The 62,955-nt window shown below is 39.3% G+C and overlaps 4 protein-coding genes across 8 annotated transcripts in view; 1 reads left to right on the top strand and 3 right to left on the bottom strand.

The window, feature by feature from the left end:
* The window catches only part of ptprnb (protein tyrosine phosphatase receptor type Nb), a 30,128-nt gene extending 25,108 nt beyond the window's left edge, over positions 1-5,020 (bottom strand). For 3 of the 4 annotated variants that reach the window (XM_083532289.1, XM_083532290.1, XM_083532288.1), the window contains exon 1: positions 4,624-5,019. In XM_083532289.1, coding sequence (XP_083388415.1) covers positions 4,624-4,699 — 76 coding nt within the window. In that variant the 5' untranslated portion in view covers positions 4,700-5,019. Of the gene's footprint in view, positions 1-4,623 lie in introns of all 4 variants that reach the window. The other variant, XM_083532287.1, reaches the window with a different exon arrangement.
* Positions 5,021-7,956: 2,936 nt separating this feature from the next.
* Positions 7,957-14,987, bottom strand: dnpep (aspartyl aminopeptidase). Its single transcript, XM_083533620.1, has 15 exons — positions 14,849-14,987; positions 14,640-14,730; positions 13,486-13,574; positions 12,737-12,850; positions 11,616-11,741; positions 11,393-11,517; positions 11,187-11,277; positions 10,063-10,170; positions 9,680-9,757; positions 9,476-9,556; positions 9,147-9,307; positions 8,884-8,923; positions 8,695-8,796; positions 8,424-8,591; positions 7,957-8,107 (listed from the first exon to the last, which is right to left on the bottom strand). The coding sequence occupies exons 1-15, from the start codon at positions 14,852-14,854 to the stop codon at positions 8,057-8,059; spliced, it is 1,431 nt and encodes a 476-aa protein (XP_083389746.1). The 5' UTR covers positions 14,855-14,987; the 3' UTR covers positions 7,957-8,056.
* A 9,684-nt stretch (positions 14,988-24,671) lies between these two features.
* On the top strand, positions 24,672-30,894 carry desmb (desmin b). Its single transcript, XM_083533634.1, has 9 exons — positions 24,672-25,330; positions 26,006-26,066; positions 26,194-26,289; positions 26,901-27,062; positions 28,140-28,265; positions 28,358-28,578; positions 28,861-28,904; positions 30,451-30,539; positions 30,669-30,894. The coding sequence occupies exons 1-9, from the start codon at positions 24,750-24,752 to the stop codon at positions 30,708-30,710; spliced, it is 1,422 nt and encodes a 473-aa protein (XP_083389760.1). The 5' UTR covers positions 24,672-24,749; the 3' UTR covers positions 30,711-30,894.
* A 349-nt stretch (positions 30,895-31,243) lies between these two features.
* tmem198ab (transmembrane protein 198ab) lies at positions 31,244-58,538 on the bottom strand. 2 transcript variants are annotated; one of them, XM_083534061.1, is made up of 5 exons: positions 58,152-58,538; positions 41,503-41,790; positions 38,335-38,916; positions 33,213-33,412; positions 31,244-32,815 (listed from the first exon to the last, which is right to left on the bottom strand). In XM_083534061.1, the coding sequence occupies exons 2-5, from the start codon at positions 41,669-41,671 to the stop codon at positions 32,663-32,665; spliced, it is 1,104 nt and encodes a 367-aa protein (XP_083390187.1). In that variant the 5' UTR covers positions 41,672-41,790; positions 58,152-58,538; the 3' UTR covers positions 31,244-32,662. The 2 variants fall into 2 exon arrangements, with proteins under 2 accessions (XP_083390187.1, XP_083390188.1); XM_083534062.1 differs by lacking the exon at positions 58,152-58,538 and adding an exon at positions 42,823-43,118.
* Positions 58,539-62,955: the final 4,417 nt, after the last annotated feature.

Raw genomic sequence — 62,955 nt, forward strand, 5'->3', positions numbered from 1 at the left:
AAGTGTTGTTTAGAACATGTGACTGACCACCTGTCCATATCATTTGTAAATTTCCATTCACTTGCTAAATCCTTAACCTCCGCAGCCTAAATTGATTCGCCAGAAGCAGGCTTATCAGGCACCGTCAGTCACCTGGCACCCTAGTAACAGGCAAACAGTGCTTACAAAGTGCATGGTCACCATTGCGGAAAGAACAAACATCACCAGACCTTGTTGTTCTAATATGAAATGTGAGATCAAAATCTCAAACATGGACATTCTGTTTGCGATTTAGCCATATTCATAGCTGTTTAGGCTGAGATAAACTACAGATCTACAAATCGTGTGCAGATGCACACACTGCATGTATAATTAATTCGAAGTACTAAACTTGGTTATAGAGTGGGAGTTCCATGACATTTTCCTCTCTGTTCTGTTTTTAGAGCCTGCAGTGGGCACCTCCTCTGTATTTCAGCTTGACTATTCTGGAGCTCACTTGAGGGAGAATGTGTGAGAGAAACATACAAAAACTGAGGGGCGAAAAAATTAAGAGAAAGAAAAATAGGCAGGGAAAAGTGAGTGAAGGAGGAGACACAGACAGAAGACAAGTGTATATCCTCTTTACCTATAAATATAACATTCTATTTGTTTCATTATTGTGGTAGACCAGATTTATAATTACATACCTTGGCACAGATTAGTTAAATTCTCCAGAATTATACTCGAAGTACATAAGAATATTCCTCTAATTGTTTTTTGTTGATGGTTGTGAGTGCAGTCCCTTTCCAAATGATTTGTCTGTTTATTGAGTGTAGTTAATACTGCCCAGTCTGTTTGTGCATTTAGAATTAAACGAATAAATGGTTATAAATTATCACATTTGAAAAAGAAATGTTCATTCGTTTATTGGATAAACCGATTTGCTTTGTCCAGCTAAGTCACAATAGACTTATAATGAGTTTAGTATACCTGCTTTAAGGGGACCAGTAAACCCAAAATGGCCCTCACAGCATAACACAGCCACCATTTCCCCTTGACTTTGTCGCCCATCTGTATGCCTGACAGTAAAATAGGTAATGTCTGGGTGTTGTACAATGAGGCTGTAATGAGGTGAGCAGTCAGCAAATGAACATCCGTTAAATGTAATAAACTACAGCAACAGCTAAGTGTTCTGCACCATTACCTTTATCTCATAAGTTTTACTTGTCAATCACATGACCCAGACAGTTGGATAATAATTGTACATGAAAGGAATTAATCTCCTTACTTCTTTGTACACAACCAGTAAAGTGCAGAAGGACAAGAGGACAAGAGGACAAGCCATGTCTTCATATACAAACAGTTTAAAAATGTACTGCATTCCTATTTAGTTCTGAAAGGACACATAATTCGACATTCCCACACTGATGGTGTGATGTGAGACAACTCATTAGAGGTGAGTCAACCAGCAAAATAGGCCAGATTGCAGATGCAGAGTGCATACGCATGCCAGAAACCGAGGGTCACACAATATCGCAAACCAAATGCTGTGAATAGCTGACTGGTCTACCATATGCTGAGGGAGTACAAGGCATGTTTCGCAAGGGATTTGCACAAACAAAACACACACACACACACACACACACACACACACACACACACACACACACACACACACACACACACACACACAGTTTTTACAGGCCAGCCGTGTATATGTGGGACCAATAGGACTGCAGTCACTATCCATGGTGCTGAAATACATCTGTACACAGCTGCATGGCCATGCCTTGGCAAGCTGAACTGGACTAAAACAGACTGTATTTAGATCCAAAGGCATGGAAATTGGGGGACAGAGGTTGGGGTAATATTAACACTTTTTAAATTTTTCTTGCATTTGCAGTTAAATGAAATTTGAAGGTCTCAAGCACCCTCAAAGACCCCATTTTCTGCATCCTTGTTTGAATCACTAGTTTGACACAAAAACATATGACAAAACTCAAATATAATTTATCTGTTTCAACGTCCCTTAAAATCTACATTTCTGATCTATCGCGCTGATGTTTTGAATGCCATTAGCTGGGGTAAGTCGTTTCAGCAGACTACGTAATTTTAGCAGATCCCATCTCGTGCCACACTTTGTGATAATATTATCCAGGTCTGATTTTAAAAACCATCAGCACAATATTTTTTTGTAGTAAATCTAGGCTCATGTAAAAAAAAAAAAAAAAACAGGGATCTGGAGTGAGTTAGATGAAGTGGTGGAGAGTGTACCTAGAAAACAAAGATTGGGACTTTAATAGCCATGTTGGTGAAGGAAACAAAGGTGATGAGGAGTTGATGGGTAAAAGATGTGGCAAAAGCAATGGAAAAGGCATATGAGGAGCTGTATGAGAAGTTGGAGAGGAGGAGGAAGGAGAAAATGATTTGTAGTTAGAGCAATAAAGGATGGAGCAATAAAGGATGGAGCAATAAAGGATGTTAGTTAGATGAAGTTAGAGCAATAAAGGATGGAGATGGAAATGTGTTGACTAGTGAGGAGAGTGCGTTGAGAAGATGAAGGGAGTATTTTGAGCAGCTGATGAACAAGGAAAATGAGAGAGAGAGAAGATTGGATGATGTGGAGATGGTGAAGCTGGAAGTGGATAGGATTAGTAAGGAGGAAGTGAGAGCAGCGATTAAGAGGATGAATAGTGGATAGTGGGTTGGACCTGGTGACATACTGGTAGAATACTGGAGATGTTTAGGAGAGATGGCAGTGGAGTTTTTAACCAAATTGTTTAATAAGATTTTGGAAGGTGAGAGGATGCCTGAGAAATGGAGAAGGAGTGTGCTGGTACTGATCTTTAAGAATAAGTGCAGACCTGCAGTAACTACAGTGAAATAAAGTTGATCAGTCACAATATGAAGTTATTGGAAAGAGTAGTAAAAACTAGGCTGAGGGTGGAGCTGGCAGAGCTGAAGATGCTGAGATTTTCATTGGGAGTGACAAGGATGGACAGGATTAGAAATGAGATTATTATAGGGGTGTAGGATGCATGTAGGATGTTTTGGGGACAAAGTGAGAGAGGCCGGACTGAGATGGTTTGGACATGGTGCAGAGGATGGAGCCGTCAGGAAGGAGGTAAAGAGGAAGGCCAAAGAGGCGGTTTATGGATGTGGTGAGTAAAGACATGCAGTTGATTCGAAGGAGGAAGATACAGGGGACAGAGTAGTATGGAGAAGGATGATCCGCTGTGGCGACAACCTGATGGGAGCAGCCGAAAGAAGTAATAGAAAACAGGGATGCATGAATACAAACATTTGTGTGAAGGCAAGAATGTATTTCTCTCCCTTAGCATGTTCTGTTTATGCTTTAACTCATGGCTATTACAGTATTTGTAGCCTTCTGTATGTTTCACCTGATCCTGTGATGGTGGACTTTAGCAGTTATATCATGGTAGCAGCAGCCACACTGAGATGGCAATACACTCATTTCAGACACAGCAAGAAGTTTGAAATTGTTTGCCAATGAGCACATTACATTATATTTGAAAGCTCTTTTTTTTTTTTTTTTTGCAACTGCAAAACCAGTTTAAAATTGCACAATGTGAGCACAGATTTGCTTATATGAAGACTAAAATGATACTTGGCAAAGATGTACAGCTCCCAGAGGTTTCTGATTTGAGCTTATAGTGACTGTTAAGGCATTTACATGTACACATGTACACACACACACACTCATTATACACTCTCTCTCTCTCTATATATATATATATATATATATATATATATATATATATATATATATATATATATATATATGAATACATACATACATACATAAATTAGTGTGTGTGTGTGTGTGTGTGTGTGTGTGTGTGTGTGTGTGTGTGTGTGTGCGTGCACTCTACATTTCTACACTGACAGAATGAACACATCAGTGACTGGATCAGCTTCATGGATGAGTCATAGTGCATGCAGAAGGGCCTGTGGGGGGAGAGGAAAAAAAGGGATGCCATCTTTATTGCAGAAACATTTTTTTTTTTTTTTTATTTTTTTTTGCGTCGACTAGAAAACGCAGGGTAAGCTGTATAAATAGCTTGCCTTGCAACAGTTGTTTACAACAACAAAGTCTTTGCCAAGTCCAGTCCATACAGGAAATGACAGTGGTCCTGCTTAAATTGAGATTTGCGTTAGATTTTAGAATCTAAAAATAAATACGGGTATAATAATAATAATAATAATAATAATAATAATAATAATAATAATAATAATGCAGAGGGCTCATTTGGATTGGATAAAGCTAGGTCACGTTTTCTTTTGCCCCTGCACTACTTGAAATTGCTTTCTGACATCATAAGAAAAAAAAAAATAAACAACAAGAAAAAATGTAAGTTCTGAGCTGTGATTCCAGCTGCAGTCACGATAAACGCATGCGTAATGCTGCAGGAGAAAAACAACAACCCAAAATAGTTTGGTTTTGGTATGTTGAAAAAAAAAAAACATGCGTGCATAAAATCTAAAAAGCGACTATATACTGTTTTTTTTTTTTTTTTGCTTAAGGATAGTAAGAGCCCCATGGGTGAAAAAGGAATTATAATTTGTGCACACTGGGTTTAACGCAAAGCCGCAGCCCCCCGACCCTAAAGACGCCTGAGTGCGTGTGCGTGTTTAATGACGTACCGTATGTGGCAGAAGTGGCGAGCTGCTGACATGCGGTCATTACCCCGAGAAGGATCCAGAGGCGCGGGGACTTCATGATCACTTCGAGGAACGCGAACGCCCTTTAGGTCTTTCCTTAGGCTCACGCCGACATACCGACTCGCCTCCACGCAGAAGCTGCTAAGGGACAGAAGCGATGCCGCCGTATAGACTACAGACTCCAGAAGCAAAAACACACAACACGGTGTTTCCACGAAAGTGAACCGCCACTGAGTGGCTGTGAGAAAGCAGCGTGTTTGCGCGGAAAGGATGGAGGGAGGAAGGCAGGGAGGGAGGGGGAGAGAGAGAGTGAGTGAGGCGGGCAGAAAGAAACCTCAGGAAAGTTGCCTTGAAAAATGCCTCTAAAATGACCCCTCTTCCAAGATCAGGCAATTAAATAAAGTGAATCTCAAATTCTCAGTATGTGTAAAGGCTTCTGTGTTTTTTTTTTGTTGTTTTTTTTAACACTCAGCTTCTACACACACCCTTTAATCAAATCACCTTTCTGTATCTACTGAAGATAGAAAAGAAATCTACTCAATCTTCCAATATTCAGTGACACTGTGCCCTCTGTAGCTTCAGATTCTTGTACTTGGGCAGTCTTGTACTGTTTCTGACAAAGTCAGGGATATTTATGATACATGAATGTCAAATATAAAAAAAGGATTTTGTCATTTGTATTTGATTGGGTTGATGAAGTGGCTTTATATCTTGTACTTTTGTTGTATTCAAATACTTTATAGGAAGTCTACATGATGGCATCATAAAAATGCGGCCTCTGCTGCCTGCTCCTTAGTTTTCCCAGACTTGTTGAACTCAGAACACAAAACTGATCCATATGAAAGAAGGAGGTGAAGGTAAGAAACGTGCAGGCTGCCAGCTTTCAAATAGAAGTCCAATGATCAATAAATAAATATTTGATTGACGAATATTGTACCCTAATCGAGCTGTCTGGCAGGATCATGATTTTGCATACCATTGCACGAATGACTGCCTGACCCATAATATATTATATTTATGATTAACAATCAAACGATTTATTATTTAAAAAGTAGTTGCGATGAATACGTGTGCCATCAGTTGAGATCTTATTAATGACTTGTTTGTTATTGAGTCAGTGTTGCTGATGCAAAGCAGCCCTTCGTTACCAAACACCAAGTAAATCAATTAGTATACAATAATGAGTCATTTGCAAGCTGTTAAACATTAAAGTGTTGGTTATTTTACAAGTAACCTTCATCTGGGAGATCACAAGGATTATGTGTGAATATTTGATCTGTTAGTGTCAGTTTTATTGCATGACTCGGGCAGAGAAAAGCTGTCGCTATCAAACATTGTTTACTTAATCAACTGAGTCAGTGTAATAGTGAAGAACAGAGAAAACAGGGCGATTGATGATGTTTGCAAAGAAATGTCATGCTCCCTTGTAAAAGTAGTTTAAAATACAAAAATATAGATTATGTGGATACATGGTGTGGCTGCTGTATTTTGTAGTTTATTTCAATAAAGTTATTTTATTTTAAAATACATTTGAATGTATCTTTGCCCAACCCTGTCTGCTTTTCCACGCAGCAGAGTTGTAAGGAGTAAATATTTTCAGAAACCGTTGTTCAAATTCCAGTCAGCTTCAACCAGTCTCCTGGCAGTTCTACTTTGACCTTCTTCCTGAACAAATAGCTTTTCCCACCAGAACTGTATTTCCCCCCTCTTTATTCTGTATACATTTTTGGCTAAAGCGAGTTGTGATGAAAAACCCAATACAATAGCAGCTTCTGAAATACTAAAAATTGCCCATCCGGCAATAATAACCACTACACTCAATACTTTATAGATTTTATAGTAAGTAGAAAAATAGTTATGTCAAAGTGTTTTTGCAAAATCCAATTAAATACCCTTTTAAAAGGCAGACAGTATATAAATGAAAAGACCATATGTTCTCCATCCAAGGAAGTCACTGAGCTACACCATATAGACAAAAGTTTGTGGACACCTGTGGACACTTTTAGTTCCTATTTACTGTGATCATATCCACCACTCTCTGGGAAGATATTCAACTAGATTGTGAAGATTTGTGTTCAATCTGCACAAGCGCATTAGTAAAGGCAGGTACTGATGTAGGGATTAGAGGCCTGGGGTTCAGTCAATGTTCCAAATCATATAGCATGCCACTCAAGATCTTCCACCCCAACCTATATCTTCATGCAACTCACTTTGTGCACACGGGCAATGCCATGCTAGAACATTCTGGAACAGCAAGTGAAGGAATAATGTAATGTTATCTCATTCAAAGACGTCCTATTCAATTCTGTGCCTTTAATTTTGTGGTAACAGTTTGTGGAGGAATCACATATAGCTGGAAAAGTTAGGTGTCTTGTCTATATAACGTCTAAGGAAGGCTCTGTTGGCACACATAAATCATGCTGTTCACTCTCAGTTCCACAATCAATTATTTCAGATAAGCTGCTAAGAGATTTACACAAGCATGTTTAATTACCTTTTTACATGCATTAATAAAATAGCCTAAAGTAGCCATGTTTTAAAGCAGATTTTGCTTTAAGTATGAACTTTTTTTTTTTGATGAACACACACACAAAAAAAAAACCTCCCACTGCCATGTCAGCATCACTGCTGTGCAGTTAATTGTCCTCCGTATTAATTCTCTGGTCAACAGTAGTCCTTATGGCTGTCCCATTAATATAAAATATGGGTTATTATCAGATAGACTACATTTAGTAATTGCACAACTACAATCTATATATACACCAATAAAGCATAACTCAATGTTATGCCTGATTGGTGACCATCATGACCACCTGCCTAACATTGTAATGGTCACCCTTTTGCTGCCAAAACAGTCCTGACCCATCAAGCATTAACTTCTTCAGCAATTCGAGATACAGAAGCTTGTCTTTTGGATCGGACCACGCGGGACCGCCGCTCCAATGAGCCTTCGCCGTCCACGACCCTGTCGCCGGTTCACCACTGTTCCTTCCTTATACCATTTGTGATAAATAGATTTTTCCTAGTTTAATTTCAGGACTTAATACGGCACCACAAAGAGTCCCAAAAACTTGATATATGGGATTCTTTATTATTATTATTATTATTTCTATCAAATACAATCTGCTTGAATGAGAAACAGTCAAAAAATTTACAATCAAACAGATAGAAATATAGTGAGTAAAACAGTCTCATTCTTCTAATCCAGATTAACTTGTGCTCAGAGTAAATGTAGGACCGTGTTATTTCAATAGATGTACTTGATTTGAACTTGATTTAGAGTAAAACCCTTGATCATATATGAATCAAAAACAATGAACTAAATGATCACTTTATTAAGATGAGATGGAGAGATGTTTATTTGGATGTGCATCTGTCCACCTGTCTGGTTGTGGGAGGGTGTCAGAGCAGCACGCTAGTCCACCACAACCATCTTTCTCACGGAGGAGAAGTGCTCGAAGAAGCCCTGCAGACAAAGAGGGAAACAAATCTGAGTATGTGTGTAGTAAATTCTTGTGCAGACTCCAGAAACTGCAGAACAGATGCTGCCGAATTCTTGAATGGCTCCTTAATTTGGAGCAGCTACACTGTTAAGGTTGAAATTAACCAAAGCTTCATTATTTTTTCTGTGCCACCAAAAACATCAATAAGGCTGAGTGTGACTTGACAAGAACCAAATTGGATTGAGGTAGTATTCTAAAGAAGACACAGTCCCTGAAGATTGAGAGGATAGAAATTAATTACAAAATGATTTAATATAAAGATCATAGAAATGGAAAGACCTTAAATAGAGTTGTGCTTTGGAGGACTCCAGAGGTGCAGCACATCTCTCTAATGGAGTGCATGGCCAGCTGAGGAGCACCAATGTCCAAAACTGGAATTCCGAGCCGAGCAGCCAAGATGGGCCCAATGGTAGTTCCACAGGGACTGTCGTTCCGTACCATCACATCCTGGAAGACACACAAATCAATGCCTGTGGTGGGCTGGTTTTATCTGACATCAACTGAATAAGGGTCACCTGAACAGGAGATCAGTATTAAATATTAGATCTACCTGAAGAGGCACATTTATCCTTCCTGCGATTTCTCGTATAATGGAGGCAGTTACAGCGGTTGTGGCATATCGCTGGTTGCTGTTAAATTTTAGGACCGGACCCTAAAACCAGAACACCAAGATTTTCAGCACACAGAGTAGAGGATAAGAAGTGTGTGTGTGTGTAACAGGGTGTAATGGTTACAATACCTTATGGAAAACTGGTCTGTGGTTCTCTTCATGTTTTTCCCTGTAAGAATGAAAAACAAAAAAATTAATACCTTCAACCACATGAAACTATAAAAGCTTTTACAAGAACCACAGGCACTGAAAATGAAAAAAAGGAATCCCCGGTTTTTACGGATGTTTATGGTCCGACACCTGTATGTTTGTAATGTTCTTGCTTTAAAAAGATATACGGTTGTAAGGTAACGAATCTGGAAAGAAATGCAGTGCTTGGCAAAGTAACTGACTGGTAGTTTGGGTGCAGAGCATGAGCCATGTCAGCACTGATCATGAAAGAGATAGGCATGGCTTCCTGAAATGCAGTCAGATTTTCCTGGCTGGTTGCCAGGCGACACAGAATAAGCTCAGTCAGGTTGGACATGGCGCCCTGAGCACTCTCTGACCCTACCTGCAGGACAAAAGACAATGATTTGGATGTTCATTATGATAAACATCAAACAAACAAAAATGTGCATTATTTTGTCTATAATGGAAGAGGAATGGAAAGAAATGGAGAGGCAAAGCTACCTTTTCTTTTTTCTAGCACATCAATGAATAAACAAAATGATTTACTCACCTCTTCGTTGTCATACAGAGTGACCATGCGAATATTTGTCTCTCCTGAGAGAGAGGCAGTAGTACTAGACTCTATCAGAGCCTAAAACAGATTAAGACATAGAATGTTGTAAAAGCAGCATTTGTTGGGTTGTGTGTGCAATGTTACGTGACTGGGGTCATATTTGAAAAAAATAAAAAAATAAAACAAAAAAAAACACCTTACCGTCAGAGCACAGAAGCAACTGTGAAGGTTGTCCAGACGAGGAGAGAAAATAAACTCTTCGTACACACCACCTAGTGCCTATAAAATGCAATACATACTGTATTAGTCTTATTTTAAATCTCTCTTTATGAGTTTGGTAATATCCCACTTTACTTAGATGTGAAATGTGAGTCAAGCCAGGCGTGAATCCATTACACTGATAAATGCAGAGAGACAGCATCAAATAGAGTTGTACAAACGAACCCCCTATCCATAGACAAGTTTATTCTCCCTGGACGGTCCTGACAGGCGTTGAGCTGCCGTGTGTTCAGACGTGGCACCGGCAGCTTCTAATTTGCTTTGATAAGCAAAACATCCTGTCAGATGCTCCTTAGAGGACTCACCGCTGGCTGGGTGTCTGCCAGACACAGCTCAAAATCCAGCAGTACATCAGACTTGACCTTCAGCTCATCACAGAGCAGCTGGAGCAAAGCCGAGTGGTGTTTCTCTGCCTGAGGAACACACAGAAGGCCAGATTCTGTTTTTTGTAAAAATTTTATTATATTTACAAACTCACTGCCTATCACATTGTAAAAGCCCATATTCCCATTCCTATTGAAATATCTTTGAATCTATTCTCTGTGTTTCTCCCACCATGTTTCTGAAGTATAGTCAGTAAATAGGACACTAGTCTGACTTTGATCAACAGACATAAACATTGTGTTTATATGATTATATATTATAAAATATATATTATATGTATGTAAAGATACAATACACATACAATATTGTATATATATATATATATATATATATATATATAATTATACACGGTTTTCTTAATATGGCAATGCAGAATTCATATTTAGAGGTGTATAAGATAATAAACACCTAGTGTAGTGATAATGTCTGTTTAGCCTCTACCAGAAGAACATTATAGGTTAATTAATATTCAAATGCATTCTAAGAAGAACCCCATAGGACTATGTAGTGAGTCTTTTCTGTAATGACTCGGATTGTCTCAGATTTTTTAGTATTTAGGGAACAGTTCAATCTCTGGCTCAGATGAAGCCTTGAGGCTGAAGTAAAGGTTTAGCCTCAAAAAAAAGGATTACGACTAGTCTTGGGCTTGACAGGGACGGTCTTACAACATTACCGTCATATTATTATTCAGTGATTTATCTGTTAGTATTATTCCATAACCAATAAAATATTAAGCAACTACCCTAGAACTATTATGGTAAAAAATAGTAAAAAAAAAAAGTAAATTTGGACTGGGTCTATTTACTAAAATGTACCCAATTCTTTTTTTTTTTTTAAACCAAACAGCTTTTTGACCAAAATGTATTTAGAGATTTGAATTGACTTAACCATACTTTTGACATTTATTTCACTCATTAATTATACACGTTTATATTAGACAGTGTCTTCACAAACTTTAGGCTGACATTCTGTGAGTTAGAATTGTAATATGCACCCAAAAAACATACAGAGAGAAAAAAAAATTATTGGAAGATTGTAGACTTACTGTAGATCCTGCAGTGCAGGTGTCACTAGAAGAAGTGACAGAAGCACCTGTCTCTAGCTCTTCCTTAATGGCGGTGGCCAGTAAAGGCACACTGAATAAAACAAACACACCAAAAAAATTACTACACAATATTGCATTATATTGTATTGTACTGCTTCTAGTCTCTTCCTCCTCCCTGTAGCCTGCTCCTCATCCTGTACACTCACAGGTGGTTTTCCTTATTGGGGCCAAACGAGTCATTGACATCCCTCTGCAGGTGAATGGCCAGATGGGGGATCCTCAAAATGGGCCGTTGGACATGCACGAGACGATGCACCAGCTTGTCTCCATCCTACACTCACAAACACAGAAATCAGATGTTTGTACTTCTAACACAGCCGGGGTTAGATATCCATGTGTAATCTGTATATCTACACTTAGATGACATACCTTGACCATGACACGGCCGGCAACCGTCAGATCCCGATCGAACCACGTGTTCCAGATTCCTCCTCCGTAGCATTCTACGCCTACCTGCAGGCAGCCTGACTTTGTCTTCTTGGAGCATGGCTTTACCTGGTCACAGGTGTGAACACACATTACATACCGTAATTTCCGTACTATTAAGCGCACTCAAAAATAAGCCGCACCCACTGAATTTTACAAAGATTTTTATTTTGAACATAAATACGCCGCACCTGTCTATAAGCCGCAGGTGTCTACATTGAAACTAATGAACTTTACACAGGCTTGAATGAAAGACAGTGTCTGTTACACGGCTTGTATCTAAACAGTAGCCTACCAAGAAAGTCATTGTTTACCGTCTTCCTCCTTCCTTTCACAACAATTTCTCTCGAGAGTTTATCTTTTGGCATCGTTGTGCGTTTAAAAATCACCATCGGTGAAGCTTTTCTCCCGATGCCGTGCAGCTCAGAACACAGGTGAAGTGCGTTTTTTCATGCTCAGTTGTTTTTTAACGTGACGAATGATTCTCCTTTTCTGTTGTCAGTCCGAGTGAGCGGCAGGTAAAACATCAGAGGAACCTCATCCATATTTATGATGTGGTGCGGCCTGATTCAGTTGGAGCGCATCTGATTTAATATAAAGAGTTTCATTGGTTCACCTGAACCTGTTCGCAATTTCATTGGTCTAATGTTATGGGGCTCAGTTTTTTTTAGCATGAAGCTTGTGAAACCGGGAAAAACCCAGGAAAAATCCATAAATTAGCCGCTTCATTGTTTAAGCCGCAGGGTTCAAAGAGTGGGAAAAAAGTAGTGGCTTATAGTCTGGAAAATACGGTATATTACAATACACATATTTCCATTTTTCTGGATGCTTAATCTATTTATCCAAAAGCATCTATGTATAAAAGTCCTGGGCATGAAATCTGCTTCTCCTATATGCCAGAGTGAGACATCTGTCCACCGATGGTTCGTATAATAAGATCAGAATCACCTGCAAGTTTTTGTGCCTATACATAAAACAATCATGTATAATAATGGTCTAGATTTCTATACAGTTTAGGAAATTCTCAAAAAAAAAAAAAAAAAAAACAGTTTGTAAGCCCTTACTCTTAGACAAGGGCTGTCCGTGTGGGCTCCGATGATGGAGAACCCGTTGCCTGGTTTGTACAGTTCACCCACAGCAAAGGCAATGATGGTAGAGTAGTTCCGGGTCACAAAGTACTGTAGAGAAAGAGAGGAAAAAAAATAGACAACGCTATAAATCCAGACAGGACAAATCATTTATTAGATTTATGCTCAATTCTGGCACATTCTACTAGAAGAAAAAGTGAATTACTAGATGAGTCCAACATACAGCATCATCTGATGCTGGTGCCTGATCCTGACAAGCTACTAACCTTCAAAACTTGTCTAAATCATCATCAGTTTGGAGGTCTTACACTCACTTTCTGCTCTTGTAAATAAATCCAAAGCCTCGCCCTTGCTTTAATGGATAATCTCACCTGGATACTAAAGATTTGTACTAATGATCTGCTGCTGCAATCGGATAGACTTTCCTGTGCTCATCATCCAAGGATTTTAATTCACTGTACACTCACTTAAGATATCCATGTATTTTTTATTTCTGAAACATTTTCTCTCCTCAGGTTATTTCAGACATCTTTCCCATATCACTATATCTAATTCGGATTGCTTACCAGGGATTTAACAAGGATGCTTTGCATATTTAGAGAGAATAGCTTTCAGGCATCAAAATTTAAATTTCTTTAGGTATATTTAGTTTCTTAACTGTTGCATATTTTGTCAGGGATTGTTTCTGCACGGAAACATGTAAACACAGATACACACACACATACTAGTTTTGCTGGTTTGATATCCCAGTGTTCGGATTCCTTCAGCTCGGTAAAACCAGCTTTTAAAAGCAGAGTCTTGCACTCCTCGACCACTGTAAGAAAAAGGGATAAAAAGTGAAAAGAGCAATAGGAATAAGAATTAAAATCCTGGCTCTAATCTAATACAAATTGCTGCCTTGGAGGCACATTATTGTTGAGATTAGAGGTACATGTACTTTGTACTTAAACCCTTACCTGGATTCATCAAAGCTTTGATCAAGAACAAAGGTTCAAAAAAAGGGCACAGTGCAAGTATTAATGACTCATGAGATAATTCCTGACAAACAGAGTTGAGACTGTTCAATCTTTTCCAACTTAAGTAACATTCATAACCATAAAGTCCATAGTATTTGCTATTGTAATAGATCCTTATGGGGTTATGTTGCTTTTTATTGATTCAATTAGGTCGCTGTCTATAGTTCATTCTTTTGAAACTAGTATTGGGACCGTTTTTGTTTTTTTGTAATTTTTTTATCTACTCCTACTGGCCATAACAGATAAATTAGGAATCTATTTTAGAGCAAAAATTTCATCCCTATATATGTTGTGTTTTTTTGGAATGGCTGCTTTGATAACATTTAATAAAAAATTGTGTGGACTCTGTATTTTATCAGACACTTCATCTTTTCTATCCTACCAAGCTGTATTTAAAAAAAAAAAGATCTTTCCGGACGTTGATCCTTTATGTTTCCTTCTGTGGAGCTGAGGATGAATCTGTTCTTTATCTCTTCTTCTGGGAAATGTGCATATACGGCTTTGTTTAGGAAAGGTTTGCACATCTTTGTTTGTGTATTTTTTTTTTTATCAACCTACCTATCTTGCAGGCTAAATGTTTGTTACACGAATGTAAATGGCAGTATGCTGAGCCCTATTTTGTTTGGAACTTACTGTACATCCTACATGGACACTCTTTTAAGCCTTCCATGTCTCTGTATCATCTGTTTGATATTTCTTTTTACAGTTTTATATGTAATTCTAGTTTCTTTTTACCCCTGGCATTGATGTCTATGCTTTAAAGTATAATAATAAAAATGTCCAATGTATCCTCTGCAATTATGCATGCACATAAACTAGTTTAATGACAGATCAGACATGGAGCTGTGTGCCAGAAATCTTACCATGATACGGTGAAACTCCACGATTAACAAAATTTAGAAACTCTTTGGCAGCGGTTTGAACAGCTTCCTTTGAGGTTTTCATGATGAAAGACTACAGAAAATAGAAGAAATCAAAAACACAAGAGATGCATAAACCAAACCATTGGATATGTCTCCAGACTATTCTGCCGTGATGTACAGCAACTTAACGTCTTTTACATTGATCTCACCTGCATAAATGTTCAGCAAAAATTTCCAGACAGCTTCAAATATCCGCAATAAATCACTAAAACTCTGTGCGTCTGTGCGTAAAATGACAACCGCCTGACTGTCACCATGGCGCTCTTCCGCCATCTAGTGTTTTGGAGGGCAGAGCCGGATGATGCAGTAATCCCAGGATATATTTATTACAGAATGCTGACTGCTCAAACAATAAACAAGTCACAGTAGAAAAAAATATTAGAATAATGAACATAATACAAATTGATTAAACATATAATATCTCTCTCTCTCTCTCTCTCTCTCTCTCTCTCTCTCTCTCTCTCTCTCTCTCTCTCCATGTCTGTCTCTCATATACTATACTGTATATGAATGTAGAATTTTGGGTAACAATTGTAAGAGCCAAATTCCTCCTGAATTTCTCCTGGTCGATGTGTGTGTGTGTATTTATTTATATATATATATATATATATATATATATATATATATATATATATATATATATATATATATATATATACATTTGTCTCAGTTGTTTAATTTATGTTTGTTTTTGTCTACTTTTGAGATTTGTGTGAAATGTGACACGTGATTATGTGCTATATTTACTTTTCTTTTTTAAACACTAGATGTCACTATAACATAAAATGAAATATGTTGAATTGCCATCTAAAGATAAACATGAAATGATAGACCAGAATTTTAGCTTTCGTCTCCTGAATTTTACATCCAGATGTGTTAAACAACTCAAAACTAAAATCTTTAAAGTGACACACACCTGATTTTCCGAAATGTCTGACAATATTATTAGGCAATGTTTCTGGCTGCTCAGTCAGAAACATTGATGGTTTTTACATTGACAGTTTTAACAATGAATAGCTGAGAATTTCAGCTCTTGATTTGAGCCTAGGTTTTGCCTGAAAAACTACATAGCCAATGCAATGAAACCATTTAGAATGTGCTAAATAAGACAGAAACCAGAGCTGTACTAACAATGAAGACAAGCAACAATTTGGCTAGCAGTTGATGACAGAAAAGGTGTGAAAGCTGTACAAAAAAAAAACCCAAGACAACAGCCAGCTTAAAAAAAAATCCTAGGTAGGATGAACATTTCATGTGAAAATTGATCCTCTCAATTAAACAGCAGTATCAAAAGTATTGAGACCCACAGCAGCCACACAGCCTCTGCACTGAGACAAACAGTAGGTACCCTCGCCCATCACGTGCATGCTGATTTCTATTGGTTAAAATGTGGAACACACACTTTTACCGTAAGTGTCATAATTGACAAAGGGACCTCTGCTGATGAGGCTTGCACAGGGTACAAGCAGATATTAATTTATATGATTGTTGCAGATATGTACTTACTTCCAACCAAGTCTTAGCTACGTATAAGCTTAGTAATGAGTCAACTCAGTTATGTGCAATAAATCACATTCTAAATAATCTATACATATTATTTTAGATTTACTTTTTTAATTAAAGATTTTATTAATAGTTTTTCCTAATTAAGAGAACATATCTTGGCTTGTGCTGATGTTAAATATTGCAAATGCCTACACTTAAATTGGGTTTAGGCAAAAGGAATATATGTACGTATGTATAATGCCAACTCAAAAAATCTCTGTCCCTTGAAAAACTTCCTCCAAACAACCAGCTACAATATTCAGAGCTTGATGTTACACCTGAAGAGGTTTGTTTTGAGTGCAAATGGTATAAAGCTGTGATTTCTTTCTTCCCAGTACAAATCTTGCCATGAAATTGGTGTGTTTAGGTCTGGGGGTCACTTGATTGATGTTATACACATATATTGTATATAGATAAGGACATGTCTCTTTCTGCCGTGAAAAGTTTAACCTGCTTTCCATTGTTGCAGAGGACCCAGCCCTGTTTGTCTTTTAGGTACATCTCGGACAAACTTTTAGGACTAGTATAGCTTTTCAGATTTATAAGAGCAAAGATAATGATCCCAGGTGATGCACAATGTGTGCAGATAAGAGAAATAGCAAAAGCAGGAAATACAATCTGTACTGCTCTGTCCTCTCAAGATATTGGCAATTCACCTTAGATAACAATGTGCAGAAAGGTCATTCATCCCCTAAAGTCCCTTTTCAGTTAAATTACAGGAGGATCAATGGGAGTTCAATGGCATTGTTAATACTGAAGGACACCAAAAACGATTCTGCATTACAGAGTTTTATTTACGTAAAGAATCAGCTATAGATTGTTGACATCCAGAACCCAAAATCCTTTGTATCACAACACTTGCCTGAAGATGCCTTTCATGTTTCATGTGTGTCCATACAAGCAGTACATAAAGCTATTTTTTTGAGACCCCATTTGGATTGATTAGTGATGTGGAAGTCATGTTGGTTGCAAATTTGCCAGAATGGTTTTTATAGCTATAATATGAGATTTTGGTAAAAGACCAATTTTGGAAACATAGCTTAAAATAATTGCATGACTTGTTTACAAACATTTTCATCAAATTATGCACAATTTCATACATATTAGTGTATGTGGTCTCACTCATGTTTAGCCCCCCAAAAAGTTTTTTCCACAGAGATATAGTTGTTTTTTGTGTATGAGCCATGATTGACCTGATTGAGTGACTGGCTTATCTATACATTTCAAATTGTGTCTGAAACCATGTAAGAAATCATGAGTTAGAGCTGTACATGTATGACTTCCATAATGTTTTCAAATGTACCCAATGTTTTGATCGTTATTGAGGTGCACAATCACCTGGCTATATTGACTTTAAAATTTTAGGCTCAGTATGCAAAAATAGATTCCACAAATATTATGCAAATTATCATACATTTCTGTAGATGGCGCTAAATGCTTCGAAATGCATCCTTTTTAAAATCTCCCAATTTCTTTTAGCATTTGAGTGAAACAAAACAAAAAGACATATAACTTTTGACCTTATTTTCCTAATAATTTGCTTGTTTTTTTACCCCCAGTAATGCCCACACCCCAATTTTTGCACTGATTTCACCATTCAACATGCTCCTTTGTGGTTTACAGTTTTGTTAAGATTGGGTAAAAAGCTTGGGACCAGTTAAAAAAAAAACAGTTATAATATAAGGATCATAGATAAATATCCTTTATTTATAACACAATGAAAATTCCAAGTCTTTAGTGCTTAAAATACTTGTTAAAAGAAAGGACAGATCAATGTATGTCTAGGTGTGAAGTTGGGTAGGTGTGTGTAGATGGTGTTTAGGTAATTGTGTTTGTAAGTAGGCATGTAGGTAGAAAGTTGGGTGGGTAGGTGTGTGTAGTGAAGGTGTGTAGGTGGGTGGTTAGGAAGGTGTGTATAGGTAGGTGTGTGGGTGGTGTGTAGGTAGGTGATTTGTAAGTAGGCGTGTAGGTAGGTAGTTGGGTGGGTAGGTGTGTGTAGGTAGGTGTGCGTAGGTGGTGTGTAGATAGGTGTATTTGTAGGGTGGTTAGGAAGGTGTGTGTAGGTAGGTGGGTGTGTGTGTATATATAGATGGATGTACTTAAAATGTTTGTAATTTTAATAACAACAGAAATTAAGGCTACTCCTTTGAGTACTTCAGGGTTAAAAATGAAAAGGATTTATTAGAATTAATGCCAGAGCTATTGTTATGAATCAGAAATCCACACTCCACACCGAGGCAGCCATCCGCGGTGCCCTCTTGGAAGCACTTAAATTAATGATATAATCACTGATTTCTGACCAGTCAAGAATTCATAAGCACGGTGGTATAAACTGGTATATAGAATACCAGAACTGACTTTTTTAAATTTCCTGGGTAGTGTTAAAAAGACTATCTAATGACGAACTGATAATGGAAGGTTAAAGGTCAGAAAGTACTGTCACTAAAGCTTGTCAACAGGCCTATGAAATAGATTAATAGTTTATTCTCGGTTACAGGAGTGTGTTTCCCTTGACATGGCCACTTTAATAAACCAATACACATTTCCAGATTAAGATGTGAATGTTTGAATTCTGTTGCCTGGCTGCAATAGAATATTTAGAAACATGACCTGTCATACACACACACACACACACACACACACACACACACACACACACACACACACACACACACACACACACACACACTTTTCGTACTATTCTTGTAAGGACCTTTCAAAACTGTAATAAGTAAAGCAGCTAAATCTATACTATAAATCAAAACCTAACCTTAAAATGATAAACCAACAGCGAATGGATAAAACAGACAAAAATTTTGCTTTGGTGCACACTATAATAAAACTTAAAAATATGTATACACACACACACACACACACATACACCACACACCTCTACACCTTTATGCATTCTGCACATAAAGTTCACTTTCAAGTTAACTCAAAGGTGCTAATAGTTATAGGAGGATGTCAAGTTTAGTAGAGGAAAACTTTTTATAAGCAAATGACAATCTTGAAGTGTGAATTTCAATGTTTTTATTGTAATATTTTTTGCCTTGCTGCAGTAAACGATATAGAAACATAACCCCTTTCTCTGTCTCACCAATACACTCTGTTAGCTGTAGTATGTATTTATAAAAATGCATACAAAAATATATTTGAAAACCAAGCTAATAAGAGAAAAAATAATTAGCCACATTGCTTATAAAAAAAAAAAAAAACAAAAAAAAAACCCAAAAAAAAAAACACGTATCGTATTTACCGGACTATAAGCCGCTACTTTTTTCCCACGCTTTGAACCCTGCGGCTTAAACAACAAAGCGGCTAATTTATGGATTTTTCACAGGTTTTTCCCGGTTTCACAAGCGTCATGCCGCCAAAAAACTGAGCCCCATAACATTAGACCAATGAAATTGCCGAACGGGTTCAGGTGAACCAATGAAACTCTTTATATTAAATCAGATGCGCTCCCACTGAATTGGGCCGCACCACATCATAAATATGGATGATGTTCCTCTGATGTTTGACCTGCCGCTCACTCGGACTGTCTACAGGAAATGCTAATCATTCGTCACGCTGAAAACAACCGGGCATGAAAAAACGCACTTCACCTGTGTTCTGAGCTGCACGCCATCGGGAGAAAAGCTTCACCGATGGTGATTTTTAAACGCATAACGATGCGTCAAACTTTTTGAGAGAAATTGTTGTGAAAGGAAGGAGGAAGACAGTGAACAATGACTTTCTTGGTAGGCTACTGTTTAGATACAAGCCGTGTAACAGACACTGTCGTTTCGTTAAAGCCTGTGTGAAGTTCATTAGTTCCAATGAAGGCTTGCGGCTTATAGACAGGTGCGGCTTATTTATGTTCAAAATAAAAAATCTTTTTCAAATTCAGTGGGTGCAGCTTATATAGTCCGGAAATTACGGTAGTTACAAGTTACATAAAATACATCAAATTCTAGATATTAATGCTGCTCAGAAACGGTATCTGTATGTTGCTAAGGGGAGAGTGGTGGCTCAGTGGTCAAAATGAAGAGGTAGTGAGTTCAAATGTTAGCACCACCAAACACCCCCTCCTGGGACCTTGAGCAAGGCCCTAAACTCGCAACTCTTCAGATGTATAAATGTAAGTCGTGCTGAATAAGGGTGTCTGCCGAATGCCAAAATTGTAAGTGTAAATGTTGCCAATTGAATAGAAAAAGCTCAAATGTCCCTGTCAATATACTTGTTTAAATAATATGCAGAAGGAATGTTCATGGAAAGACTACTAATGATCCTTGCAAATATACACAACACACAGTTTCACAACAAGCTTTTAGACTAATGATGAATAACCTCAAAGTAACAGAAACAACAGTTACACGGAAAACAGTCAATAATGACTTCACCTCAATTATTTCTGTTCCTGAAACCATGGAAAAGAAGCAATTTTCCTTTCACTGAAACACAGGTAGACCCAAACCTGTTCTAGAATCACAATGACCCTGTTCACAAAGCCAGCTACATGAAGATATGGTTTACATGGGTTGGTCTACATGGGAAGATCTTATATAGGGCTAGGACCTCAACCATATTAAACACCTTTGAGATAAATTGGAATGTTGACTTCACTCCAGGTCTCCTTGTCATACATCAGTACCTGACACTGTTGTGGATGACTGAGCATAAATCTCCTTCAACGCACTCTGTGTAATCAATAAGAGTGAAGATTATAAAATTATAACAGCAAATAAAGTCTAAATGTGGACCTGAATGAACAAAAAGCACATATGAATCTTTATGGTCAGATATTATTAAACGTGTGTCTATAAAAGTTTAATTCCGGTTGCCATGTTTGGAAAAAAAATGGCTTGTTTGCATGATCCCACAGTAAATATGGTGGTGAGTATATCATTATGTAGGGTTGAAATGAAATGGAAATGAAATCTGGGTAGAAAATGGCTTTTTCATCAAGATGATGACCCCAAATATAAGGCCAAGGAGACTAAAGGCTGAAGAGTTCTAAAAAAAAGGAAAAAAGGAAATGAAAGTGCTTGTATGGCCTTATGCCTTAACTTTATCAGTGGAGGATTTTGAAATTGTAATGTAGTTTCTAATCTTATCTAATAAATCCAAAGTGTAAATGCAGACTTAATGTCGGTGATGTACAGAAAAAAAGAATTCAAGTGGAAGCTATTGTATGTTGTAAAGATTGGTAGAGGGACCTGCAGGTTATGGAGTGGATTTTAATCATAAAAAAAGAAAAATGCATGTGCACCTTTCTGAACTCATTTCAGATCTTTGGAGTATTTTCTTTTTTGTTGTTGGGTAGGAAATGTTGCTTCAACTTGCCCACCCTGGTGAATGATATTAGCTTTTCTGTATACAACATGCTGGAAATACATAACTGAAAACGTATGTTTAAAACAAACTACCAGACTGGATGCTGGAGTAAGTGCATAAATAAGCTTCAGTTAGTTCAGAATGCAGCAGCAAGAGTCCTCACTAGATCTAGGAAATATGACCACATCACCCCTGTATTAATCAGTCTACACTGGCTCCCAATCAAATCTCGCATTGATTATAAAATTCTACTACTGACATATAAAGCACTTAATGGTCTCGCACCACCGTATCTGAGTGAACTTCTGTACCAGTATGATCCTCCACGCCTACTTAGATCAAAAGGTGCAGGCTATATGTTGGTTCCTCCAATAATGAAGATTACAGCAGGGGGCAGATCTTTCTCTTATAAAGCCCCGCAGTTATGGAACAGCCTTCCAACCAGTGTTCGGGACTCAGACACAGTCTCAGTGTTCAAGTCGAGGTTGAAAACATATTTATTCAGTCAAGCCTTTAATCAGTAGATTTTTTCTCAGGTAAAGGCTCAGATCTGGAGGGAACATTGATATAGAGTGTTTGGTGAACTGGGATATTTGTACGCTGTCGTCCCCTCACATTCACGTGTTCACTCAGGTTTGTTGATGGTGGTGTGGTGGGCCGTCTCTTATCCCAGAGATCCCTCATGTCTGTGTTGCCTTCTGGTTCTCCCTTTTAGTTATGCTGCCATAGCGAGTCTTGCCGGAGTCCAAACTGCACAGTGACTTTAACTCTCATGCAACAATAGGTACACTTAATAATCCATATCCTTCTCTTCCTGTCACCCTCTTCTCTCTCTCTCTCTCTCTCTCTCTCTCTCTCTCTCTCTCTCTCTCTGTCGAGTTAAACATGCTCCTGAGGCTCCAGTGACCACTGTTCCTGCCCCTCTCCCCCCCGTGGATCTTCCCACTTCATCCAGGCCTGCCTGGATTGGACTGTAGTTGATGTCAACAGTCTCCTACACTGACTCAGAAATACACTTCGCTTTTGATCATCATCACTGCACCCCACAACATTGTATACCAGCCACAAATGGACATTCGGTGTAACCCAGATGAGGATGGGTTCCCTCTTGAGTCTGGTTCCTCTCAAGGTTTCTTCCTTATGCCATCTCGGGGAGTTTTTCCTTGCCACAGTCGCCAGTCGCCACCGGCTTGCTCATCAGGGACAAACTTACTCATAAAGAACATATTCATTTTTAATCACCGCATTATCTGTGTAAAGCTGCTTTGAGACAATGTTCATTGTTAAAAGCGCTATACAAATAAAAATGAATTGAATTGAATTGAATGCTGGAAAATTTGCTAGAGAGTCTTTTTGCATATATGAAAGAAGATAGCCTTATGGCAGAAATTTGTTTAAGGTTAATGTCATCTTGCCCTGACAAAAGCTGTGAACCCTGAGAAGTAAACTGAACAGTATGTAGCTGGGTCGAAGTAATTTTTTTACTGATTGTAACTCACCTGCAAATGTGTGAAATCATACAACCTGATACAAGTGCTGCATTGTTTTCCAGTTTTCATTAGGAAGCCATATAGATCAGAATCACTAATGGCCAAGGTGTTCATACAAAAGTGTTTATTTCAAATTGTATTTATTTCTATAATTAAAAAAAACAATCATATGAACAGTCGAAGTTTATTGTTAATTATTTTGCTTCCTGGAATGTGAAGATGTCCAGACTAACTTATTGGTGTCTTTTGTACAGTAAGTTATAGTGATTTATGGTCAGCTTAAGTGTAGTGTGACTTGCTTCAAATATATACGTGTACACATTTACAATCTAAAGTTATACACATACAGGCTGATATTTAAGTGATCTTTAAGTAATCCACATTTAAAACATTTTTACATTGAAAAATTCCTCAACCCGGCTGTTTCTAACAAAGAGATCCTCTGTATACGTGGAAGTTAAACATAAGAAGTTTGCTCTACCTTATATAGAGGTAAGAGCAGAAGCAAAAGACGGACGAGAATGTGGGGGTGAGAGAAAGCTTGAGGGAGGAAAAGACAAAGAGCTAGTTTACATCCTCAGTCACCTCTGATCTCTGTCCCTTCTTGAAGACTTCCAGAGAAGCACTATCCCTGAATGACTATAAATAGGCTATTGCTTTGATGAACTCTTCCTATTGGCTGGTCCATCCTTATTTGATCATTACACTGAACATGTCATTAGCATCGAATCTGGATCAAACATGCACACTGATGGCGCCAGATGAGCAATTCTTGCTTTAAATACCCAAGCATCAATCCTGGCCTCTTGCTAGTATATCTTTTTGAACACAGGTGAGGTCATCAACCAGAGATGCATCATGATAACTGACATCATTAACGGCACCCTGTGTTTACAGAAGCCGAAGCCGAAGAGCATGAATCTCGCTCTTCTAGGAGACACACATTACACGTCTTCTCTGCCTCATGCCTTTCCTTTTTAAGGCAGGTTGAACAGATCTCTCCGTCAGCCTTTAGTGCAGTATTTAGTAGCTCTGCCTTAACAATCCGAGAATGAGGCAGTCTAGTATGCAACTGGTGCATCCACAGGCTATGATGTCAGAACATCAGAATAGCATGATGTGGGATGTTGATGTTCTTGCTCTTTAAAAAAAAATCCAGCTGACAAACTGTGGTTTGTCCCATGAAATCACTGTGTAATCCTTTTATGGGAATGAGACATAAACAGAGATAAGAGCTGACAATCTGAATGGAGCAAGCAGATCCGAAAAAATTATAATTATTGGGAAATTATAAAATTATTAATCTTTAGCTAGGTAAAATTATATTTTAATAAAGCGTTCTTTTTGAAGAATTAGTCTGTATATTTCTGCACTACAATCCACAAACAATCAGCTGGGTACACAGTTGAGAGGGCCCAAGAGACTGCTACAAAGTAGATAAATAAAAAAAGAGAAAACAAAGAAAACAGAAAGATGTTTAAGGCAGAGGTTCATGCTTGAGAAAGAAAGAGGAAGAGAAATGGTTAAAAGAACTATGGGATCATATGAGATGGGATTGTCCAAAAGGCTTTAGGGAGGGGGGATTCACAAAGAGGACCTGACTTCTACAAATAGCCCCAGCTGCTCGACGTCCCTTCACTCCTGTCCTCGTTCCTCTCCTGTGTATGAGTGCGTGTGGCCACTCCATCCTTCCAAAATGAGCCGCGCCTCTTACGCCTCCTCCCAGGCCTCCTCCTCATACCGCCGTGCCTTTGGCGGACCCGGCTTCACCACAGCCCCCATTACCCGCTCCTCTATGCTTGGCCGTGGCTCTGGAGGCTCACATGTTAGCTCACGGGTCTATGAGGTCACCAAGACATCATCTGCATCACCAGGCTATAGCAGTTACCGCGCATCTTCCTATGGCATCCCTTCTCTTTCAGCAGGCGTCTCCCGCTCCTATGGCGCAGGCATGGGTGAGACCCTGGACTTCAGCCTGGCCGATGCCCTGAACCAGGAGTTTCTGCAGACTCGCACCAACGAGAAGGCCGAGCTGCAGCACCTGAATGACCGCTTCGCCAGTTACATCGAGAAAGTGCGCTACCTGGAGCAGCAGAACCAGGCTCTGACAGTGGAAGTGGATCGACTGCGGGGCCGAGAGCCGACACGCATTGCTGACCTCTACGAGGAAGAGATGAGGGAGCTGAGGCGCCAAATAGAGGTTGTGACCAATCATAGGTCCCGAGTTGAAGTGGAGCGGGACAACCTGGTTGATGACTTGCAGAAACTCAAACTGAGGTGAGGACTAGTCAATAAATCCACTTCTATAAGAATCGATAGATTTACTGGGTCAACAGTTCGATAGGTACTGTTTCAGCAACCAAAGGAACTCAATAAGAAATGCTTATTTTGTTGTCACTACACAGGGCATTGAAGATTTTAAAAGAGCCAGAGACCATAAAAGGTCAGAAGACTCATAAGCTTACTGAAACTCAGTTATTTTTGTCTCTAAAACAGTTATGTGAATGCCCTGAATGCCCCCAGAGGTTGGGTCTGTGTCAGAACACATTGATATCCATAGACCCCTGAGTTCCTGCTGTTTTATTCTGCAGCTCTGTTTAGTGAGAGACAGAAGAGCAGCAAATTTGCTTCTACCATTGGGTGTGGAAAGGGATTAGTAGATTTCTTGGCATAAGACTAGCATGTTTGCATTGGGCAATTTGCATTGGGACTGGTCTTGACTTCTTTATCGCAAAACACCACAGTACAAAACAGGGTGTCTAATAAAGGCAGTTGTTAAAGTTTACATCACCACAGTTTTTTCCTATTCAGGACTTAATATCAAGACATCTTTGGTCCCACTTCCAGTTGGGGTAATCTGTGTATGTTATGAGACAGCAAAAAGACTCCTGCCTCTATAAAAGGAAAAGAAGGAAGTGGCTTTTAAGGTCTGTGTATTGTCTCTAACTGCAGGCTGCAGGAGGAGATTGCACAAAGAGAGGAGGCTGAGAACAACCTTGCAGCATTCAGAGCTGTAAGTCTAGCTGGCAAACATTTGCAAGAACTTTACTTGAATCATGAATATAGTGTGTATTACTGAACATATTATTATGGAATCCATAATTCAATTAAATTGACATTGAATGTTTTATGGAAAACAGGATGTGGATGCAGCGACTCTCGCTCGTTTAGACCTGGAGAGACGCATCGAAACTCTCCAAGAGGAAATCGCCTTCCTCAAGAAGATCCATGAGGAGGTTAGATCATGCCCTCACACACTTCCAAACAGCAGGTGTTTACTAATAGTGTTCTAAAACAGAACACTAATGTTGCACAGTAATGACTACAAAGAAATTACATGCCGAATAAACAATGGTTTAATTGTTCCATTCAGATCAACAGTTTAACTCAAATGAGAGAAAAAAAAATACAATTGTTTTATCTTTTAATTATTTACATCTATTAATCAAAATGAGTCACATTGAATTTAATATTTTTATAGGTTGATCCAAATTTTAACAATGAGACAATAAGCTAAACAATTCAAATAGGACTCATCGTGTAGTCCAACTGGAGTATAATTCTGAAGCTAGATATTTTAGGGGAATAGTTGAAGATTTACTGCTGAAACGATCAGTTAAATCTTCGCAGAGGTAATAAGAAATGAGGACTACAGCTTTTAATATGCAATAATATAAATAAAAATGTGAAAAGCAGGAAGATTTTTAAAAGAAATGTTTTCATGTATGTAAATATGTGTGTAAATGTGTGTGTGTGTGTGTGTGTGTGTGTGTGTGTGTGTGTGTGTGTGTGTGTGCGTATGTCACCAAGCTGTTTAACACTAATTCCTTTATTTCTCTCTGTTTAGGAGATCCGTGAACTGCAGACTCAGATGCAAGAGACTCAGGTGCAGATCCAGATGGACATGTCCAAGCCGGATCTGACTGGTGCTCTGAGGGACATTCGTTCTCAGTATGAAGCCATTGCCGCCAAGAACATTTCTGAGGCTGAAGACTGGTACAAGTCCAAGGTAAGGAAAGAGTAGAGAATTAGGGTTTTGATGTCTCCATCAATAAACATACTAATACTGGTTCATTACAACTTAAACTTAGAGTTCCATTTGTCTAAAAATCTTGGGATAAAAATTGCTTATAAGAAACACCCCCCCCCCCCCCACACACACACACACACACACACACACACACACAAAAAAAAAGATCTGCAAACCTGTAGAAGAGGTACATTTCTAAACACTAGCACTTTTATATTATCCGGTTGCTTCCAGATTAAAATGATTTATACAGATTATATATGCACATCACCATCCCCTGTACACTTTTTGGTTTTTGGTGAGCATATGCCCACTGTACCACTGTAATCCTGGTTCTTTCGCTGACAGGAGTTAAACCTAATGTGGTCTACTGCTATTGTAATTCTTTCACCTCATTCTGAGATGCTTTTTCTGCACACCATGGTTGTAAAAAAGTAGTTATTTTAGCTATCATAACATTTTCAGTAACAGTTTATCAATTCTTTTCTAACCTCTCTTATATACAAGGCATTTCTTCCCACAGTTTCCTGTTCATTTCTTCTGGAGTTTTTTTTTTTTTTCCTGTGTAAAGAGTCAGTTACTATCGACTTCCTGTCAGCTCAGACAAGACTGGTCATTTACTCTGATTTCTCAAAAACAAGGTGTTTCAGCCTGTAAACCCTTTGCACAGGGGATTATTATTTTTTTTTTTGTACAATCCTGAATAAACTTCCAGTAGATCAGCGTTTTTTGACCTCTATAATTGTATGCATTTTATTAGGTTTGAATATTTGCTTTTATGTGTAGCTGTACGGGTTTTCCTATTCAACTGGCTGGTAAGTGTATGATATATAGTGTGTTCTGTTTATCCAGGAATCCTTTCAGCATTTGTCACATTGTTGAAATATATTGAATATTGTTGATTTAAATGATAATTGAACAGGGCATAAAGTTTACAACAAAACAAAAACAGGGTCTTATTGCATATTAAAAAAACAAAAATCCTTAATAAGAACAATAAAATACACATTTATTTAATCTGCGAATAAACCATCTAATAATAAATCTGACCCACAGGTTTCAGATCTGAATCAAGCAGTATCCAAGAACAACGAAGCCCTGAAGCAGGCCAAGCTGGAGACCATGGAGTACCGACACCAGATTCAGTCCTACACTTGTGAGATTGACTCCCTAAAGGGCACGGTGCGTTTATATCATGACTCATTTATGTAGAATCATCAGCAATATTCATACCTCTGCATTAAAAAAAAGTCATTGCTGTTTCTGATCCCCAGAATGAGTCTCTGATGAGGCAGATGCACGACATGGAGGACCGACATGGACGTGAGGCTGCCGGCTTCCAGGACACGATTGCTCGTCTGGAGACCGAGATCGCTAACTTGAAGGATGAGATGGCGCGACACCTGCGCGAGTACCAGGACCTGCTCAATATCAAGATGGCCCTCGATGTGGAGATCGCCACCTACAGGAAGCTCCTGGAGGGAGAGGAGAGCAGGTAAGACATGGGTTTGTCTAAAACGATGGTCCTTTTTTTTTTTTGTTCCAACCTCAGGCAAAATTTATCCCCAAGAAGATTTATAAATATATTTGTAAAAGTTTTGAATGGGTTTAGGACAATCCTTTAACACAAAGACAGCATGCTTTTAATTTAGACTAACTGCTTTTTTGCTGGTAAAGCAGTTTTTCCCTCATGGTTTGCCTTTTTCATATCACCTATTTATATTAGAAACAATTGGATTTTGTGTGAAACAATTGGTGTCTGTCATTTCTCCAACAGGATTACACTGCCCATGCAGGCCTACTCCACCATTAGCTATAGAGGTAAGAGAGAGAAAAAAAAAAGCTAATGTTGTCCATATGATGTGAAGGACCAAATAATGTGACCTTTGAAGTGTGTGAAATGTGTGTATGGGACAGCAAAGTTTCAAATATTTGACTAATTATTTTCAGTGAGTATTAACACTCAACCAATCCTTTACCCACTTTATTTATAGCATGTGTGAGATGACTTTGCTGAACTATGAATGAAAAGACATTTTTTGAGACAAAAGACAAGAGCTTTTTGGCAGCAGTTAAATTTGCGCAAGAGATGTTTAAAAAACGTGACTAAATTATAACAATAGTTGCCCAATAGTTGGTTGCTAAACATCTCATTCCACAACCTCCACTCTACTGGGAAGATGTTCTACTAGATTCTAAAGTGTGCTTGTGGAGAATTGTATTCCTCCACAAGGGTTTTAGTACAGTCAGCGTTTCAATTTATCCTATGTGTATGCAATAGGGTTGAGGTCAGCGCTCTATAGCAGACCATTTAAAACATATCTTCATTATCATTCTGGAACAGGTTTGGGCCTCGGAGTTCAAGTAAAAGAAAAAATTAATTCTACCACATTTAAAAGACATCATACAATTGTGTCTCTCCAACTTTGTGGTACTAGTTTGGAAAAAAAACACATATGGCTGGAGAAGTCAGGTTTTCCATTACCTTTGTCCATTTAGTGTATATATTGGTCCACCAGCAATCTCTCTAATTGTTCATTGTAAAGTAAATACAAAAAAAAATTACCAAAAAAAAAGCCATGAAAAAAACCTAGTAAGTTCTCTGTTCAGAAGACTTTCTCACAAAAAAAATCCCGTTCAAAAGCAGACACTGGACAGAAACAATACAAATAAATATACACTTCTTACTGTTAAATATCAAAGTTCAGAGTGTCCACCAAACAGCATCCAGTAAATGAGTTGTTACTATAGAAACAATAATGTATTGCAGCAAGGCCATTAGTATAAACCTGCCACAGCTGCTTTCACACTTTCTAAATTGAATGCTGAAAGAAGAAAAAAAACCTTTTCAGCCATATGTGCTTTTTTTTCCCTCAAGCTGTTACCACAAATTTGAAGGCACATAATTGTATAGGATGTCTTTGGATGTGGTAGCATACAATCTTCCCTTCAAAGACCCAAATCTGTTCCAGCATGACACTGTGCACAAATCAACTCCTTGAAGACATTTACATGGGATGGAGCGGAAGATCTTGAGGTGACCTGCAATAAAGATCTGACCTCACCCCCATTGAACATCGTTTGGATGAACTGGAACACAGAGCTGCACCCAGAGACATCCTCACCCTACATCAGTACCTGACTTGTGGCTAAATAAACACAAATCTCCAGAAGCACATTCTAAAATCTAGTAGAACATCTTCCCAGAAGAGTGGAGAATATTATAACAGGAAATGAGGACTAAATGTGCAATTGGATGTTTAAAAAGCAGAAATCTTATCGTTGTGTGTCCACAATCTTTTGTCCATATTGCGTACTTTAAGGTATTTAAATGCATTTACTGTGGTGATGTGTGACTGTTACACAGAGACCAGTCCAGAGCACCAACAACGAGCGTCTGAAATGCACTCGAAGAAAACAGTGCTCATCAAAACCATTGAGACCCGTGATGGCGAAGTATATACACACACACTCTTACAACCAAACCACACCACTAAAGCATACCTTAAAGCAAACAGAATTGTAGCTTCACTCTTACCATAGGCTCATATGTTCCCATATCTGCCCTGTTTTTGACCTTTACAGGTGGTGAGTGAATCTACACAGCACCAGCAGGATGTCATGTAGAGCTTCACCGAGGAGCTGAACCACAAAACCCACAAGAGGTTGCAATAAAACCATAAGGTCCAGCTTTCATATCCTGTGCTTTTTTTTTTTATTACTCCATACACAGCTTACTTGAAACCTGAGCACTGCTTCCAAAGCAAGCGAAAGGAAGAGATCTTTGACGTTTTGCATTTAAAAAGAAAAACTTAAGAAATTATTGTTTTTTTTTTTTTTTTTTTTTTTTTTTTAAGTGATCTACGACAAAGATCCTTCCGTATTCACGCAGAGCTAAACCATGAGAGAGGAGTTTGGGAGGAAGTAAGGACAAAAGTTAAAACACAGGGAGGGGCTTATATGTAAGTGAATTAACCAAGGCAAGAGAGGACAGGAGGGAGGGCAAGTGATGCAGATTGAACTCATAGACGTGATATGTTTTGACGAGGAACTCGGAATAAAGTAAATATGCATCAAACTCTACTTTGTGTGAGTGTATGTGTGTGTTAAGTATACAAATGAAAAACTATCCAATAAAAGCACATCACAACCCAAACCCACATGGTGGAATCACATACTTTATCGTAATATCCAGGTCCATACAAATGCATGCTTTATAATAAGAAGGAGAATAAGATTAGATTGTAAGGTGCACGTCCTGATGAGAGATGTTTGCTCGGTTCTTCGCTTTTCAGAGTTGGATATTCTGCATATCTCGAACGCAAATAAATAAGCCAGCAAATAAATAAACACATCTGTCTGCTCATCGAATCTAAGTGCCTAATTAAAAAAATAAATAAATAAATTAAATAGCAGACTTCACAAATAAAAAGTCAAATAAATAGCAAAGGCAATTAAAAGGGTAAATGTGCATTCTAGTGCATTCTATGTACAAAAACAGAGGTGCATTGATCTGAACATACAAAAAAATAAAAATAATACAATAAAATAAAAGGTCAACAGATGCCCTGGAAGAGCATGGTCTTATCAAACACAGATCATCAGAAATAAAAAAGCCGATCCTGTTCTTAAGGACACCACAGATGTTAGTAGATGGCATCAGCATCAGCACTTTACTTTACAACAGCACAGCGAAAAGCACAGCGATGAGTGACAGGATTTCACGTGGAGGATTCTCTGATGCCAGATGGATGGAAGTCCAAAAAACACTTACCAAAGAAAAAAAAAACACAAAAAAATCTCTCTCAACTCCACCGTCCTGCGCTAGTGCCAATAGTTCCACAGAGTTCAACAGTTCGCAGTGTTTCAGCAGTCCCTGAGTATCACCTCTGTCTCTTTTTTTTGTCACAATCAGAAATTGCTTTCAGACTGCACCAGATGCTGTAATATGGCTCTTTCCTCTGCAGCCTTGTTAAAACGAGGCCTAGGAGCAGATTCTCCTGAGACAGCCTCGCACTGGAGCCTCAAGGCAAACCCCGTTTCTGCACAGCTATTTGGTTGAGTTCATGACAAAACAATGTGAACGACGATGCAGATGTAAACGGTAGACTCCACAGATTTACAACGTAGAAGAAGGATCTGTATGTTCCAAGATTCAGCACCAAGAGAGAATTTCCCTCATTGCAATAATGCCAGATGACAGACAGGAAATGTTTTTTTTTTCACTGCACTGCCTGACATCACACTGACATTATATAAAATTCAGTACAATGTGATGGAGCTGGGCCTCGGTTTTATTCTTTCATAGATGTTTACCTCATTTTCCTACAAGTGATTTGATGTGCCACGGCTCAGGCACATGTCCAGCAGTGAACGGGAGTGTGTGTGTGTATACTGTAGGTGCGTGCAAATCTTACACTTCTTAAACAACATGCTCAAACTTGTACTCCACCCCCACCCCCTCATCGCTCATTATCTATACAGTTGTTACAGCTGTCCACACACAGATGGGTCAGGGACAGCACCAGGTATGTTTGATGACTGTTTCAGATTGTGTAACTGTGTGCGAGGGTGTGTCGTCACACTCGAAGGTTAGGTCCAGCCCCAGAGGTGAGGGGGACAGTTGAGCCGCACTCGTAGTCTATGTCCACAGCTGTGTGTGTGCCGGAGAGCCGAGAACCTGGATACACACACCCTTCCCCTTGTCGCTCTCGGAAACTCTGGATGTAGCTCTAAAACAGGGAGAGAAGAGAGTGAGGACTGGATACATTGGTGAAAAAGGAAGTTGAGAGAAACAATGTGATGGAACAGTGTGAACTGATTGTGAACAGGTGTGGCAGTAAGCCACAAGCATGAGCACAGACACGTGTGTATCCCCACACCATTACCAAACCTCCACCAGCCTGAACTGTATACACAATGCAAGCTGGGTCACAGAAATTCATGCAGGTTTTACATCAAATTCTGGACTTATTTTTTAACAGGTTGATGGAAAAATTAAGTCAGTAGACCAGTTGATGTTCAAATCCCTGTTCTCCGCTAACATGAGTGGAACTTGTTAATATCTACTGTTGTGGCCCGTCCGCATGAATACAAACACGTGTGTAATTGTGTGCTTGTTTTTTTTACCGGCGAGAGGACATCTCCATCATATCGGCGGACGGGCTGGGGTTTCCTACGGTATGGTGGTTCTGGGTGCAAGGCTTTGCCCGAGTGCGTGTGGTGCTGAGACTGCTGCTTCCTCCTTTTCTTCCTGCTGCACTCCCTCCTCTCCTCCTTCTGTCTGATCCGCATGAGCTGCACTCGCCGCTGCTGACGGCTAATCATCACTGACGCATGGAATATGCATGATGGAGAAAAACAACAGGGGTGAACTTACACTTCAAATCTGAATTAAAACCCTATTTACTATGGGGGGGGAGACGACGACACTACACACATATGCTAAAAGCTTAGATTGATTTAAAATTTTTACGATGTGTTTAATGTCATTTGCAACACACACACACACACACACCCAGAGTCCCCTGCTGGAGATTCATCTTAGAGCACACTGACAGACAGAGCCATCTGTCACACTGCCCACACATACACACAGTCGTGCAAGCAGACACAGACTCACACCCCGATACACTCATTCAACCCAGAACGCCTCATCCATGCATTCTTAAAATGCACACACAAACAGTATGTACTTGCTCCAACACTAGATAAGCACAATTAACTGTAAAGATGGAATGCACAAACATATATCAATCTTTCAAAAATAACTGTCAGGCATGAAAAAGACAATGCTTCTGCATACTTGCATTATGAGCAATCCCTTGCTCATCATGATACTTGGTTCTAGAGATAGAGGACTGGAAATGATCAATGTAGTCTTAATTACCATTGGTTTGTGGAAGTATAAAACAAATGTCTGACTGGTATCTGAACATCTATGCACACAAAACTTATAGTAAATAAGAACCCCCTTTTCCTGCCCCAGTTAAACCCTTCATGGCATGGATTCCATAGGATGCGTAACACTTCTTTGAGATTCTGTTTTGTGTTGATGCTGGTGCATCACAAAATTGCTGAATGTTTACCAGCTGCACATTTATGCCGTAAAATTCTTCATCTACTACATCCGAAAAGCGATTTAATCGGATTCAGGGATCTGTTAAGGCCACTGAAATGCACTGAACTCACGGTCATGTTCACAAAAACAGTTGGAGATTACCTGTGTTTTGCGTCCTGGTGCATTATTACGCTGCAGGTAGCTGTTATAAATTGAAGGTGGAATTAAAACGATTAGTATTAAGTAGCCCAATAGGTGGTAAGAATGTATTCCCCATACCATTACAAAACCACCACCAGCCTGAACTGTATACACAATGCAAGCTAGGACAAAAAATTAATGGTTTTGAAACCAAATTCCGGCCTTACTCTTTACAGGTTGATGAAAGCCACAGCCAATCAGGAGAAATATGTGTATAAGAGATCAATTCGTAATGGTGTTTTAATATATATATATATATATATATATATATATATATATATATATATATATATATATATATATATATATATATATATATATATATATATAAATATATATATATAACCCAGCCATTAGGGGGGCACAAGCCAGTGTACTCTTAGTGCCGGTCCCAAGCCCGGGTAAATGGGGAGGGTTGCGTTAGGAAGGGCATCCAGCGTAAAACATGTGCCAAATCAAATATGCGGATCACAAATGAGAATTTCATACCGGATCGGTCGAGGCCCGGGTTAACAACGACCGCCACAGGTATCGTTAGCCAACAGGGTACCGGTGGAAATTGGGCTACTGTTGGCCGAAGAAGGAGAAGGAGAGGAGGAAGGCGTCTACAGAGACGGCAGGAAAAGGAGCAGTGTAGGAGAGTAGAGGTTCGGGTTGGTACTTTAAATGTTGGTACTATGACGGGTAAAGGGAGAGAGATAGCTGATTTGATGGAGAGGAGAAAGGTAGATGTGTTGTGTGTTCAGGAGATTAAGTGGAAAGGGAGTAAGGCCAGGAACATGGGAGGTGGGTTTAAACTGTTTTATCATGGTGTGGATGGGAAGAGAAATGGTGTAGGGGTGATTCTGAAGGAAGAGTACAGTAAGAGTGTAGTGGAGGTGAAGAGAGTTTCTGATAGGGTGATGATCGTGAAGGTGGAAGTTGAAGGGATGATGATAAATGTCATCAGTGCCTATGCTCCACAAGTTGGCTGTGAGATGGAGGAGAAGGAAAGATTCTGGAGTGAATTAGATGAAGTGGTAGATGGTGTACCTAGGAAAGAACGATTGGTGATTGGGGCAGACTTTAATGGGCATGTAGGTGAAGGGAACAGAGGTGATAAGGAGGTGATGGGTAGGTATGGTTTGAAGGAGAGGAATGTGGAAGGGCAGATGGTGGTAGATTTTGCTAAAAGGATGGAAATGGCAGTGGTGAACACGTATTTTAGGAAGAAGGAGGATCATAGGGTGACGTATAAGAGTGGACGAAGGTGCACACAGGTGGATTATCTTCTGTGTAGGAGATGCAACCTGAAGGAGATTGGAGACTGTAAGGTGTTGGCGGGGGTCAGTGTAGCTAGACAGCATCGGATGGTGGTCTGTAGGATGGTTTTGGAGGCGAAGAAGAAGAGGAGGAAAGTAAGGTTTGAAAGAAAAATAAGATGGTGGAAACTGAAGGAGGAAGAGTGTAGTGTGAGGTTCAGGCAAGAGGTCAGACAGGGGCTTGGTGGTGGTGAAGAGGTGCCGGATGATTGGGCAACTACTGCAGGAGTGATGAGGGATGCAGCTAGAAAAGTACTTGGTGTGACATCTGGAAATAGAAAGCAAGACAAGGAGACGTGGTGGTGGAATGAGGAAGTGCAGGAGAGCATTAGGGGAAAGAGGTTGGCAAAACAGAAGTGGGATCGACAGAGTGATGAGAAAAGTAGGCAGGAGTACAAGGAGATGCGGCAGCAGGTTAAAAGGGATGTGGCGAAAGCCAAGGAAAAGGCATATGAGGAACTGTATAAGAGGTTGGACACTAAGGAAGGAGAAAAGGATTTATACCGATTGGCCAAGCAGAGGGACCGAGCTGGGAAGGATGTACTGCAAGTTAGAGCAATAAAGGATGGAGAGGGAAATGTGTTGACTAGTGAGGAGAGTGTGTTGAGAAGATGGAGGGAGTATTTTGAGCAGCTGATGAATGAGGAAAATCAGAGAGAGAGAGAAGGTTGGAGGATGTGGAGTTGGTGAAGCAGGATGTAGATAGGATTAGTAAGGAGGAAGTGAGAGCAGCGATTAAGAGGATGAAGAATGGAAAGTCGGTTGGACCAGATGACATACCGGTAGAAGCGTGGAGATGTTTAGGAGAGATGGCAGTGGAGTTTTTAACCAGATTGTTTAACAGGATTCTGGAAGGGGAGAGGATGCCTGAGGAATGGAGAAGGAGTGTGCTGGTACCGATCTTTAAGCATAGGGGAGATGTGCAGACCTGCAGTAACTACAGGGGAATAAAGTTGATCAGTCACACCATGAAGTTATGGGAAAGAGTAGTGGAAGCCAGGCTGAGAGAAGAGGTGACCATTTGTGAGCAACAGTATGGTTTCATGCCGAGGAAGAGCACCACAGATGCCTTATTTGCTTTGAGGATGTTGATGGAGAAGTATAGAGAAGGACAGAAGGAGCTGCATTGTGTATTTGTGGATTTAGAGAAAGCGTACGACAGGGTGCCGAGAGAGGAGTTGTGGTATTGTATGAGGAAGTCAGGTGTGTCAGAGAAGTATGTGAGGGTGGTGCAGGACATGTATGAGGACAGTGTGATGGCAGTGAAGTGTGCAGTAGGTACGACAGACTGGTTCAGGGTGAAGGTTGGACTGCATCAAGGATCGGCCCTGAGCCCTTTCCTGTTTGCAGTGGTGATGGACAGGTTGACGGACGAGGTCAGACAGGAGTCTCCCTGGACTATGATGTTTGCAGATGATATTGTGATTTGTGGTGAGAGTAGAGAGCAGGTTGAGAAGAGCCTGGAGAGGTGGAGATATGCGCTGGAGAGAAGGGGAATGAAAGTCAGTAGGAGTAAGACAGAGTACATGTGTGTGAATGAGAGGGAGGGCAGTGGAGTGATGCGGTTGCAGGGAGAAGAGGTGGAGAAGGTGGAGGAGTTCAGGTACCTGGGGTCAACAGTGCAAAGTAATGGAGAGTGTGTTAGGGAAGTGAAGAAAAGAGTGCAGGCAGGGTGGAGTGGGTGGAGAAGAGTGACAGGAGTGATTTGTGATAGAAGAGTATCTGCAAGAATGAAAGGGAAAGTTTATAGGACTGTGGTGAGACCTGCGATGTTGTATGGATTAGAGACAGTGGCATTGAGTAAAAGACAGGAGGTGGAGCTGGAGGTAGCAGAGCTGAAGATGTTGAGGTTTTCGTTGGGAGTGACGAGGATGGACAAGATTAGAAATGAGTTTATTAGAGGGACAGCGCATGTAGGATGTTTTGGTGACAAGGTGAGGGAGGCGAGATTGAGATGGTTTGGACATGTGCAGAGAAGGGACATGAATTATATTGGTAGAAAAATGCTGAAGATGGAGCCACCAGGTAGGAGGAAAAGAGGAAGGCCAAGGAGGAGGTTCATGGATGTGGTGAGGGAAGACATGCAGGTAGTTGGTGTGAAAGAGGCAGATATAGAGGACAGGGTGGTATGGAGACGGATGATCCGCTGTGGCGACCCCTAATGGGAGCAGCCGAAAGAAGAAGAAGAAGAAGATTATATATATATATATATATATATATTTATTACTGCCACCATGCTCTGTAACATAATTACTAGTGCTACAGTGCCTCCATTTCTTATGTCATGTTGCTACCCAACACTGGTGAGCTTGTTGTAGGTCCACATGACCACACAACAAGCCATGTGTATTGGTTGTCCGTTACGTGCCAAAAAACTCTGTATGTATGATAATAAGTCCTCACTTACCAGGTGGAACACAAAATGAACCTCAAATAAGAACCTTTGGGTTTCTTTAGAGGGATCTGAGTTCCTTTGCTAGTCATTAATTTGAGAACACTTGAGGCACTGAAACAAACCAAGCGTAAAATACCCTAAAATACACTTTCTGGTAAATATCAATGTGGTTTAAGAATAGAATTGAGGAAGTCTCAAATGTTTAAATGTTATTAGTTGGTAGTGTTGCTGTATGAACATAAAGTAACAAACCACCATATCCATTTTTCTTGTACCTATACTCATTGTCCTTACCTTTAGTGTGGGAGTACCCTTCAGCCGTCACACGCCACTGGACGAGTGCTCCCAACAGGGCGAGGGCAGGCCAGGCTCCGAGCACAGCCCACGTCACCCAACACTCCGAGCGTGCCGGCACAGCCTTCACCCTCTCATAGATGTAGTGCACCAACGCGAACAGCTCTACAAAGTAATCGGCTGCCACGGCGATAACGGCTGCTCCGAAAGCCGCAGTAGACAGAGTGGTGAAGAAGCGCTGCCACTGCAGTGTGAGAACAGCGAACAGCATTCCCAGGCCTAGCAACACCCCGAGCGGCACCCACACTGATCGCGGCGGTGCAGATGACAACTCCTCCATGCCCACCAGAGTGCCAATGCCTGCCAGCAGACCCAGGAGCAGGCCTACCATGAAGAGACCAACACTGCGCACCAGCATAGTGACCAGACCGCATAGTGTGCCGATGCCTAGCCCGATTCCCGCGCTCGCCTCAGCGCTAAGCTGTGTGTCCAGCACTCGTTCCTTGTAGCAAAGCAGGAAGACCACCACCGAGCCGAACATCAGGCCTGTCAGGAAAAGCACGGCCTTGAAACAGCGGTAACCTGTGAGAAAAAGATAATTTTGTTACTTCGATCATCTATTAGCGCTATGAAGTTCATGCCTCGGAATATATTACTAGCCCATAACCTGACAGCATTGAAACTAGGGTGCATTTAAGGTTAACATTATACCTAAAGAAAAGGGAAGACACACTATATGCCAACAGTTTGCAGACACCTGGCCATCCCATTTCAGATTTATTTCCTGTTTGCTGTTATAAAAACATACAACTCTTCTGGTAAGACATTTCATGGGATTTTGAGATGAGGTCGTGGGGATCGGTTTGTTTAGAGCAAGAAGGTCCAGTGGCAGTCGGCATTCCAGTTCATCCTAAGTGTTTGGTAGGGGTGTCCTCGTCTAGGGATTTACATAGAATTGATAGAATTGTCAAGTCTTGCTATAGTCGACTGATAGTCGAAGCATGTGTGTGTGTGTGTCTGTGTGTACGTGTCAGACGGGGGCTAAAATAAAGTGGCTAAATTGTCTGTTCAACCGTGCTCTAAGTACAGCAGAACATCGATGCACTGAAAAACAATCCAAAATGTATTTACATTTAAAGAAATTTAATTAGAACACAATATACCTTTACAGAATACTTCAGACCTTGTTGTAAATTTAAATAGACACGATGCTCCTGTGGTGGTTGTGAATCATGAAAATAAACACCCCCATATAATCAAAATGATGATCCTTATTTCAGAACACCTCTGCGAAGTTTCAACTGTGAGATTGGTCGTCGAATTAGGGTCCTCTCGTCGAAACATCGAATCTTCGAATATTCAGGGTTACCCCTAGTGTTCAAGAGGGTGGAAGTCAGGGTTATGCACAGACCACTCAAAATCTTGGGGGCCTTTAGTTCCTATGATGGGAAACTACAATGCTGTAGTTTACTTGAACATTTTTAGACAATTATGTACTTCCAAATCTTGTAGCAATCATTCAGGGAAGGCCAAGTGACCCCAAAACTTGGGATATACAGTGTATAAACAGGTAGTATTTAATTGAAAGAATAATAATTTAAAAAAATCGTTGCTCAGACACGCCTCAATTGCTTTGGTCTGTATACACAAACTAACATTACAGCCTCAATTTGCTAGACTCACCAGGATCAATTGAAGAGAAAGGAAATCCACCTTGCCCACTGATAGCAAGGCTGATTATGCTTGTTTGTGGGATTTGAAGTCGCAATATCTTGAAAGGAGGAAGCACCGTTTCAACATCGCCACATAACTCAGTTCTACACAGTTTGAAATAAGAAAGCACTACTTCAAAGTTGGTGGAGACCAAACAAATACCGTCAGATTAGACAGTGAGATAAGGAGTGACGAGGAGATCATTTTGTGATGTAGAAAATGGACTGAATGACACCGACATGAGTCGTGTAAAATAGGAGTGCGGAATTTGGGGTCACGTGATCATCTACCAGCTGTGCTGACTTCACAGTTCCAAAACGGTTCACTAGTGTGATCTTTTCAAATCTCATTAGTATGTGTCCTCTTTCATCACCCACCCCATCTGCAAGCATCTGAGAGACAGACTGTGCTTCATCGCTACATTTAAACGGCATTCTGGTCTTTCAAAGGCGAACAGAAGCTGGAATAAAGAAGGTGCTGTGCTTGAATCTCGGATATAATTTATGAAGAACTTATTTTAGGCCCTGCCTTTGCAGAAGGTTTAAAACTGATTAGCAGCACAAAAAAAATAATTATAAACCGCTTTGGTTCCGTGAGAACAATTACATAATCTGTAAGAAAAATAAAGCAGCTATGTTCAACTGCGCAAAGTAGGTATGTTCTTCAAAAAAAAAAAAAAAAAAAGTCCCTTGCTTGAGCAGTGGTCTGATCAGGCCTTTTCCTATCTAGTGTTTTAAAAAGACACAATGAAGTGCGCTAACTGTTTATTTACCATAGATATAAGCAGGAAGTAACACAGTTTACCAACATTTTCTTTGATGAGCACCATTTTGTGAAAAAAACATTCGTCATTTAAACACTTCTAGACCACCAGGGTACGTCACTGACCGAGAACACAGGTGGCCTTAATTTGCATAAGCACAATTTAATTTGCATAATACAATAGAACACATCACTCTGTCTACATTGTGACTGTTAAAGATTTTTAAAGCACAGCATATTAGTGTCTATTTTTTTAAATTAGCCCCATTACAGGAAGGGTGGTTGTGTGTGGTCATGAATTGGTCGCTGATGCTATCATTATCATTATTTTCTTGGTGGTTACTCATTTGTACCATACCATTTTTATGTAACTAGAATAAAGTGTAAGAGCGCTGGCTAAACCTGCTATGTTTTGTAAATGATTTCTTTATTTTTACTTAAAAGTCACTGATTAAACTGGAGCCACTGAATCGACATTCCCACAAACATCTCGCTAATCATTTTTCCATCGATCTGTTCTTTATCCGTACTTTAGTCAATGCATTGCATATCTCTCCATCCCCTATACCTGGTCCATCTATCCATCCATCCATCCATCCATACATTTCCAATACATGCATCTCTGTTCAATCATCCATTATACAAAGGTAACTATTAGTAATATATCTAAACAAGAATGGCGGTCTCACATACCAAAAAAGCAGTAGATAATGCCAAACAGGCAGCACATGGAGCAGACCACGGTTGGTACCACCTCATAACGGCGTTCCGTTCCCAAATCACAAGGATCAAGTGGCTCTGGACCGACTTCTCGTGGGGGCGGAGCCAGTTTGAAGGCCATCGTCTGCCGAGTGGACGTCATGATGACCAAATGGTTACAGGCGAAAAGAACCACCAATGTCAGGATGCAAGGAGGGGAATGGGAAAGGGAAAGGGAGGAGCTCTGAGATTAGGAAACACCTCCTGTCCACATGGATCTACCTGGAAATACAAAAGTGTAAAAATATAGATAAGAAAATCAGCATGTGCAGCAAGAATGCAACATTGCAGATTGTTAAACACACAAAGAAACACTGTATCGTTTGTCTTAGAGTCTCCCTCCTCTCAGTCTTTCCTCACAAGCTCCTAACGTCATACGAGACTGAAAAAAAAAAAAATCGCCCCTCGTTCAGAGAGAGAGGTGCAGATCTCTGTTCAGTTCCCCCCGTTCTCCACTCTGCTTGCTCAGACATGATGTAATCTTCTCTTCCTCCGCTTATATATCAGTAAGAGCCTTTACACGGTACACTTTTTAAAATGTGATTAATACAAACCCACGCCACGCTAAACAGTGAGTCAGCTATCCATCCATCAGACAGCCTGTTACCATTCCATCCCAAAACTCCTATTTAGGTATCTCTGTCAATTTATACATCCTACCATTGGTTTCCCATCCCAAGCCATCCATCCATTCATGTAAATATTTTTTTTAAATCTTGACTTAAATCCCTCAAATGAACCATATAATTTTCTCTCAGTCTTCTACTGACCTTTCAGTCTTCTCCTGACCTCTCTGTCTAAGTTTATCTGTCTTTCTTAACATTTCATTCTTTTTTTCTCTCTTTTTTATTTTAGATCCTCATTCATTCATTCTCTCCCGCTTATCCGTAATTCGGGTCGCGGGGGCAGCAGTCTAAGCAGGCCTCCGTCTTCGACTGCTGCCCAATCCTCACAGCATTGTATTTTAGATCCATTCTCGTCATATCCTTCATCTCTATATATCCTTCTTTCTACCTATCCCTTTTCATGCCCACTTGTGTTTCCAGCAATCCATCCATTCATTAATTTCCACATACATCCAAAATTCTCCCATTTAAGTATCTCTGGCCAGGCAGCTGAAAAGTCCGTCTGTTCATCCATCCATCCATCCATCCATCCCCTTAAAACATATATCTGTTAACAGTCATTCATCAATCCATGAGAAACAAAAAAAACAAAACACACTATGTGCTGAAATAAACATATTGTCTTCACCTCACCATGTGTCTTTGCCCCTCCATCTCTTTATCTTTCAAGTCTCTTATTGCTATCCTTTCTTTTCTTGTTTCTCCATCTCCCCTTTCTTAGATTATGTCTCTTTTCTTTAGCATTTTCTCTCTCCTACTCCCCTCATTCTTTTTATCTCTCAATTTTTTCCCCTTTCATTTTCTCTCCTTTTATTCTCCCTGTCTCTCTTTCTTATACTCCCTTTTAAAACATGCCTGACCATGAAAAATTTCTCCTCTGGAGCAGATCGTATCGCTGTTCGACCAGGTCAGGACAGGGGTGTTACTTATTGTTGCTCTTTAAAACACAGTCTGATTCTCAGTGCTGTAGCACATCCTGTACATTCAATCTCCCAAACGATAACAATCTCCAACTTCCTGTCTATCGCCATAACAACCACAAAGCACTGTCCTCGTGCAGCCTGGAGTGACCAATGGGAGGGCAATCTAACCTCCCATAGCAACAGCCTGACAGCCAATCGGAATGGTGCCATTTCCCTGTGGTTTGTGTGTTTCTGACTAACGCTCTGGCAATGAGACAAAAGCGAAGCCGCGATTTAAACGCATGCGTACACCTACACCGACAGAGTCACAGTCATACATCCTCACACGTTCATGTGTTCTCTTTGATCCGGTGTCACATGCTCGCACCGTCTGGCATTCTGCAACATCAGACAACAGTCACTATGATATAAGAAAATGCATGCATATAAAGCCATTCTAATATAAATACGCTTGAAAAAAATAAACACACGGACAGTGGGACAGGTACGGACAGGATTCTGTCTTTTCTTAATTTCCTTAAGAAGTTTGTTAGCAAGCGTCTCAACAACTTTCAATAACAAGGGTCAAGCAAACGCAACAACTATTGTCTTAACCCAATTTTTTTCCCACGACCTAATGGCCCTTTTTACTGACATAAACCTTAAAGACATAAAGTCGAGTCGTCCTAGTGGTTTCTAGAAGATTTTAAAATACATTTTAAAAAGCCAATTTAATCTGTTGCTTGTTTTTCTATTTTGTTTTTAAGTAGCAAAAATTTTTTCCCAATGACTTAATAGCCCCCCAAAAGACAAACTTTTAACAAAGAGACTCAAGTCATCCTAGTGGTTTCTTTAGGACTTTTTTAATTATTCAGGAAGGATTGTCCTGATACCCTTCTACTTCTGTGTAAATGATCGCTCACTCAGACAACAAAGAAACAAGAAACAAAGAAACAAGTTAATATATATATATATATATATACACACACACACATATATATATATATATATATATATATATATATATATATATATATATATATCTCACATCTGTAACTGGAAAAAGTGAAGCTGATGTAAATCCTTAATTAACGGCACACTTTCCCGGACACCATGGCGATAGTGTCACTAATGCATGCTCACCTATATAGTTTCCTATCATGTATAAGGTCTGGCACTAATGAGATTTTAAGGTAAAAATAGTATGAAATCAGTTTAGGTTTAATACAGGGTTAGAATGAGTTTACCAATTTAACGTTAAAGCTGATGTGTACATAATATGAACTTGCATGAAATGTTAATCTGAACAGGAAGAACAATGTAGTGTCAATTTAATAAATATCAAAATGATTATAATGTCCGTCCCTGTTTAGCAAAGAGTTGCATTTCAGAGCGATGCCGCATCCTTGTTAGGAAGGATGATAGTGTCGTCAGCTTTCCCCCTTTATTCCCAATGAAGTGCATTTTCCTGTATATAATCAGGTCATGCTATGACCTATGTTGTGTATTGCAGAATTGTCCTCAAATGTTGTAAAATGCTCTTTTTTTTGTATGATCACACACTCATATAATCCAGTTATTGGAGTGTTTGGATGAATTCCACTACTGCGCTCTTTGTCCTGCTCTTCCAGGCCTAAACTCCTTTTCGGCTCTCTCTTGATTTATCCTAATATTTTCAACCATGGATATGTTGCATTCTATCCATACAGTTACATATTCCAAAGCAGTTTGCATTTTTTATTTGTGCTCTCTGTCTCTCCCTCTAAGCATTATCTCATGGTTTGAACATGACTCACTGTATTTAAATTAGGTTCTGATTTGGATACAGTGTCTAACAGTGCAGAAACTATTGCCCACACACACACACACATATATATTCTTAAGGTTGATACTTCCGAAACAGAAAAAATGGGCAAGTGTAAGAATCGGAGGAACTTTGACAACTTTGGTGTTGTGTACTTTCAGATAGTTGAGTACATTTACAAATGCCAACCTCTTTATTTATTATTTATATTAAGTCAGCCATTTCCAACAGTTTGCACTCTATATTTTCAATACATAACTATTCTTTTATCACATTAACATAGCAACTGTATACAACAAACGAAAACACAGAATAATGTGTTTTCTGAAACGTAGATACATTTGGATAGTGGCTCTCAAAGAGCAAAAAAACACAATAAATAATACTGTCATATTTGTAGACATTTACCCCAAAACATCTATGAGTATATTACTTATATCAAAACAATGTTCATTTCTTTAATTATTTAAATAGGTATAAAATAGACCCGAACCCTTCAGCGCCAAGCAGAAATTAATTGGCACACATGCATGCATGCATGCATGCACACACACACACACACACACACACACACAAACCCAGATCAATATGGCTTCAAGCAAAAGCAGTTAAAAAGATTAAGTGGATTTTGGTTCATCTATTCCTCCATTTACATCCCCTACCCACTAGAAATCGATAAGCTAGTCTACAGCTGCTCTGGCCTATAAGCGTTTTCTCCTACACACACACTACCTTGTCCTCCAGCTTTTTCCTCTCCTGACACTTTCTCCTCTCATTAGCCCTTATTCCATTCCTGCCTATTTATTTTGCCCTTACCTCCATCCTGGTTTCTCTCTTATGCATGGAATGAATCCTTAGACAGTAAACACACACATTTAGCAAGCTTACCAGACCACTCGGTGGTTCGTGTGTCAGTAAACAAGTCGACACTCATTCAGAAAGAATGGTCACGGTGCATAAAATCTGAGTCGTTTGTGTGCGTGGCAGGTGCGCCATTTGCACGGGGTGTGATGCTTCATTGTGCAATACGTGCCACCTGCTCCACCTCGCCAAGCTGTTTCCTCCTACCCAGCTATCCGTGGGCTCTTCACACTCACGACTGCCTTACTCATTCTCCCGCAGCATGAACGGGACCATGAGATAAGCCACCTACAGTACAAAATGTGCTTCTGAGTTATGTGCGACTGATCATTAAAGTGCGCGTTTTGTGTGTCCGCGTGCTTGGTCGTGTCTGGAAAGAGGTCAATTCTTGATTAATTTAACAAACGGAGCATAGGGTATATTATTAATATGCCTGTGGCATTACCTCACCGATTATCGAATAATTGATGTATATCGTTAAACACATATATAAAAAATAAAAATTAAGTTGCCACACAAGTGCACAGTCGGCAAATATTTCAAAATATTTTGCTAATATTTCAAAGGAAATTCATGAAGGAAAAATTATGCTGCTTGTGTAAGTATTCAACCCCCAGGTTGTGAAAGATAGAAAAACACTGTCCTAATGAGGGCATGATGTACTGATAATTGGCCTCGATATGAGAAATATTAAAATAGCTCCTATTTTCTGAACAGAAAACATCTCGGATGAACAGTCACTGAAAACGCCTTTGGGAAAGGAGTGAAGATGAGCTTAATAGAAGTTAAAAATATACATCATAAAATTAATTATTTTGATGCATCCCAGTATCTGGATTTCCCAGTACTCTCTGGCAGATCAATAAAGAAGATTTAGAAGCTGCATTAAACCTCACAAGCACTGCGTAGACAAGGCAGTTCCTCTAAACTCAGTGCCGAAAGAAGAAAAATAATTTAGGACTGTATGGAAAACCATTCCTCAAGAAAATCCCAAGACCACCAATAGTATGTGGCATTAAGGTGATCAGTCTGTGGCACTGCTGAGGTGGTATGGAAGCCCAGGTTTCTGTGACAGTGGCCTTCAGCTCATTTGCATTTTTTGGTCTCTTGTTTCTGATTTTCCTCTTGACAATACCCCAGAGATTCTCTATGGGGTTCAGGTCTGGTGAGTTTGCTGGCCAGTCAAGCACACCAACACCATGGACATTTACAACTTTTGGTGCTTTTGTCAGTGTGAGCAGGTGCCAAATCCTGCTGGAAAATGAAATCAGCATCTCCATAAAGCTGGTCAGCAGAGGGAAGCATGAAGTGCTCTAAGACTTCCTGGTAGACGGCAGTGCTGACCTTGGACCTGATAAAACACAGTGGACCAACACCAGCAGATCACATGACTCCCCAAACCACCACTGACTGTGCAAACTTTACACTGGACCTCAAGAGACTTGGATTCTGTGCCTCTCCTCTCTTCTTCCGGACTCTGGGACCTTGATTTCCAAATGAAATGCAAACTTTTCTATCCTTTCATCTAAAAAGACGACTTTGGTCAACTGAGCAACAGTTGTCCTTTTTGTCCTTTGCCCAGGTAAGACAACTCTGACGTTGTCTCTGGTTCAGGAGTGGCTTGACACAAGGAATGAGTTGTAGCCCATGGATACGTCTGCGCGTGTAGGCTCTTAAAGCACTGACTCCAGCTGCAGTCCACTCATTGTGAATCTCCGTTAAATTCTTTACTCGGCTTCGTTTCACCTTTTCAACCACATTTTTTCCTTCCATTCAACTTTTCATTAGTGTGCTTGGATACAGCTCTCTGTGAACAGCAGCTTCTTTAGCGATGACCTTTTGTGTCTTACCCTCCTTGTGCAGGGTGTCAATGATCGTCTTCTGAACAACTGTCAAGTCAGCAGTCTTTCCCCATGATTGTGTAGCCTGAACCAGACTGAGACACCATTTAAAGGCTCAGGAAACCTTTGCAGGTGTTTGGATTTAATTAGCTTAAACTTTCGTTACCTATATTCATTCACTTTTTCTACTTAAAATGCACTCTCTTTTCAATTGTACATTTTAAGCGAACATTCATAATATATTACATATTGTGTTTACGTCAGTGTTCAAGTAGGGATTAGTGAATAAGTTGAACAAGTGTTCGATTTTAAACACACAAGATGTCAAGGTGTGATTTTATGGTGTAATGTGACCAAATAGGAGACACTGAATTTGGTTATAGAAGTTTTAGAAATTCTCTCTCAGTTTTAAAATGATCCCGAACTTTGGAAACTTTCTGGCCTTTTCTTTGTCCTGAATCTTCTCCTCGCTGTTTTCTCTCCGTTCCTCCATTTTTTTATTCTGCAACGTCTTCAATGTTACCGATCCAAAGCGTTTCAGAGTTTAGCAGGTGGTGCGTCAGTAATAATGGTCCGTGGGAAACACAGTGCTCCGTGTGTAGTTAAACGGACTAAACGAATTTGCCTCGATGAATAATTTTATATGAATTACTAGAGCTACTTGAGGAATCATTACAGCCCTAATAGGGACATCAACGTTTTCAAACATTTCAGTGTGGATGAGCAACTTTTGGGAAACAACTGAAAATTATAGTGTTGCCGCAGAGCGTTTTTTAAACGAGAAGCCCCATTTTCAAATCCAGTTAAGCTCAAAACCACACCAACAAATCTGGATTTTAAATAGTATTTAGTTCGTGCCGATTTCCTCCACAAAAATAGTTTGTGGTCTCGTCCTCAAATTATCGCTGGCTCAAACAAGAAGACCATCATCTCAAACACCAAACAGGCCCTAACTAACGAGGGCAGCTCTTCAACCTTAATAGGTTTTAAAGAGTAAAGAATAGCACATTTTCCTTTCTTGAGAGCAACGTCAGAACATTGTTTCCATTCCAAGCAACCCAAAAATAGCCTAATGTGGTGTGATAAAGCTAGTCCCTTCCTCTGTCCTACTGTGAACAGCAGAATTTGCTACTCTGTGTGTAAGTGTGTGTGGGCACACTAGGAAAACTGCCAGCCAGAGAAATCATGGGCGGTAAAGAGGTGGGTTGAAAATACGTGTGGGTTAAAAATGGACTAAGAACATGAATGAAAAAAAGCAAGACACACAGATAGAGAGAGAGACTGAGAAAAAATTAATGGGTCAGAGAGAGAGCATAAAGAACACTAATGTGAAAAAAAAAAAAAGAGAAGAAATGTTCAGTATTGTATATTAAGAAAAATGCAAATGCCTGAACGGAGAGAATCAGAGGCTTACATAATTCCTTCATAATGTCTCATCGCACGTCTAGAAAATGTCTCCTACTGCTCCATCTGCCAACACGGGTAATCAGAACATGCAGGACTATGCAGAGATGTCCATTTTAAAACACACACTCTCTCATCACCAGGGACTGACTGAGTGATTAGGAACTGTTTGTTCGCTGCCTTTTATATCTCTATACATTTCCTCGACCACAAAAGATACTGCGGATATGCCTATTGCTTTGCGACTTGTATGGGCATATTTTTTATTTCAGCTGACTGCTTTGAGACTAAGCGGTGGAGATTTCCAAGCCGATGAAATGTACTTTTATGTTAAAATAATGGCTATACACGACTATTTATTTCTTTATTACATTTACAACTCGATTATGATCCAGTGTCTGTCTGCATGTGTTATTTCGGTGACAACTGTGTAGTCCCGACTCATATCCCAAATTGCTAGCGCATTTAACATTGGCGTTTAATGTGGGGAAAAAAAAAAAAAATTAGCAACATCACAAACATAATAATAAAGCTGTAACGGTCAGCTGCACACGTTCCACCATCAGCATCAAAAACTGAGAGATTAATATTTATATCCCAAAGTCATATTAATGAGAACTCCATGATAAAAGTAAAGAAAAGCTATACAGTACAGCTACACAAGGCAGAAAGTAAACTCGGATAGTTGTCGGTCTTTGAGATGACATGCCTGATTCCACTGTTGATATTCAATACGTGCAACTGACCCCGATCAATTACAAACTATGGAAAAATCATGGAAAACGTCCGATTCCTGAGGTTAGATCATTACATCAAAAGCACACCTTTAGAGATTTGCAAACAAAAGAAATATTGGCATTTATATTTTATGCTCAATCTAAACATTGAGGCCACAATTTAATGTTCAGTATTGCTAATCTCTTTAGCCGGTTATACCTATATTTTTATGAGAATTTCTTTTACAGTCAAGTTGGAAAAATACTAGAACCAAATAAGGGCAGATATAATGATTAAGGGTAAGTAAATAGAGGGTGCAGATGGGTGTCTGACAGGGCAGCTGGGAAGCTCTCCTGACATGACTTGAACCTCGAAGAGGCTTTACTGAGATTACAAGAGATTTTGGTGTACGGCCAGGTGCTGAACACCAGCACTCGTGTCCACAAACAAACAGCATCTGCTCTGATCTTTCAGAACCTAATAAAAGAAGTGTGGAACAAAAGCCAAAATGAATGTTCAATATCCTTAAAAACCTTCATTATGCAGCAGCAGTGTGATTGATTAAGCTGTGAAATGAATGTGTAGGTGTTTTTTTTTTACTTTCGGTAACAGTGATTTCCATTAAAACCATATGCATATATTAATGACTTGTACATTACACAGTACATTACTATTAGCCGAGTGCGTTTACTTTAAACCCACAAATTGCTCAAAACTACAAAATAGAAACTCGAGAATTCTAGGTGGCATTGTTACATTTTCCAGTAACGCAGCTCAGCCATTACAGTGCACTGGCAACCACACTATCACTAACTTCTTTTTATAGGTTTATGCTTTTTTTTGTCTTAACATAATCGTTTTTTTTTTTCTTTTTTTCATCATACTTCTAGTAAATAATGTTGATAAGTATATTTTAAATATAGTTGCCACTCCAAAATTTTCTGAGAATTTTCGGTTATTCATTCCGGTGACATTTCTTCATTTTTCCTGTATAATGTATACCATAGTGCAGGGAAATTTACACCTACTTTTATTGCCCCACAAATAGACTTTGGTCTATATGGCCCACATTCTTCGAAGGTGTCTATACCGCTGTATAATGTATAGGTATACCTTAAATGGCAGTTCTTTATAAGAAATTTATTCATACCCTATTCTGTCTTAATCGGCTTTGAACAATCTTTGCTACCAGAACCGTGATTTTGCGTGGTTTTTTTTGGCAGACTTTCTTCCAGGGTACCTGGTTGGAGGCAGCAGGTGCAGCGACGTATCAGGGAACGAACCCTAGATTCTGACTGAGGCCTAAAATTCTATCGAATGTCTTCTGACTTTATGTATGTATTCAATATTTTTAAAAACAAAAGTGATAGGGGGAAAGAAAATGCCACAATTTACTATTTGTGTACTGTTGGCTATGGGTTCTTTTCAAATTGCCTAACTTGCCCAAGACCCTTCTGAAGGACAATTTTTTTCACCCACCAAACAAAAACGAATTTTGCTTCATGTGACCACAAAATATTATTTCAAGAGAAAAGCTCTGTGTAGCTGCTATTCCTGCTGCTTTCAGGTCATCCTGCAACTTGTTTCAGATGACTGCTGGTTTCTCTCTTATCCTCCTTATTATTCTGAAAGCACGTTGCTATTTTGTGTGGTGCACCTTTCCAGGGACAATAATCTTTCCAACCAATAATACTTACAAGGATCTTTTGCAATGACTAACTTTTTGAATTCGGCTGCTGTTTAATGTTGTCCCTGAAGACTTTTGAAGCAATTTATTTTATTTTTGAACCTTGCTCTCTAGAGTTGCATAACTTAAATACACTTTTTACAACATGAATACATATATTTTTGTTCATACTGACAACGACAACATATGAATGTTAGAAATTACATTTAACTGAGGGTCACAGTAGCTGTAATGCCTGCCCACACATACAATTGGACCAAAGGTCTCCCTGTACATCAGATCATGCTGTATGTAAATCTGAATAGCGAATAGATGAATAGCTCTTATAAGGCAAAACGCTAAGTAAGTAATATATTGTCATATCTCCTGACATTTTCCAAAGATTGTCCTGGGCCCATATCAGGCCCGACCTCAGGCTATCGTGTATCATTTAAAACCCCTAATTAGGCCATGTATTGTATGTTGTTTGTTATTCCATACAATATAAAGCATTGCGTAGCTATTGTTTGAAAGTGCTCAAGTTTGCACATGATTTTAGCAATGCAGTCTCAGTTCTGCTGTATGTGTGTCCAGTTAACAAGATTCTGCACTATCCGTGGCTTACACTGTGGGCAGCAGAAGGGTGGATTAATGGCATTACGATCTATCTCTGTCTCTCACCCTCTTGCACTCAGACTAACTTGTAACACTAGCTTTACTGAGGTTTTCCAATGAACTGCACTACACCTAATACAGTGCAGCTTTTACAACAAAGGTGGCCTTTTTTTTTCGTACACTTGCCACATTTAATGCAAAACCTACCGGTTCTCTCTCTTTCTTCATTTTCTTAGATTTATCACACTTTTCCTCTCTTTCTGTTAGCTTTGTGCCACTTGAAATTTCTTCCTCATCTCTTCAGACCCATTCCCCTGGTAAGCTGCAATTGCTCACAGCCATTATTATACAACAGTGGATTTAAAAATGCGAAAGTTGTTTTTGGTATATAATACACCCGCCCAACACCTCGACATCACCACACATCTCTCTCTCTCACACACTCACACACACACCTGAACAATCCGCAGTCTTATTGCTGACAGACTGCTGAATACCTTTTAGTGGGTGACTGTTAAAAATTAGATTAAAAAATCTTTTTTTACACAACATCTATGACCTTTTCTAAAAGCATAAACTAGTTTCTGGAGCACCTCGAGGAATTTAAGAGATCACAGACTTAATGTATGTGTATTATCTACCTTTGTGTAAGCCACAAAACCAGCTGGGACTGTGGCATTGGAGAAGATAAAAAAGAAAAAGGTCTCATTCTTGGCAGAAATTAGGAAAGTCTTCTCAAAGATCCATTTATGAGAGAACACATAAAGAGCATTTTTGAACAGTGGTGGACAGTAACAAAGTAAATGTGATGTTACTGTACTTAAGTAGTTTTTTCACGTATCTCTACTTTACTGAAGTATTTTCATTTGGGGAGACTTTTACTTTAACTACAATTCAAAGTCAAATATTTTACATTTTACTCAAGTACATTTCGCAAAATCAGTCGTTCCTTTTTATTTATGAGTGGATAAAAACTTAACTCGTCAAACACGCAGCAAGCCACCAATCAGGGTAAAAGCGCAGACTGTTTTAAACTTGTTTTGATTGCCGCTGTGCAGTGGCGGATTTAGGCATATGAGACATGGGCAGGGGGGCATTTATTTAATTTTTTTTACCACTTAGAATAATTGATGCAACCATGCAAATATCACGTGAATGAACCTGTTCGGGATTTGCCCGGATAAGTTCCTTCACTCATACACTCTGGGAGGAGAAGCAAGGGTTGGGTGACGACATTTCATTAAGGAGAGCTGAATCTAAACTAAAATTATGGATGACAAAAAAGGTCAAAATCCCAGGAGCCCAATACAAAAAGAAAGAGGAACGAAATAGGGGGGTAACGAGCTAAAAATAAAGGTGTGTATGCAGCTCTATCACTTATCTCGTTATAAGGATGGTGAAGGTTAATGCATTAAATGAAATCTGCTAATATCTGTATATCACTTATGCTGTGTTGCCTGCTGCGCTTTTACGCATAAAGCAACAATATTTCTTTAAGTTTACATAACATTATAATTTATAGTATGAAGTTTATCATAATGTCTGTAGCTTGCAACAAAAACAATTACAGCCTAACTAGTCTAGTTGCATTGTAGTTTAACAGCACTTGTTGATTTGGTTACCTTTAACTGAGGTGATGTCATGAAGGTTTTCTGTGATTGTACTAAAAAGGTCCTGAAATGAGTTCAGTGAGGGGGGAAATCTCCAGTGCAGCTTAAAAGGCTTGTTTAAAAGACATATAAGGTTATAGATGTTGTATTCCTCTTATAGCTACAATTAGCCAAGGAGTTGTTTGTTTCTTGGTTTTGAGAGTTTGATTAATTGTATTTAATTGTGCAATAAATGCATTTAGGGTGATATTTATACATAAAATGGAGTTCCCAGAAATGTACCCAAATTTGTGGACTGCTCTGAGGATATGTCTTACTCATTTAGTAACGGTAGCTGAAGCAGAGAGGAGCTTTTAAAGCTGAAACTTATCAATGGGGGAGATTTTGGGTCATGGCCTGTTTCATCCAAGTCGCCGTTCAAGCTACAAATGCCATTGCGGATTAGTGGTATCTACTTAGTATGTACATACAGTATAGCATCATTTCAACAGCAAGCAGAACATTTTGAGAGGAATAAATGATGGAAGTGTCACCTGACTCTAACTTGCCACAGCACCTGTGGCCTTATTTTCACTATTCTTTTTTAAGTTGCTAAAAAAAGAAGGTTTTGGGCTCATGATAATCTATTAGATATCAATCAGTGTTTAAGTCATTAATATTCTATTAATAGATCTGGGTGCAGAGTCTTTTCACATAAAACGAGTTGTGATAAAAAAATGATAAGTCAAGATTAATATCCAGAATAAACCATAGTACTTGAATACTTAAGTACATTTTAAGGCCATTACCTTTGTACTTTTACTTAAGTGAAAGTTTAAAGGGAGCACTTTCACTTTTACTGGAGTCATATTTCACCTGCTGCATCTTTACTTTTACTTAAATACAAGCTTTATGTACTTTATCCACCACTAGTTTTCTTTTCTTTGTACTGTAGCTGCTTCAGGCTTGGAATTAACTGTAACATGGACATGCTGATTATAAAGTAGGTACATTATATGGACGACAAAAGTTTGTGGAGACTTAAGAGACCATAAGATTTGTATGTGCTTTTTGTGTTTTTATGGAGATTTGTGCTCATTCAGCTACAATGGCATAAAGTCAGGTGCTGATGTATGGTGAAGAGGCCCGGGGTGAAGTCAGAGTTCCAATTCATTTCAATGGTGCTCCATTGGGTTGAGGTCAGAGTTCTACACTCTAACCTATTTAACCATTTCTTTAAATAATGTAGAGCAGTGTCATGCTGGAACAGGTTTGGATTAGACTTTGTATAGAAAAGTCACAAGTTTGAATCCCACCACCACCAAGCTGCCACAGCTGGGCCCTTGAGCAAGGCCGTTAACCCTCTGAATAAAGGGTGCCTGCCAAATGCCGTAAACGTAAATGTGAAAATATAAATGCTACAGCATCTAAAGAAATCCAACTGTATGCTTCCAACTTTGTGGTAACCATTTTGGGGAAGAACCACATATGGCTGTAAATTTAGGCACACTTTTGTCCATATAGTATGTTTTATTAGTGTGAAAATGTACATGTAGACACCACTATGTGTAACATGTTTCTAAATTTTACTTCATTATATTGAACTTTTTTCACCTCTCGGATTAAGTGGATCAATGAGACTCACTGACCTCTAGCACTCTGATTAGCTCTGATGTTTTTATGACCTTCTCATTCTGTACCCTGATTCGACCTTTTTATTCAGACCTCCAACTGGCCACATGAATCGATGACAACCGATCACACATCACAACCGATGAGGTCAAAATACAATCCATATATGCAACAAAGATGTAGTCAGTAACAAGAGGCTAGTAAATGCAAAACCTTACATTGAGCTCATTTGAGCAGAATGTTTGAATGCATATGTGGAGCAGGACGGCTAGATTTTGCCTTTGGACAGGATCAGTACTGGGCTTGATGGTTGAAGGGTGCCATGTACGAACAGCAACCATCCGTCAAGAGCATGGAATCTGGCCAAACACCAAATGTAGCAAGTGATTGTGTGTGTCAGTCACACACAGCCCAACAGCTGCCCTCTTCCTGATCAAGAATCACACACACACACACACACACACACACACATACATACATACATACATACATACATATATATAAAATATCGCAATCTGAATGTATGTGTATGTGACAAATAAAATTCGATTAAGACTTTTTTGATATAGTAGTTGTTCTCAAAGGCAATAAAACCACGCAGCTTGTCATACTGTTACAGAAAATAAATCATCTTCTGACCGATTAGACTCGCAAAGTCCGCTAAAACAGAAATAGTTCCACGGCTTGACAATTACATTTTACAGCTACATCAAATCACATGCAAGTGAGAAAGAGAGTTCTAAGGAAGCAGTCTGTTGTGGTGACAGTGAGATAACCTCATTTCATTTGTTTTGGTTTGTTTTTGCCTCCGTTCTCTCGCTCTGCATGTTCCAACAGGCTCGCTCGTGAGCAGATTGCTTTTGAAATTGTATCAAAACATGAGAACGTGCCACAGAGCAGCTGATGTACGTAAGAACACCTTTACTGGCAGGATGAGACAGACTGGATCTCAAAAGAGATGTTTCAAACAGCACTTGAATTATCTGATATTCAGGGAAGGGAGAAAGGGTATAAAAAAAATGACTATGGTTAATTAGTGTAATCTCACATTGAAAAAGGTGTGTCACAAATCTTGGCACTTCTACATTTAGTAATTTAACACAGCCTGCTTTTGGGGTGAAAAAAATCTTTCCTCAGTACACACACTCATGTTTTACAGAAAATACCAATTCCTTTTACCTCACATTTTCACTGGGGTTTAGTTTAAAAGACAGTCATGTCAAAAGTTTGATTTTGTGACCACTGAACCATTGCGTGAGGATTTTGGTGTTTGAATGTATGTTCTGGATGACTGCACTGCTAGAAGATCCCAACATGATGAAGTTGTAACTTCCAGGCGGATTTTCATTTCAAGTCTCCTGCGACTTTCATGGAGTACATAAAAGTCTGCACTTGCGTGTAATGGTTTCTATAGAATTTAAGCAACCTCATAACATTGATCTTCCACCATTTCTAACATGTAGCCAGGACTATTTGTGGTTGAACCAAAAAGAAATAAAAAATAATTATGGTCCACAAATATTTTGGTATCAAGTTCATCTATGTATTCATTAAGTTCCCACAAGTTGATCAATGTCTGATAAACTTTTAGGTGTGCTCTATTTACTAGTTGTATCAAATCTGATGAAAAGATTCTCTAACTTTTATGATGCAAATAAAGCTGGTGCATTACAAAGGCCTTTTTCCCTCATTATTATGAACTCATTTTCAAAAGAGGCCACAAATTCTGTTCTGTTGCTTACTGATTTTAGACTTTTTGTGATTTTGTTATTACTGACACCTGAAGTAAATTTATGTCAACCAGATTGTAAAACCTGAAACTACACAAGACCTTTAGGAAACATAATCATACATACATAACACAACACAAATGAGGTCATGCCACAATGCCCGGTGCAAATAATTATATTTGTGGTCCATGTATCAGTCTCATCCACCTGCACATCACTCTGACAAATCCTTGTTCTAAACTGTACCTTTACTCGATCCTGGAATGGCATCATTAGTACCATTTATGATGTATTTTTCACCTAAAAATACACATACAGTGTAAAGTGAACAAAATCGGTCACATAACTGCATCATAATTCAGGGGTCCCCAACCACCAGACTATTATTGGATTATTCGGTACCGGGTCGCACAGAAAGGAAAAAAAAGTTGTAAAGTTGATTTTATTTCAATTTAATTGACTTTAGCAGCCTGCAGGGTGGTTTATTTTTAAAGAGGATCACTTCTTCCTGTGCCAAATCCCCAGGCACACTTGTGTCTGTAGCAGTTTTTTTTATTCACCAATAAATTAAACTCTGCATTATAGTGAGTCGAGTTAAATTTTTACAAGATATGAAATAATTAAATTAATAATTAATATAAAAAGAGTAATATGATATCCATGCTGTTTTATTTAGTTATGCACCCCCTCCCCCCAAACCCCGCCAATTGGTGTGTTGCGTGAAAGTAATCCGTGGTGCAACATAAACTTGGGGACCGGTGCCATAATCCGATCCTACAAAAAAGTCAGCATTTAGCTGCATGAATTACTTGATGTATGCACCCTATGTAGTGCACGCACATAGGGAGCCATTTCGTTCATAAGCAGTAGATACTACGGGGACGTGGTTTCCTCATATATCCGGATGTCTGTAGTAGGTGTTCAGCACAGGTATGCTCGCGTGTACCTTTTGACCGGAAGTCCCCTCTCATAAGTCTTAAGTGAAGCTGGGGGGGGGAAAACGACACGAAGCTACTGGGGTTTAGACAAGACTGAGTGCTAATCGGGTTTATCCTGACACCTTTTTAATAATATTAAAATAATAATTAGAAGAAATTTCACATGATATAATAGCAGGAGATTTTTGTAGTTAATGACACTCATGGCTTTAATGCATGAGTGTTTGGAGGAAGATCTAGGTGTGTGTGTGCGCTCACCCTTGTAGTGAATAAGCATCCTCCTGCGCTTCCCGATGCTCGGCCTGTGTCCTTCGTTGCGGCTTTGCGCCACCGCCAGCTTCCGCATCATCTCTGGCGAGCCTCACCTTCCCGATTCTCGGTTCCGTCCACAACAGCTAAACCCTACAATCAATCAGAAATGACTGGTTTATGGTGATCTTTTCCCCCTATCAATTTTTTACCACCAGTCTACGCTTTATTTCACTTCACTCCGCATTTATAACACCATTGTGTATTTTACGCATCAAACACTAACTACATTGTCCAAAAAAGACGAAACTAAACGAACGACTAAACCCATAAAACTAATAGTCTGGTCCTTCTGCAAGCATAACTATACTCTTTACCTAGCTCGGCTTGGACCGTACCATTTCACTCCAACGCACGGGGGACACCCAAAGATGTAGGGCAGTGCCATGCGGCAGGCGAATGCTCGATTGTGTTAATATACTGCAGTCTTGGGACAACATTTTTCACAGTGTTATTATTACACTATGTTATTGCATTGCTAACGATTAGAATCCTGTAAGATGATTCCTGTTAGAAGGTTGGCATTATGATTGGAACTATCATTACTCATCCTGACCTAGTATATATGAAGGACGTGTGGTCTGACGTGGAATGCACGTTGTATAAACGGTGCTTTGTGTCTTTCGATCTGAAAAAAGAAAGGATCCTTTTACTTGACACATATATATTACAACACATTGAAATCCTCTCTTCACTTATTAGGAAGCTGAGGGCAGATATATAGCACCCCTGGAGCACAGAGAGTTAAGGGCCTTCCTCAAGCACCTAAGAATGGCAGGTTGGTCATACTGGGGCATCAACCAACAACCTTCTGATCAACAACCCAGAGTATGGGTTAGGGTTAGGGTTAGAAACGGCTACTCTCAAAGTCTGTCAATCACTAAAACATCATTAAGAATGATGTGGGTGCAGATTTAATTTCCATGAAAACGTAAGTTGCATGAAAACATAGAAAATGCCTTGTTGTAGTGAAGACGTTTATGTTTGTGAGTGAAAATAGGACTTAAAGGAGAGGTTCATGCTGCCAGAAAGGCCAGCCCTGTCGAACAGTTCATGATCCATATAAAAGATACAATATAAGCAAACAGAAAAAAGAAAAGGTCACTATAATGGTCAGAAATCTTTATAGTGGCATCAAGGCAGATAAGACATGGGTGAATGTGTGTTGAAAGAATCACAATCTTTCCCAGGAGGCATTTAAAGATATTATATATTCCTCTCAAGTCTTTGAGCATTTACTATCTTTTTGCAATTGTTGTTATAATCTAAATGGCTTTTGTGGGTTTGCAGAACGCCCATGAACATGATAAAGCAATTTTCATGTCTGCCTAAAATGTTTGGAGTGAGTGTTGGACTTCATCAAGAGTGTTTCAACTCCTGTTTGTGGTTTTCATGGACATAAGAGCAACATACTGCCAGGGGTGGAATAGTGCCTTGTATAGGGGACCAGCAGGAAGGTGAGGTAAGGTAAGGTAAAGTTATTTGCAGATCATGTTCACTTGGCACCATCTGACACACACTTACTCCTGAGTGTGTCGTGACTGGGCTAAAGATCCAAGGCCACGTGTCTCACCCAGAAATGATTAGGATGCTTCTTTTAGATGCAGGAAGAATTGGTGCTGCTGAAAGAGAAGCACCATGACAGTGATGGGCTCAGCATTCTTGGTGCACCTCAGAACTGAGCCACTGCTCAGGCGAATCAAGAAGTACCAGTTGGGGTGGATCATGCACACAAGGATGTCCACTTATTCGTTTCTTTTAGAGCTGATTCAGGCACATTTCACTTGCTAGAGACCTCTAAAAAAAGATCCACTACCTGCTGCAAACATCTTACAAGTGACATGGAAACTCTTGGGGTGGAAACTCATGGAAAGTCTTGACATGGAAACTCTTGGGGTTCCTCTAGATAGAGAAGTCAAGGTGGAATGGAGGATGAATTCTAATTTGTGAGGCAAAAAAATAATCATTTCTTGAGAAGATTTATATATAAAAATAGCAGGAAAGTTACAGAATTACAAACCGTATGCTGTCATTATGAGCACCTACTGTGATTTTCATATTGTGCTGGGGTGTTTCAGATTGTGTTATTTCATAATGCATTAAGACCTGAGAATGTCTAACTTACAGTGTAAAAACATTGTTTGATTATTATGTTCAGAGGTAGTTTTCCGGAAGAGGTGTTGGCACAGTGGGCCCATTAACAATGTAATAGACAAGAGTGAATGTCATCTGCAATTTATTCTCCTTTTAAGAGACACATTAAAACACATCCTGAAATGTTGGTTACTTTGGATAGCAAGTGTGTTCTCTATTTAGCTTATAAAAAAATATATATACTGTATATCTTTTTTTTTTACATGATAGTGTCAGTGCTTTTCCTAGTAATAAAATAGCTCTACCTATAGATACCTAGAAAGCATGACCGAAGGCTCATGGCTTTTCTTGAAGTTCAGAAACTTGAGACTTGACACTAGCTTGGAAAAAGGAACTTGCGAATAACTCTGCTCTCATCCCATCTGTTCCCATGCACAATCTATCACCTTGTCCTTCAGTGTGAAGGAACCAACGACGGACCAGCAGTGACAAGATATTATTTGTATCATGGATCAGGTGCAAAGCAGTCATGCTGACACAGTAGTGTGTGTGTGCACAGCAGTGCTGTTGAGGTTTTTCAAACACAGAGTACACATATTGTTACCTTGTTTTATACACCATATGGTTTCACAGTCAGCGACAAGAGCTCATTAAAAACCAAAACATCACTGCTGCACATGAAACAAAGCAAAAGACACAAACTTGTATGTGGTGGGTTTATATACTTATAATCAAAGAAGGAGGAAAATTCTAAAGTGCAGAGCATCAGATAGGCTTTAGGGTGTAAGTGTACAATCTACAAAACATACCTTTATGATGTTTGGTTAAAAAAAAAAGAAAAAAAAAAAGTGGAACAAATAAAATGTACTGCCAAAGTGGGTGATTATTGTGCTTTTTGTTAAATACATGAAAGAATTGTTGAACTACTGCTACCATCTAGTGTTTGAACATAGAGTGAAAAGATTATGACACTTGAATACTGGAGACACTGTAAAGTTTCTTTTAACCTTTATGTAACAATAAGAATACTGAAGAATTCAATCTCTCTCTCTCTCTCTCTCTCTCTCTCTCTCTCTCTCTCTCTCTCTCTCTCTCTCTTTCTTACAAATGCTCCCATGGCCTAAGGTACCAGGGACCAATGGTTTTGTCGCTTTCTTTTCTTTGGATCCACCTTATTCATCCGAAAGCCCTAATTCTGGAAAACCTCTTTAACTGGAGACCACTCTGTGCAACTCTGTGAACAGCCTAAAGATTAATAAAGTTATTGAGCAACTCATGAACTATGAGGATGGATTTGGACTATAATTAATATCAACAGTATTAATTTCTAAATCAATTAACCAATTTCTAAAGACTGTAGTAGCCAATGCATTTAAGCACTTATTACTGAACAATACACTCAACAATGATTAAACTATAATGAATGGACATTCTGTGCCATCCAGATGAGGATGGGTTTCCTTTCGAGTCTGGTTCCTCTCAAGGGCTCTTCTTCATACCTTCTCACTGAGTTTTTCCCTTGCCACAGTTGCCATTGGCTTGCTCATAAGGAATACACTTACAAATATTAATCAATTTCCTCATCTCTGCAAAGCTGCTTTGGGACAGTGCATTTGTCCTATTGTGAAAAAAAAAAGTGCATTAATTAATTAATTTATTTAAATAAATAAATAAATAAATAAATAAATAAATAATTAAATAATTAAATAAATTAATAAACACATTAATTAATTAATTAATAGATATTGATTAACGAATAAATGAGCTTATTGACAGTTAAATAAACAAGCAGATGTGAGGTACATCTGGGTGGTTATGAACATCTGTAGAATAGGGCTGCAGTTATATGAGGTCTGACTGGTGCATCAACTGTATAGAATGACAGATGAAAGACTTTTCACGATGGTGATCGCAAGGGGGCGCTTTGCTCTCTCTCTTTCTCTCTCTCTCTCTCTCTCTCTCTCTCTCTCTCTCTCTCTCTCTCTCTCTCTCTCTCTTTCACTCTCTCTTAGTCCGACCGCCCGACCTTCATGCAAATTATTTTGCAAATGAGGTCTACGCAAAGAAATAAGGTCACTCCCTTTCTCTCTCTTTCCATTACTAAACGTTCACTTATCCTCTCTTACAAGTCATTACAAACGTGTTATCACGCCGATAAAGCACGCACAGCACGGAAACTGCTTTGCATCCAACGGTTCGTGAGGTGAGTTCCGGAAGCCTCAGCATCGATACGCCAGAACTGGACCCCAACGCCCCACCCATACAGGTGCTAGCTCCACCCTTGGTGGTCTCCAGGGGCTCCGTCCAAAACACCACAGGGTAGCATACTACCAGGAATCCTGCCACCTATTATAATTCAGGTGACTTACTATTAAGGCCATGAGTTGTGCGTGGTTTGGGACAGAGCCAGGCTTTATCACTCACTTGACGAAAGTGTGGGCAAGGTGGGTGGGTGGGGGGGATGCTGACCGTCTATAAAATCCCGTGTTTAGCGCTCTGGTTCACTTTTCATTACCGGATCGGATGAGATAGAGCGCAAGCGTCATGACATCTGGAACCAACTAAGCAAACTTCTGCTCTAACTTCTATACTTCCCTTATTTTTTGCAGGTAATGGTAATATATTCTTTATATAGTTATAAAGTGTCATGCATTGTATT

This window comes from Silurus aristotelis (genome assembly GCF_946808225.1).
Source record: "Silurus aristotelis genome assembly, chromosome: 2".
NCBI classification, from domain to species: Eukaryota; Metazoa; Chordata; class Actinopteri; order Siluriformes; family Siluridae; genus Silurus; species Silurus aristotelis.

What these genes read in the sequence shown, in the direction of transcription:
- dnpep (XM_083533620.1), bottom strand. An exon ending in ACAGACCAGTTTTCCATAAG is followed by an intron (nt 8,797 to 8,883) that starts GTATTGTAACCA and finishes TTCTGGTTTTAG; the next exon opens with GGTCCGGTCCTAAAATTTAA. An exon ending in GGATAAATGTGCCTCTTCAG is followed by an intron (nt 8,592 to 8,694) that starts GTAGATCTAATA and finishes TGTGTCTTCCAG; the next exon opens with GATGTGATGGTACGGAACGA.
- tmem198ab (XM_083534061.1), bottom strand. Translation starts at nt 41,671, where the DNA reads ATGACGTCCACTCGGCAGACGATGGCCTTCAAACTGGCTCCGCCCCCA. An exon ending in AGGGTACTCCCACACTAAAG is followed by an intron (nt 33,413 to 38,334) that starts GTAAGGACAATG and finishes TCCATGCGTCAG; the next exon opens with TGATGATTAGCCGTCAGCAG. An exon ending in ATGGAGATGTCCTCTCGCCG is followed by an intron (nt 32,816 to 33,212) that starts GTAAAAAAAACA and finishes TCCCTGTTTTAG; the next exon opens with AGCTACATCCAGAGTTTCCG.
- desmb (XM_083533634.1), top strand. Translation starts at nt 24,750, where the DNA reads ATGAGCCGCGCCTCTTACGCCTCCTCCCAGGCCTCCTCCTCATACCGC. An exon ending in AAGACTGGTACAAGTCCAAG is followed by an intron (nt 27,063 to 28,139) that starts GTAAGGAAAGAG and finishes TCTGACCCACAG; the next exon opens with GTTTCAGATCTGAATCAAGC. An exon ending in TTGACTCCCTAAAGGGCACG is followed by an intron (nt 28,266 to 28,357) that starts GTGCGTTTATAT and finishes TCTGATCCCCAG; the next exon opens with AATGAGTCTCTGATGAGGCA.